General features: G+C 33.3%; 5 protein-coding genes and 1 pseudogene across 6 annotated transcripts; 2 read left to right on the top strand and 4 right to left on the bottom strand.

Moving 5' to 3' along the window:
- Positions 1-14642: 14642 nt before the first annotated feature.
- On the bottom strand, positions 14643-21441 carry LOC146930364 (electron transporter, putative (Protein of unknown function, DUF547)). The gene is made up of 10 exons (XM_085701908.1): positions 21065-21441; positions 20654-20704; positions 19764-19880; positions 18805-19266; positions 17959-18398; positions 17602-17701; positions 17424-17483; positions 16808-16897; positions 16593-16712; positions 14643-15155 (listed from the first exon to the last, which is right to left on the bottom strand). The coding sequence occupies exons 1-10, from the start codon at positions 21389-21391 to the stop codon at positions 14844-14846; spliced, it is 2079 nt and encodes a 692-aa protein (XP_085558034.1). The 5' UTR covers positions 21392-21441; the 3' UTR covers positions 14643-14843.
- A 6412-nt stretch (positions 21442-27853) lies between these two features.
- LOC146930363 (ATPase GET3B-like) lies at positions 27854-33459 on the top strand. The gene is made up of 11 exons (XM_085701907.1): positions 27854-28070; positions 29375-29586; positions 29711-29773; positions 29872-29982; positions 30535-30609; positions 30728-30796; positions 30879-30944; positions 31038-31103; positions 31179-31277; positions 32087-32218; positions 32968-33459. Exons 1-11 carry the CDS (start codon positions 27956-27958, stop codon positions 33103-33105), a joined length of 1146 nt encoding a protein of 381 aa, XP_085558033.1. The 5' UTR covers positions 27854-27955; the 3' UTR covers positions 33106-33459.
- ABCG28 (ABC transporter family protein) lies at positions 33402-41151 on the bottom strand. Its single transcript, XM_085701906.1, has 14 exons — positions 40755-41151; positions 40562-40638; positions 39537-39833; positions 38897-38960; positions 38666-38812; positions 38142-38176; positions 37594-37667; positions 36570-37429; positions 35905-36201; positions 35155-35649; positions 34927-35075; positions 34485-34774; positions 34260-34399; positions 33402-34017 (listed from the first exon to the last, which is right to left on the bottom strand). The coding sequence occupies exons 1-14, from the start codon at positions 40982-40984 to the stop codon at positions 33861-33863; spliced, it is 3312 nt and encodes a 1103-aa protein (XP_085558032.1). The 5' UTR covers positions 40985-41151; the 3' UTR covers positions 33402-33860.
- Positions 41152-52164: 11013 nt separating this feature from the next.
- Positions 52165-52932, bottom strand: LOC146930361 (uncharacterized). Its single transcript, XM_085707540.1, has one exon. The coding sequence runs from the start codon at positions 52930-52932 to the stop codon at positions 52165-52167; it is 768 nt and encodes a 255-aa protein (XP_085563666.1).
- Positions 52933-53469: 537 nt separating this feature from the next.
- LOC146930360 (berberine bridge enzyme-like 17 pseudogene) lies at positions 53470-55141 on the bottom strand (annotated as a pseudogene). The gene has a single exon (XR_015006360.1). The product of XR_015006360.1 is annotated as a berberine bridge enzyme-like 17 pseudogene (transcript).
- A 10385-nt stretch (positions 55142-65526) lies between these two features.
- CPN60A (chaperonin-60alpha) lies at positions 65527-69395 on the top strand. The gene is made up of 8 exons (XM_085701905.1): positions 65527-65645; positions 65749-65932; positions 66557-66678; positions 66823-67030; positions 67121-67266; positions 67379-67685; positions 67989-68440; positions 68931-69395. Exons 1-8 carry the CDS (start codon positions 65589-65591, stop codon positions 69216-69218), a joined length of 1764 nt encoding a protein of 587 aa, XP_085558031.1. The 5' UTR covers positions 65527-65588; the 3' UTR covers positions 69219-69395.
- The last annotated feature ends 2694 nt before the right edge of the window (positions 69396-72089 follow it).

The raw sequence follows: 72089 nt of genomic DNA, 5'->3' as shown, positions 1-72089 counted from the left end.
TTCAATAAAAGAATCAAGCGCTATCGTAGTGACAGAGGCACTGAATATTTATCACACACATCCAATGAGTATTATAAAGAGCACGAAATCATTCATGAAACAACTGCACCTTACTCTCCTGAGATGAACGGTAAAGCGGAAAGAAAAAATAGAACCTTTACCGAATTAGTAGTTGCCATCATGCTCAATTCTGGTGCAGCGCCTCATTGGTGGGGGGAAATTTTATTAACTGTTAGCTACGTGCTAAATAGAGTACCTAAAACTAAGAACAAAATTTCTCCTTATGAAATTTTGAAGAAAAGACAACCTAATTTGTCTTACATTCGAACATGGGGCTGTTTAGCCTATGTAAGGATTCCTAATCCCAAGAGAGTCAAACTTGCAAGTAGAGCCTATGAATGTGTATTCATTGGGTATGCCTTGAACAGTAAAGCATATAGGTTTTATGACCTAAAGGCTAAGGTGATCATAGAATCAAATGACGCCGATTTCTATGAAACGAAATTTCCCTTTCTATCAAGAGATAATGGGGGTAATAGTGGGGGCGCAAACATGAACACTACACCTGATCACAATCCAGTAATCAGAAATAGTGATGAAAACATCATAACTGATGTTACAGAACTTCGAAGAAGTAAGAGAGCAAGAACTGCTAAAGAGTATGGACCTGAATATGTGGTCAATACATTAGAAGAGGATCCATCAAATCTCAAAGAAGCCTTGTCTTCCTTGGATGCAGACTTATGGCAAGAAGCCATAAATGATGAAATGGATTCTCTACAGTCTAACGATACTTGGCACTTGACTGAACTGCCTCCAGGCTGCAAACCAATAGGTTGTAAATGGATTTTGAAAAAGAAACTGAAACCTGATGGAACTGTTGACAAATACAAGGCACGCCTTGTAGCCAAAGGTTTCAGACAAAGAGAAAATATAGATTTTTTCGATACCTACTCACCAGTTACTCGAATCACATCCATAAGGGTACTAATTTCCATGGCTGCTGTTCATAACTTGATAGTACACCAAATGGATGTGAAAACTGCTTTTTTGAATGGTGAGTTGGAAGAAGAAATCTATATGGAACAACCTGAAGGTTTTGTAGTCCATGGACAGGAAAGCAAAGTATGTAAGTTAGACAAATCTCTGTATGGTCTAAAACAAGCCCCTAAGCAATGGCGTGAAAAGTTTGACAACTTAATGATTTCGAATGAGTTCAAAGTGAATGAAAGTGACAAATGTATCTACTACAAGTATGATAAAAACATTTGCACTATCATATGTCTATATGTAGACGATCTACTCATATTTGGGTCAAACATTCCTGCCATAAATTCTGTGAAATCACTGTTGAGTAACAACTTTGATATGAAGGACCTAGGAGAAGCTGATGTAATTCTTGGCATCAAGATTACTAGATCAGATAAAGGAATTTCCTTGGATCAGTCTCATTATATTGAGAAGATATTAAGGAAATACAACTACATTGATTGTAAACCTGCAAGCACACCTTATGATCCAAGCGTAAAACTTTTTAAGAACACTGGAGATGGTGTTAGACAAACTGAATATGCGAGCATCATTGGCAGTCTCAGATATGCCACTGATTGTACTAGACCCGACATTGCCTATGTCGTGGGACTCTTATGCAGATTTACAAGTCGGCCAAGCAAGGAGCATTGGCATGCTATTGAGAGAGTCATGAGATACCTGAAAGGGACTATGACATTAGGACTGCATTATCAAAAATATCCTGCTGTACTTGAAGGGTACAGTGATGCAGATTGGAACACCTTGTCGGATGATTCCAAAGCGACCAGCGGCTATATATTTAGCATAGCTGGAGGAGCTGTTTCTTGGAAGTCTAAGAAGCAGACCATTCTGGCTCAGTCCACAATGGAATCTGAGATGATAGCACTAGCTACTGCTAGTGAAGAAGCAAGTTGGCTAAGATCCTTGCTAGCTGAAATCCCTTTATGGGAGAAACCGTTACCAGCTGTGTTAATTCATTGTGATAGTACCGCGGCTATTGCAAAGATTAAGAATCGTTATTACAATGGTAAGAGACGACAGATAAGGCGAAAACACAGCACGATTAGAGAGTGTATCTCTAATGGAGCGGTTAGAGTTGATTTTGTACGTACGAATGAAAACTTAGCTGATCCTTTGACGAAAGGACTTAATAGAGAGAAAGTCCGAGAAACATCCAGTAGGATGGAACTAATGTCTATAGCCCACTAAATGATGGTAACCCGACCTATATGACTGGAGATCCCAAGATTTAGGTTCAATGGGTAAAAACAAGTCATGAAGTGGTAGAACATGCTATGAGAGAAAGAATATAGAAAGCATGATCCTGCAGCGAAAGAAGGATGAGTTAATGGTAACTCTTAATGAGATCTATACTCTAATTGAGTGGGGTACACAGCTACAGGAGTACCCTTGATAGACTCACCTATACGAATGTGGAACTTAGGCCGGTCCTATGGAATTTTGAGGCAGAATTTCTAGAGCATTCGTTAAAACCGGGATACACGTGCAGGGCCTTAAAACGCACGGGCTTTTAGAATACACCTATGAAAAGGTTTGTGTGTGGATTCTATGTCTGAGATAGAGTTCAATGCTGTAAGCAACTCTTGTTAAATCAGAATACCTTCCACTATGCAAAGGTTCAAGTTGTTAACAACACCTTTGTATATTAGCAAATCTTATGGAAACGTTTTACGTTATTTCTCGAAACCATTTTGAAGTCAAGTGGGGGATTGTTGGAACACTAGTTAAAGTCTAGTGAAAAAAATTGGAAAGAAAGAAAACACTATGAGAAACTAGTGTGTGGGTATGTGACTTAAAAATGTCCCACATTGGAGAGTCACCCCAACTAGTAAGTGTTTATATAAGGGTGGGGTGACCTCCAAGGGTGTGCCCTTGGGGTACCCATTTTTGTGAACTGGTGAACGCTTACAAAATACATATATCACACGCGCGACGACGACGCCGCCGTCCGTCCGACCGGCCGGGCCGGGCTTGGGCTTGGGTCGTGGGTTGGAAAATTGATATATTTTTTTGTCACTTGAAAATGTTAAATTAATTAATTAATTTTTCATTATACAAAAGCGTTCGCGTAACAAATTAATGTGTTACATTTCGACCCGATCCAAACCAGTATCCAGAAACTTCCGGATATTTCCAATTAAAGAAAACGCGTTTGCATTGCTTAAGGATTAAGCAAACTTAATCCCCAAGTCACGCGTAAAACGCGTTTGCTTAAGGATTAAGCAAACTTAATCCCCAAGTAATTCTCGCGAACTCTGCCTATAAAAGGAGAGCTCCCCCCACTCATTCTTCACACCAAAATCTCACAGTTGATGCTTCCTGTGCGATTTTCTCTCTTCTTCCTTCGATTTTAAATCGTTCTTCTTCTTCTACTCCTTTCTGTCCCATCGGTTTCGAATAGAGCGGCTACGTACCGTATCGAGTGGCTTCGATCATACGATTGAACCATACTTTGAGGTGTAATTCTCGAGCGACTATATACTGTGCAGTATATACTCGTAACAGTGATCTGGGCTGTTTTATCCTGGAGACGGCGTGGTTGATAGTCTACCTTGCACAAACTAGGGTAGTGCCGCGAAACGTCTTAAAGAAAGCGACCTGGTCGTGACTCACCCAGTAATTTCGTTCGGTATAATTTTTAAATCGAAAAACAACAAAAAGTGTTATTTGTAGTAAGACCATCGAAGATACTATGCATGCTATTTTTACTTTCCCCCATAAGTTACAACTGACACCTTGGTTTTTAACATCATAAGTTGTTGTCCTTTTACATAGATTTTAAAGAGGTCGTGTATAAGAATGTTATGTCTTATAGGTCTATGGGTCGATATTGTGTTTAAAAGAATTGGTTTTGCAATCTAAAAAGGATTAACGACACAACACATCTTATTGTTAGATTGCCTTCTATTCTTATATAAATTATCCGCTTCTAATAAAAAATCAACTTTTTTTATTTTTATTTTAAAAAAATCTTCCTTGTTCTATTTTTACCTTTAACTTGTTCAAACACATATTGTCCATAATTACATCATAAAAACATTCACTTTTTTAAAAAAGAAAAAAGAAAACTATTCACTGTCAAAACACGTACTACAGGAGTACAAGAATATCAAAATGAGACACACAGGAAAAAGAGTAAAAACCGTAAAATTTAAGAGTAATGATATTTTGACATCCATTTGATGACAACTTTGTTGACAACCTTGTTTTTCTCACTTCTTATTGGTCAAAAACAATGGAGAGAGAAAAAAGAAGAGAGAGGATAACAACATCGTGTGAGTATGAGAGAGAAAGTTGTCCAAAAATTGTCAAAAAGTGGTTGTCAAAATATCATTTCTCAAAATTTAATGGAGCCATAAGAAAGTACTACAAAAGGAACAAATTTTTATAAGAAAAAAGTGTAATTGTTATTAGTAGTGATGACGTAACTACAGAAACCCTACAAGGACAATATAGGGTTCCTATACTTGCGGCATGTAGCATCAGCTGGAGCATTGTAAACCCCAAATATAAAGCTGAAAATCCATAAATATCCATTCCAGTACCAGGCTCTGTCTCTGTGGGTCACCTCAGTGTGTGCGACCATTGAATTGGCCAAGGCTTCTTATCAGTGCTTGTCCCTCTCAACCTTTTCTTTTAGGTTAAATAATAATATCATGCATAGAGACTATAGTAACTCTCAAATTAGCAATTCTTAAATATTACTCTTTCTTTTGCTTGTACTAATAAAACTGTGATGTCTAATGTCCATATATAGATCACATATATTATTTTTTCTTCAAAAAAAAAATATATTATTTATTAAATGAACCTAAAAAGTCAACTTTTGCTTATAATAGTGACTGAAGAAAGTAAATCAATAAGTATTATCATATCTCATTTGTTACAATATTGAGATATACTATCTTACAACTTTGTCTGCGAGTTTACTTTGTCTGCGAGTTTGAAAGGGAAGAAAGAGGAGGGTTTTGAAAGAAAAAAAAATTGAGGAAGAGACAAATGGAAAAAATAAAGAATATTAGAAGGGGACAGTTCTGAGGGTTAATTTTGAGGGTTATAATACAAAACCCTCTTTATTTGAGTAAACTTAAAAATTGTATATTGAAAGAAGAGGGTTTTTGGAGATTTTGGAGGATTGACATAAATTATTTAAATTTAATCTATGTTGTTATAAGAATTAATATATGTCCCTGTGAACTTAACTCAGTTGGTAAGGACAATGCATAATATATGTAAGGTCCGGGGTTCGAACTTTGAACCCTACCAAAAAAATAAAATAAGCATTAATATATCATTCTCTAAAATTTTACTCTTCAATTTTTTTGTTGAAAGAGTTTTCAATTTTCCTAATATTTTCCACCCTACATAGCCTCTCTTCCCCCCTCCCCTCCAAACTCTCAAACAAAGCATAAGTATAATATAAGATTTTTTCTTTACTTACATCACAAAATTGATGGATAAGAATGATAAATAACATTTAAAATATTGAAATTGTCCTCATATTTTTCTCGAATATTTGGTCTAGTTGAAATGTTAGCTTCTCAATCAGAAGAGATATCCATATCTTCTCGTAAGCTTAATTCAGTTGGTAGAAACAATACTTAATATATACTCCCTCCGTCCCGGAATATCTGACCCATTTTCTAAAAAAAAGTGTCCCAAAATAACTGAGTTATTTCAATTTTCAATACAATTTTCATCATTCCCAATACAATATAACTCTAATTAATACTACTTTCATCATTCACAATACAATATATTCAACTTTCCTCTTTATTTATACATTTTTCTTAATCTGTGTGAAAAACCAAACTGACTCAGATAAAACGGCACGGAGGGAGTATAAGGTTTAGAGTTCAAACCTTAGTCATCACCAAAAAATAAAGAAGAAATATTCATATTTAATTTCGGACACATTTTTAATAAGAACCATTAAAACTAAAAAAGTCATTGTTCTCATAATTTCTCTTACCTATCTCGTAATTACAAAAGAAAAAAAAATAAATTAACCCTTGTGTTTTTTTTCTTAAATTTGACATATTTTTAGAATTTGTTATTTAAGATTTTTTTTTATTTCTTTTTGAATAGGTCATTTAAGTATCCAAATATATACGCTATGGATATGGTCATTTTTTTTTCAATTTTCGTTGAACTCCATTAAAAAAGAACATATGGTTGTTACATACCGACATGTATTTAACGTTGTTGAAGTGACAACTCCAAATCAACTTATAATATTAAATGTTTCTTGAAAAAAAAATTAATTTGTTTTCATATTGATCCTTCAATATATTTTCATGTTATGGCCATTTAAGTGCCAAATAGTTTTTTAGGTTTTTCTTCCTCTTTTCATAAAGAAAGAAACCAGAAAATCCCTAAATACAAAAACCAATCTATAATTTTTATTTTATACAAAAATATTTAAAATAAATATTTCAAATTGAATTTATTAAGAGTATTCCAAACCCATTTCAAAGTTTATAGTAAATTGACTTGGTAAAATAATGAGTAATATTTAAAATACTTTGTAAAATAATGAGTAATATTTAAAATATATTGAGTAATATTTAAAATAGATTGAGTGAGAAATGTATTTATATTTAATGTCCAACATACTTCGAATAGAATTACGTCAAGTGAAGAAAATCTATAGAAGACATAAACTTTTCGTCCTAATTATAAAAAGAAAAAGACAAAAATATTCTTATGAAAAATTGTGAGAGGTTAAAATACCTATTAATATTAAAAGATTTTTCTTAAAGAATAAATACGTAAAATTTATAAATTTTACTTACAAATTGAGACCAAAATAATCTCCAATTTTTTATTTTATTTTATAAGTCCATAAACCATGTTAAAAATTAATGGAACAATTTTTTATTTTTGAAAAGAATGGAAAGAATTTAATATACTCTAAAAATTAAGAATATAAATTTATAAATTCTAAATATTTTTTTTTGAAGAACATAAATTCTAAATATTATCATCACGAAAAAATTCTAAATAATATTAATTTTTTATATATTTCAAAAATTAAATAGAACAAACCGCCAATTTAACCCCTAAATTATCACAGCCTCTCCAATTTAGTTCATAAATTATATAATTTTATAAGTAATCCTGAATTATATGTAATTCGTCAATTTAATCATTAAAGTTTACAAGAATCTAACAATTTGGGATAAAAGTTTATATGTTTAAAGACTATCGTATATTTACGTAAGTTAGGGATAAAATTGAAATGTGAGCGATAATTTTGATAATAAACTAATAGTTTATTCAATTGAATAAAATATAAACGTCAAAAAAAAAATTGAATAAAATATAGAGCTAGAGTTTAAAGACCTTTTTTTTTTAATTTTTTTTTTGACAATAGAGTTAAAAAAAAAACTAAATCAAAGATTTTTGATCTCTTTTTTTTTTCTTTTCAACAGACTCTCACTAACCTTGTCATCTCTCCTCTCTTTGGCCACCTTGGCTTTTCTATATTCACGCCACTGCCACTCTATGCCCTCGATGTGATTACCTGTCCCTTCATGAAGATAGAAAGAGTGAAAACACTCAACAACTTAAGCACTTGAACCTTTGCCATCAATATGCTTCACTCCATAAACAGGCCCTGTCGTGACAAGTATTTTGGGTAGCCTAAAAAAGAAAATATATTAGTATAAGTTAAAAACTAAAGAAACAAGGATATGCATCTTTGTCATCATGTTTTATTTGACTAATCATGTGAGTTTTTCCTTTTCATTTTTTTTATTATCGTAATTATATTAATTATGTTATCCTAACCCACTGTTTTGGATGATATTAACTGAATTTGTGAGAATGTTGTGTACCTATCTCTTTAGTTTTTTCAACTAGTGGTTCAAATTCAGTGGGATCAAGCCACAATGATTGGTGCAAATGTAAGTGGAGTAGCATATAAATATAGTAAGTTTTTAAAAAAGTTGATGCTTGCTTAATTAGTGATTAATCAATTGAGTTTTTTAAAAACCCTACTTTAATTTCTTTGACCACATTGAAGTACATATAATAAAACGTGTACATGCAAATGCATGCACACGTGTAATAATAAAATAAAATCAATAATTTGAAAACAAAAAAAATCGTATCAAAGAAAGAGGTGAGATTCTTATGTACAGCTAGCGAATACGGTCTTCATAATTCATATATATGCACTTGTTTATGAAAGTGAGAACATGGAAATGAAATTTCACAAAGAAGGTATATATTGATGATTTATCAGTCACATTTGACCATTCATTTGCTTAATGACGTGAAATCATGAATATATATAAAGAAATGGGGCCTCCCTAAGATGGAACATGTTCTGTTTGTCAAGTTGCTAGATAGGTGCAATCACATTTCTAATCACACCTCAATTACTAAAGTGTGTTTCAAAAGAATTACTCCCTCCGTCCCAGTATAATTGACCTACTTTGGTTTTTCACACAGATTAAGAAAAGTGTATAAATAAAGGGGAAAGTGAAATATATTGTATTGGGAATGATAAAAGTAGTATTATTTAGTGTTATATTGTATTGGGAATGATAAAAGTTGTATTGAAAATTGAAATGAGTCAGTTATTTTGGGACACTTTTTTTTAGAAAATGGGTCAGTTATTCCGGGACGGAGGGAGTACGTGATTATATAGGAATATTGAATTACTCCTATAATAGCATGCGTTGTGTTTGGAAATGTTATGGCCCCTCTTGATGCTTAAATATTATTGCTTTGCTATTTTCAGCATCATGATTCATGGAGAGAGTAAAAAATGACCATATTTTATGTTTCATAAAAAAATATTGGTCAAATACATTATGGAGTTTTTAAGTTTAACGTTTGTATTATATTAGTCGTTGTTGTTTTTTTACTTTGAAGTTGGTCTTTTATGTTAGTAAAAGTGTGCACATAGTCCTTTAAGTCATAAAATATATGCACCATTACCCTCTTTCCATCACACTCAGTTAAAAAATGATTTTGTGGTTGTTTATTGTTAAGTTGGTAGATCTAAATTCACCTCTTTCAAAACTAGGGTTTATAGATGTATTATTTAGTCATAGTTTGGAAAAAAATCACTTAATAACTTGATTTATAATCATGTAGATGAAATATTTATCTCTAAAATTAGGATTGAATTGACAAACAAGAAGAAGAAAATGTATATAAGAAATTATGTTTGGTGTCATAAATACTTTTTGAACCTTCTACCTCAATGGTAAATGATCATGGAAACACTTTTCAACAAAGTGTGTGAAAAAAGTGTTCATATTTATTACAAAAAGTAATTAAAGGACTATCTTGTTCACTTTTATTAACATAAATGGCCATTTAAAACTGAAAAAACTAAAAGGATTAATTAGATATTAAACTTAAAGTACCCTAAGATATATTGCCAAAAATATATCATCAATTAACAAGTTTAAAAAACATCGAGTCAGCCCTAATTTTTTAGAGAAGCTTCACCTTCTAGCTAATTTCAATCTTCTTCATCCATGTAAGAGATGTGATTTCGAGTTATTCTTTAGGATCAGAATCGTTGTTTTTCTTTGTTGTTTCCTTTCTTTTCTTTGTCGTTATTTCATCTTTGAGTATAGTTTTGTTAACCGTCTTAGTGTAGCGCGTTGTTTGGTTTTCTACCTTGTTCCGGTGTTCGTTTGGTTTAGATTGATAGATCAACTTTGTTATATATTCAATTAATTGGGCGTCGATGTTACATACCTAAATGCATGAATATTTCAGTCACATTTTATCATTTTTCTAAACATTTTATTATTTTATGCTATTAAGATGTTGTGACTTTATTGACAAATTCATTTTAGTGATGTTGCATTCATGTTATTTTTTCATGTATTTACGAATTTGAATGAAAGTAGTCAAGAACGAGAACTTGATCCGTGAAATAAAAAATAGACGCTTTCTGTTATGTACCTGTTGCTTTTCCTTTTCTCTTTCTTCTTTTAATGATGAACATGAAAAATGTTCCTTTCACTAGAAAGAAGGTTTTGGTGTCGGTATAAGTTTTTGATCCCCATAATACATATTTCACTCGTATCTAATAATTTACACATCTGTCATTCTTAAGATTATACCATTCAATCACTATTATAAGTAGAAATCAATATTTTAGATTAATTTAATTAATGATATATATAATCTTTATCATAGATTACATACATAATTTAATTAATGAATTTAAAATGTTAATTTTTGTTTATAATAGTGACCGGAGAATGTATCTTTTTTGAGCGACCAGCCTCAAGCTTTATTGTAAAAAGTTGCAATTGTCATCGTAAACTAATATCTCAGTCCATTTTTGTGATGATAAAACGAAAACTAATTGGGTCCCTTGATGGATAAAACAATTCGTACATACATTTATTTATGGGTAAAGTATGTCACGAGCATATGATGAATGCCTTAATGTATATCGATGAGAAAAATAAACGGATATTTTATTTACTCGTTAATTAATACATCATCTGGTCACTATTAAAAATAAAAGTATATTTTTTTAGGTTAATTCAATAAATGATGTATGTGATTATTATATAGACTGCGTACATCAATGGAAAAGAGTGCCCAATCTTGCGGCTAGTGGACAAAATTAAGTTACTTTCTTTCTCGTGGTTGAAGGAAAAATTTGTTCAATTTTCCCTCAATTACCATGGATGGTGGCTTAATCCCCTAGCAGTTTTGGGTTATGGTTAACTGTTACTTTCTTTCAGCTTAGTTTTGTTTTTGCTGTTTTCGTTTCCCTTTTGTAATTATTGTTTTAGACTGTTTGTTTTGTTCCTTGGCACGCCTTGTGCTAGGAATGACTCTTTGATTTGGTAATATATTCCATTTTAACCTTTTCAAAAAAAAACAAAAAAAAAATAGACTGCGTACATCATTTATTGAAGGAATCTAAAAAATTAATTTTTATTTATAATAGCGACCGAATGATGTAGTCGTAGATACAAATATGGATATTTAATGATACTCATGTCAACGGATATTCATACATGTTATTTAACTAAGTAAATTACATAAATATTCTTATTTAAATATAAAAGACCTTTTAACTTTGTTAAAAAAAACACAATTTTTGACAGAAGTTGATGAACTTTTTTTCTTTTTAGAAATAAAATGTATGTATATTATGGTAAAAAGGAAAAGTGAATGTGATGAAGTTTTGTTGTTAAATCTTAGGTAATTATATATAAAAAAAAAATTAACAACAATCATTTAAAAAAATGTTATGTATGGATATCTAAAATCCAAAAATCATATGGGCATTTTGGAAAAAGCAAAGGGCACGCGAGAATGACATAGGGTGAAAAAAAGTAATAGTCTTAAAACAACACACATTAGGCCCAACTAATTCAAATTGAGTGCTCGTTTGCTTAAGCGTCAAAGGGCATAAACAACGAGTTTGGACATTTTGATCGTGAATTTACCAGTAAAATAGATGTTTGGCGTTCAACCTTTTAAACACGAGTTGGTGAATTCAGTAAATGATAAAAGTGATGAAACTCTCGTTGTTTATATTCTTTTTAATTATTTAAGATTATAAGAGTTAATATCCGTTGACACCCGATATCAAACTTCGAATATATGAAGGATATTGGCCCAAGTCCGAGATTGAGAATAATACGAGCCCAACTGATGATCCGAACCCAATATTATGAGTGGTAAAACCACTTTTGTCGCAAGATACATGTTCATGATGCATGTAAGACAATTGTATTTCTCATGTAATTCCAAGTGCAAAGGAAACATTTGCATGCATTGACAAGTTGAGATGCATGAAATATAAGTTGCACACTTGGTGTATTGCATGAAAGACAAATAACTTGTTGCATGTAAGGAACCATGGTTTGCCTCTCCTATAAATACCAAGCTCATTTGCACCATTTTATTCAACCCATCTAGTAGTAACACAACAATAAAAACTAGAGCTTGTTTTGTGCTCCAAAAAAAGAACTAGAGCTTGTTTTTTCAGAGAAGAACTAGAACTTGTTGAGAGTGAGAGAAAAAAAATACAGAGATGAAATATAGTTTCTCATGTGAGGTTTCTCCTATTGTTAATATTCTTCTATTTTAAGATAGACAATAATTTATCTCTCCTTGTATTTCGTGAGAGGTCATGTAATTTTTCTCACTTAGTGAAAATTCTCTACCAGCCTCGAAGTTTTTCCCCTTATTTATTGAGGGGTTTCTATGTAAATATTGTGTTTTCAATTCCTCTTTTTCTTATCTATTATTTTAGTTGTGTGACTATCCTTTGTTACTTCGATACCCAACAATGGTATCACAACCATTGGTTTCTGGTTTTGCTGCAATAAACTGTTAAGGTGTCATATTCATGAGAAAATTTTTAGTATGCTTTGTGGTTGTAGCATAGTTTAATCTTTCATATCATGAAATAGCTCTTATTATTCTGGTCTAGTTGAGAAAAAAAATAATATTTGGTGCAAAACCATGACAACGAAATTTGAGATAGAGAAGTTCAATGGGAGAAATTTTTTCCTTGTGGAAATTCAAGATAAGGGCAGTTTTGAGAAAAGATAATTGCCTAGACGTGATAGAATGCAAACCTATGGATACAACTGATGAAAAGTGGAAAGAAAATTGATGGAAATATTGTTGCCAATTTGCACTTTGCAATAGGGGGTTCATTATTGTCAAGAATTGCTGGAAAAAAAAAAGACAACAAAATGATATATGAGACACTCTAGTAAAATTGAACGAGGTCAAATCAATTTACAACTGAATATTCTTATAAATAAGGATCAACACTCTTCGAATGAGTAAATCCATGACAACAACATATCATGTCAACACCCTAAATACGTTATTTTTCCAACTTACAACTTCAAATTTCAGAATAGTGAAAGTGAGCGAGTTAAACTTATACTTTAGTTTTTATCAGATTCGTATGATCAACGCATCATCAGCATTATAAATGATAATGTGGTTGATCCCTTCATTTTGATGATGCCGCTGGTGCAAATCTTGAAGATGAATCCAAATGCAAGAATAAGTAAGAAATGTCAGAGAGTTCAAAGCAAGTAGACTTCGGTGATGACAAGAGGCGGATCAACAAATTGAGGTTGCGGTGGGAGTCAAAACGATAGTAGGTCAAAATCTCGAAGAAGGAAGAATCTCAAATGATAATATTGTGACATGAAAAGACATTTAAAGGAGTGGTGGAATAATATTAAGGATGGAGAAAAGAATTATGAAGTTTCAACACCTAAAGGATGCATTGGAAACACTTTAGATGATGGTGAAATCTTGTATAGCGAAGCAACAATTAGTTCTAAAGGCAGAAGACGTCTCAACGATATTTGGATAATGGATTCAGGTGTAACATGGCAATTGGCACATGAATCCACATCGAGAGTGATTTTTCTCTTCTTAGCCAATCTCATAAGGAATTGTGTACACATAAAATGACTATGCTATATAAATTATTGGAGTCCTCACTATCGCATTAAAGATGCATGATGATATTGTTTGCAAAATACATGGGGTAAGTCATGTAAATGGGTTCAAGAAGAACTTATTCTCCTTAGGGAAATTGGGCGACCTCGAGTGCAAGATCCATAGTGAAAATGGAATCTTGAAACTAGTGAATAGCGATTTTGTGGTGACGAAAGCAGAAAATATCACAAGTAATTTATACATGCTTTCAAGAGGTAAATTTCATAATCTTCTCCAACAAGAAACTTCTTCACCAGAATCTACTCCAACAAGAGTAAGACCATTGGTGGATATTATATATATATATATATATATATATATATATATATATATATATATATATATATATATATATATATGAAACTTGCAACATGGCCAAACATGAGCCTGCAAACTATGAAGTGACGTCAAAACCTAAATTGTGTGCCAAAGGCAATGGAGGAAAAGAACTAACACTAAAAAAAAATCTTTGATGGGCATAAGAAAGATCTTCGAGCATGGTACATAAGAATTGATCGACATTCCATCAATCGAGGATTCGAGTAGAGCAAGATTTGAGCTACTACGAACTATGCTTGGAGTTACCCAAATTTGCAGCAAGGAGGAGTGTTGAAAAATGCTACAAATTTCTAGACTATTCTAGTTTCTGGATTAATATTCCAGTAAGACTACACTTAGTAGATATTTCTAGAATAATGGAAAATACATAAGTGTAGAAACTTCTTCCTAGAACTCTCTAGAGAACATATAGTCAACATATCAAGCCTATAAATAGGCTATTTGCTATCCATTTTAGAGCAAGCCACAAGCTAGCTATCTTCTAACACTACAAAGTGTACTTCTTTTATTCAATTTAATCTAATTCAAATTCTCTGTAAATTCCATTTTTACTACTTCAACTATTTCTATTAAACTAACCCTTACTAATACTATCCATTTCTAAAATACTAACAGGATGCATAAGCATTGTTTCATTTTACAACATTTAGTATGATTGAGTTAAAAAAAATTGTATGATCAAAATTTCACATGATTAAATAGTGTCTATCTATTTCTTATTAAGTAAAAGGGTCATATTAAACATTGTGAATATCTATATAAAAGTGAGAAACAGATTAAAAAAAATGCATAATTAGAATAAATGACAAGTGACATGAAATTTCAACATTTGAGTGAACTTTGCTTTAAGTTTGACTATCAATTAGACCGGCTATAATATATGGAAGGGGAGAATTCTTGATAGCTCAAAATCCTTCTATATACATATTTTGTATACACACCTTAAGTTTAATAACAAAGAAAAGACATAAACATATTTATATTGTCAACAGATATTGAAATTCATAGTCATAGGGTATCTTTTCAACAATGGTTGATGCCTTGACATTACCACCATGACCCCTAAAGCATTCAACCATTGATTTCCTTAGAGTCCCTGAAGTAGGTAACTGGTTGCACACCCATTCCACTAGTGAATCAATATCCACAGCAAAATCAAGCATGTTTCTTAGGAGAAGTTCTGGAAACCCTATCCTTTTGTTGCTAGTAGCCAGAATTGAAGCTTGAAGATAGTCTAGCTTTGATTTCTCTAGTTCAGCTGTCACACCATCGCCTGTGTATATCCTCACCTGAATACAATGCAAATTGATTATACATTTTCTTACACCTTTGTACAATTTTGTCCTTAACAAAATTGAGGCTAAAAATAAATTGTATAAGCAAAAACTCCAAAATATTAGCTTCAAATTAAAATCAATTCTAAAAACAAAATCAATTACTCCATCCGTTCCTTTTTAAGTGTCCTTTTAGAATTTTAACACAAAAATAGCGAAGTATAGTTTTGCACACTTTTTTCCTATTATACCCTCATTTTAATCCACTAATAATTTCATATTTTTTTGCACATACTTTATCTTTCTAATAAATTTAATATGTAACAAACAATTGTTGGTTACTACTCTCTTCCTCCAACAGATTCCTATTTTTTTTGTGCGCTTTATCTTTCTCTCATAACAAACAATTTTCAATTTTTAAATATTATGCATATCTCTTGAAATTTTTAACAAGTACTACTATGTTATTCATAGGATTTTAACTTTTCATGGAACTATTATCATAGGTAACAAAATTTTGTTTAAAATTGAAGATAACAAGAAACAAATTTTGTTTTAAAACAAAACAAACAAACTTTTCTTTAAAAAAAACAAACTTTAGTTTTCCAAATATATAGCATTAATTAGTTTTATTGAAAAATATTAGAATAATTGACAAAGGGTATAATTGACAAATCATACCCTTAAAATACCAGAACGATAGTTAAATAGGAACGAAAAATTCACCCTAAAAAGACACTTAAAAAGGAACGGAGGGAGTATATTTATGTTTGAAAAAAGTAAAAAATCTCGGTGATAACTCATCGATCAAAAGCTGATGTTAGCTTTGAGAAATTCACGTTGAAATCATATTAAAGACGCCTTGTGAGAATGATAAAACCAATATGTAACCTAACACAATTTATATTCGAAAACATTTAAACATATCAAATTCAATTCTATATAATCAATTTTTCTCTATCAAAGTGAAACCGAACACACAATATCAGATTCAATTCTATATAATCAATTTTTCTCTCTCAAAGTGAAACCAAACACACAATTATAGCTAGCCTTTAAATGTTGTGCAATTAATCAATTCAATCTCTATCAAAGTGAAACCGAACACACAATATCAGATTCAATTCTATATAATCAATTTTTCTCTCTCAAAGTGAAACCAAACACACAATTATAGCTAGCCTTTAAATGTTGTGCAATTAATCAATTCAAAACATTTAACATTTTTCATTGCATAACTTATGCAAGGGCCGGGGTTCGAACCCCGGACACTCCACTTCTTCACATTTAAATTAAATGTGTGATTAAATTAAATGTGTGAGCTCCAACCACTATGCTACTAGATCAATATATATATGGAAATGCTACTATAGTCTATAAGGAGCAATGTGAATAGAATAAGCAAACTGTGGTATAATGTGTATGTTTGGGTGTGTGAGGAGGTGAACTTACAGCTGGAGAAGAACGAGTTCCACTACAAAGAGCAAATGTGACATTTGGATCCACAAATTCAAGCCCATAAAGTTCACGTACAACTGATTCTTTCTCTTCCCACTCCCCCTTCCTTTGTGCCTAAAGCATGCCATATTGTTTTACATATTTAATTACAAAAAATAACAAGATTATGGATAGCATCTAAATGAAAAATAAGTAGAAACTTGCTTTACCTCTTTCATATTAGAAGCATCTCTTTTCCTTAAAATAAAATGCTCTATTGCTTGAGCATTTATTATGTTGCCTCCTATGTTGAGGGTTGCCTACACAATAGCAATTCAATTCAACATTAAAGGGCCATTGCCATTCTGTTTTATGATTTTTCTAAAGAAGAAAAACTTTATTAATTGAAATAATTTTTAAATTTTTTTAATTAAAAGATTTTTATATTTTTATAATATTATTTGTTTCTTCTGTAAGTTAGAAAATTAAATTATAAATGTACCGAATAAAGAAAATTAAATGTACCGAATAAAGAAAATTTAATTTTTGTTTTATAAACAACCACCCTCTTAAAATAATTTATAGTAATAATGTAAAATTTAACCAAACATCTTTTTTTCGAAAGTACTTGAAAATAAAGCTTAATCCTTATATTAAAAAAAAGTTATTTCAAAGAATAAATCTAGAAAACTTGAAACAAACGCTACTAAAACTTATTAAATTTCTATGCTATGATAACTGTATTCTTCTTTTGAGTTACGACACTTGTCATTATATCATGGAAGAGCCTGAGACGCTAGAATGAGTACAGGTAACATCTATATCAAGACAATATTTTTAAGGTACCTTGTTAATCAATCCAATTAACTTTTCTGAGGTGGATGGCACACCATATTGAATGAATCCCTATAACAAAAATATACATTAATCATTGATCCATGTCCTATAATTCTTTCTTATTCATCCATTTGGTTATAATATTGAAATTTTAAATAAAGATTTGTACAAGAAATATCTACCATACATGCATGATACAAGCATTGTACAAGTTGATCCAAAATGCTAATTTCTGTTGATTTGTAAGGCCTTTCAAATCAACTGTCTGAAGATTGCTCATCAAAATCCTGTAAGCCACAAGAAACATATTAAAATCCAGTGAAACTTGCAAATTTCGCAACATTTGGTCTTGTCAATAGAAATTTAGAATTATACTATGTATGAAGGTTTTAAATAAAGGCCTGCGACCACAATCTAGGCCGCTACATAATAGTTTTTCAATTGAGGTTGCGTCGGTCATATTTGACCGCAATTTTCTGCAATATCAAATATCGCACTGCGACCACAATTTAAATTCCTGATATGTACATTATTCATGTCATACCTTAACTTTCTTAGTAATGGAATAGACGAAGGGCTTGATATAAACTTTGGATCCATAGAACTTGAAGTGAACATAACCAGATTCTTGTAAGGACCAATATCCCTAGGAATGGACTCTTCTGAATCAAAGATACCATATGGATCTTGCTGCCTTGATTCCTTGTGCAACATAAGACTTGGTTTCTGGGTCGATCCCAGATCGACCCGGAAGCTTCTTGAGCTTAAAGAAGAATGCAATGATCTTGAAACAGGTCCTGATTTTTCCAATTCCATTGCTCTTGATGTTCTGAGTAGTCTAACATATATGAAATTCAAACACTTCATGATGCTTTCAGATAACTTGTTTGGTTGCCACTTTAGGTCATTCTCTTCTGATAGAAGTGGATCAAGCAGTGACCTAGTTGGAAGATCCAAGTGCATGTCTAGATTACGTTCCCTCAGCTGAAAATAGTACAGTGATTGGTTGCAAATATTAGGTCCCAAATATTCGTTTTGTTACAATCACTTAAAATCAAGTTACTAAGTCATCGAGTCGTCCAATTTTTAAAATCAAGTCTATGTGGTACAGAGGTCTAAGTTGCGACTAACTTCGGTCGGTCTAGCTAGAAACACGATCCACATAGGCTATAGACATTAGAAATTGGAAGACTCAATGATAAAGAAACATATATAATAAGATGGATGCTAAAGGGACATAGTTCGCGCAACTAAAATACCAAAGGTCAAAATTGCACAATTATGATTTATGATATCTAGGGACTAAAATTTCAAAGCGAACTAATTTTCATTTTGATTAAGTAAAAGAAACATACATACACGAATAAATTGGGAAATTCGTCCTGCATACCTTAGGTGATGGATGGCGCGGGTCACGCATAGGCGAGGGAGGCTTCACTGCTCCATTTTTCCTAGTAACTCTTTCATGAAATTTAACATCCTCCTGAAAACTATTTTCTTTCTGCTCAACAGAATTTTTAGAAAATCCTGTTTTTTCATTGAGACTAAAGTCATTGAGATTATAATCACCCTTGATAGCTTTACTTATGAAATGCAATGCCTTTGTTTCAAATGCCATCCTTTCATGAACATTACTACTGCTTCTTTGAACAGAACTAGGATTTGTAATTGTTGAAGTTGATAAGTGATTGTTAGCATTGCTCATCAAATTCCCTTGGTTCCAAATTTTTGACTTAGATTCCTTGGTGATTTCTTGTTCATGTTTCAAACCAGTTTGAAGAGTGCTAATTTGGGATTCAAGTTTTGCTATCTCATTCTCAACCATGACTAGCTCTGCTAACAATTCTCTCATCTGCACAAATTGCATAACAAATAATCAAATTTTACATCAAGCAATTTTTTTTTATTGGTAAATAGACGAAATGACATACCATTACAAACTCGCACACACAAGTGGAGGTGCCAGGGTTTGAACCCCGGTCATGACTTCCAACCTAACAGTATCGGCTTTTTTGCCAGTTGAACTAGGACTTGTGGACAAGCAAATACTAGTTTATTGCAACAGTGTTACCACTTTGTATAATTGTATTTTTACCAGTAATGATTTGAAGGACCTAACTCCTAAGTGATGAGGAAACGTTGAAACTCCATGTTGGGGTGTTTCTAAAAGTCTTCTTACATGCATGTATGGTACATATGCAATATAAATTGAACCCATATCCCTATAACATTATATTACCTTGCCAATATGAAGTTTTGAATAAAAAGTGACTAACACTAAAATATTTAGCTAGGGAAAGAAAATAATAAAGTAAAGGAAAAATATATATGAGGTGAACATTGTATTACCTTAGAAGGAAGAAAATTGGGAATAGATACAGCTGAACCGTTTGGCCTATTATTTACCATATCCAATATTTCATGAACCTTTTCTTCTTGGTCCAACAACCTTTGAAGCATAGTGACCTGTTTATTACATTAACAAGTCATATAGTTTTCGGAAGTTCTTTAAAGTTGAGTCTTAATGCTAAATGCCATTGAATTTTTTGGCATATAGCATAACTCCCCTATATATTTATAGGAATAATATATAAGTTTTCCTATTTAATGATATATGCCATTGAGGGGCATGGTTCTCATTCACTATTATTGTCCTCTCCCTTAGCAAAAATAGCAAACTTATAGTTCCAAAGTTTGGACTAATTAGTATAGCTATACATTGATATGATCATGAACTCAGTCATAGCTTTTTGGAAAGGAGAGTGACACTTTTTTATTACCATCTTAATACATTACTATAAAAGTAAAAGATACTTCATCATATTTATTTACTCTTGAAGTAACATGATCCCTCTCCTCTATATATGTCACTCTAACTCAAGTGAGTTATTCTGCTTAATATAGCTCATTATAAATATTATAAATATAAATATTGAATTTCAATAATTTAACTGTTGATGGTTGTCAATTGTCATATTATATTAATGATCAAACACATAAAATTGTAGATAAATCAAAATTTTACTAATATTTTTAAAAACTTATCATACGTTCATTTGGAATTATTTAGTGAAGTATCAAAATAGTTTTAAAATTTTATGTAAATTTGTTGAACTGATCTACTTAATAAACCTTTTGATTTGATGGTTAGATTGATGAAATTAAACTCGTATGGTAATTAATTATTAGAAATTTTCCAATAAAAAATATATATAAATACGTAGCTTGGATCCAAATACCTCTTTTTCAAGTTCCTCTTTCTTTTGCAGCCCGTTAATTTTCTTTTTCCTCTGCAGACAAAAAGAAAAAGACAAGGGAAAAAGTATTTTATAAAAGAGCACTTATTAGTAGACAGAAATTGTAAAGGTTTCTACAACAACAATATTGCAATCCTCGATGGAACAATTCTTAATCAGACTAACGTAAGAAAAAAAAAACATTGCAATCACAATTCCAGTCATGCCAACCACATTTTACTGCAATATTAAGTGTCACATTGTAACCAAAAACTACAACCGCAATTTAAAACCATGATGCATAATAGTATACTAGTAGCTTCTCACAAACATGGTAAAATGTAACAATAAAATGACAAATTGATACATAATCATAGATGTCAACTAAATTAAGAATGACAATATAGTACTTACAATATCAATGTGAGAGGGAGAGATAAGTGATGAGAAATGATCTAGTTGAGTATGATCCATGGAAGACCCAAACATGAAACGCTTAGAATTAGAAACAATGTTAAAACAACATGGAGGGCTAAGAGGTTCTTCTTCATCTTCATAATGTTGGTTAGAAGATGATGACACAAGCTTGGTGCCAAAGAAAGAGAAGTTATGTGTTGAAGTTGAGAGGGACTTTTCAGGAATATTAATATTGAAAATTTGTTGATGAAGTTGGTTTTGATTGTATTGAGATAAAAACCGTCTTTGTTGTGGTTGTGAGTGCTGGTAGGAGTGGGACATCATGTATCTCACAGAAGTGAAGGTGGTCTTTTTCAGTTTTTGGTCTTTTGGAGTAGCTTGCAATCTTGGTTTTGTTTTGTGTGGTTATATATATATGTTCTAAGTTCTAAGTTTCTTTTTCATTAATTACATAACTTTAAGTAAAGTGCATGCATAGCATTTTTTTAATTAATTTTAATTTTTGTTTGGTTGGATCATAATGTAAAAGGTTGGCTACAATTTTCAAACAGATTAACAAGTAACGTACGAGTTATTATCAAATGAAAGTGAAAGTATATGATAGATAGAGACGCAAGTGAAACTACTAAAAAAAGAGACGCAAGTGAAAATAATGCATACATGAATGATAAAATTCTCAAAATATGAGTTCCCTATTTGATGGGAATTTAACATCTATATGTACTTTTAACATGGATAGTGTGATATCTTATCAAGAGAGAGAAATAACACATGAGTATTTTAGATCAAGTGAAGTTTGAATTAGGGCTGACAAAATGAATGAATTTGATGGATTTCGATTGAATTCAGTTGATGAATCAAAACAATCTATTAATCCTTTTACAATCCACTAATATGTTTTCTAAGAAAAAATAAAATTAATCTGTTAAACATAAAAACCATCAATTGCAATCAAATTGGCCTAGAAATGATGAACCTATTTGGGTTGTTCTAATGGTATTAGCTTGGGACCTGGGAGGGAGTGTTCTCCTCCTCGAGGTCTCAGGTTCGATTCTCTCCAGTATCAATTTAAGTGGGCTAATTTAAATTTTTTTAAAAAAAATTGATAACAAAAAATTTCATCTGATCTCATATATAAAAAAAAAAAATATATCACATACCCTTTAAGAAAAACAAGTAATTTCATCTATATTTCTCAGGGTAATATAAAAGGTAACCGCATTATCTAAAATACCCTCATGAGAACTTGTTCCATAAATATTAAAAGGGTTACATGAAAATAAAATTTAATTTAATAAAGGGTACTTTAAGAATGTTGGCTTAAATGTGATAGCCTTTTGTTGAATTTTGTTTGTATTTGAAACCACAAAACATGATTTATTTTGTTGCTTATATTCAAGACTGAAGAGAATATATGAGAACAATCTATCCTAAAATATTTGTTCAAGAGTGCATATAATATATCAATTAAAGCAAACTCAAGAAGAAAGAAAACACCACCTGGTGTTTACGATCTGATTAATCGATGTAAGACACAACACATGTAAGTTACGGGTGGAGATTCTCTCCTGTTAAATTGTTGTCCAGTGGAATATGGGCCATTTTTTTTCTTTTTTCTTTTCATTGCAGGCATTTATGATTATTAAAAGGTTAATCAAATGTTCAAATCTACACTGCACAGTCTCCAGTGAAATTCTCAGAAGAAAGGATCCAAGTCCGTAAGTTACCTCAGAGCGAAGACCACTTGGTGCTTACGATTGGTTCATTAACGTAATGCATAAAGTATGTCTAGTACCACTATCTCACATCAAGCACAAATAGAGTTGGTACTTGAAGTTCTCGCCATATGTCATGAGAGCAACTCTTGCATGGACACAACATTAAATAAAATCTTTTTGGGCACACAAACACAAATGATAAAAGTTAAAAGAGAAATGATATTAAGTGATGTGACTAAATTATTTCTCTTTTGATTTATTTCAATTGTAAGTATGTCCCCAAATATTTTTGCTTTGGGGTTGTGTCCAACTTTGTATTTCTCATGTAATGAAGCACAAAATGGATTAGGTACCTAAAGTTGTCACTTAGTGGTACCATCCTACCGTGTAGCAATTGCGAGTAAAGAAGTCTCACATCATTTAGAAAAGGAGAGGTTGAACACTTTATAAGTGAGAGGATCTATAAACTCATTATCATAAGGTTTTGAGTAAAAGTGTGGTGTCTCTATCACTTGTGTGGTTGCTCTGAGCTCAATATGGTGGACGATCCCTAAGGTTTCCCTTGTAACTTAATAGTGGCACCAGAGCTGAGGTTCGACAAAGAGTTTGGTCAGACTCCTTGTGTCAAAAGTCTTCCTGACAACGGTGAGACAGTGTGTTTCGTTGGCGCCTGTGACAACAGCAGTGCAAGAAAGTGTGTGGGGTTGAAAAAACTTCTGCTTCAGGGATGATCATGATGAATTAATGGACTCACACTCGAGGGGAAGATCATTGTGTAGCAAGTGCAAGTAAAGAAGCTCCATGTCGCTTATAAAAGTGGAGGTTGAGAACTTTATGAGTGAGAGGACCCATAAACCAATTGCCTCAAGGTTTTAGGTAAACTGTGGCGTTTCTCTCACTTGTAGTTGCTCTGAGTCCAATGTGGTGAACGATCCGCTGGACTCCCTTATGACAACACATCCAAGAGAGAGAGAGAGAGACATATGAATTTTTTATTTATTTTTTGGTCAGACAGCTTAGTGACTAGAATTCTCTTTTTTCAAGGAGAATAAGTGGGGTGTTCGGGGTTCGAACCCCGGCCCCTGCATATAACAATGCATGTCCCTGTCAGCTGAGCTATGCTCACAGGAACAAGACATATGAAAAATTTAAATAGTGATTTTGAGATCACATTTTTTATTAATTTTTTATTTATAGAAATTACAATTGAGAGGATCTATTTTCTCCTTACGTACATCCTTGGTATGTACGGTTATAAATCTCATTTTTATGACACAGCTAGAGAAATAACTTTATTTTTAGGAAAATAACAAAAGAACTCCATTTATATATGAGGTAAGTAAGTGCCCATGCTCCCTAATTATGTGGTTTACTCTCCCATCCCATTTGGACCATGCTATGCTAACTCTACATGCATTGGCTTCAACATGTTGAAGGCAATGAAGCAAACCTTGCCAAAACGATCATAGTCACACTGATCTATCCTTTTGTATACAACATTGATAAATTATTAATTAGCTAACCAAACTTTTTTTGAAGAAGCTAAATTAGCCCACCCAAATTGACACCGAAGAGAATCGAACCTGAGACCTCGAGGAGGAGCACACTCCCAGATTCCAAGTCAATACCACCAGACCAACCCAAGTGGGTTTTAGCTGACCAAACATGCATATAAAATTATGTTTCTAGCTTTTTATAAAGTAAATTAAAAAAAAGAAAATCTATCCAAGTACAATTATCATGTGATGAGAAATAAATACATCCATCGATCTGTATATCATTCATGTTAACTGTAAAAATTAATATCATCTTCTCTCTCAGCTGATTATTGTGAAGATTGGCCAATTAATGGTCTATCCCAGGCCCGGGGTCTAGTAATGAATATTTTTCAAGTACATTTATATACATAAAATAGAGCCCATAGGTTGTTACCATTTATAAAGGTTGTGTTAATGTTAACATGTTTCTGGAGAACCTACTTCCAGTTTTGATGCAACAACTCAATTAAGTAGTGTTATTAGATGAATACTAATGCTCTTTTTAGCTGGAATTTTATCCATCTGTTTAGGTAAAATTATATTTTCAATCTTTAAAATTTGATTGTTTTTACTGTTGGTCGTTTACAATTATTTCCTTTCCGAATTAGTCATTTATGTTACGTTTTGTTTCTACTATCGGTCCTACTCATAGATCTATCTCACCTTAAACGACGGCCAGTAAAATTGGAAGCATCTTTTCATTAGGTTTTATGTTCACCGCTGCAAGAATATGTTCTTGTTGTGTAGTAAGTGTGATTGTTTTTACGGTTGGTCGTTTACAATTTTTTCCTTTCCGAATTAGTCATTTATGATACGTTTTGTTTTTACTATCAGTCCTACTCCTAGATCTATTTCACCTTAAACGACGGCCAGTAAAATTGGAAGCATCTTTTCATTAGGTTCTATGTGCACTGCTGCAAGAATATGTTCTTGTTGTGTAGTAAGTGTGAGTTAAAAGTTACATTGCTTAGAAAAGTGGAGATTGAACGTTTTATAATTGAAGAACTCATTAACCTAATATTTTAAAGTTTTGAGCTAAAGTCCGGCTTCTAACTCACTGGTGTGGTTGCTCTGAGAGAATTTTTTCAAGTTGGATCCACTAAAGCTTTGTTTGGTAAAAAAAAAAAGAGCATGATTAATAAATTAGCTTATGACTGATTAATGTAGTTTATAGTTGATAGTTCATGGTTGATAATTGATAACTGATGAATGTGTGAAGATGATGATGACGATGAAAACGGGAAGTAAGGAAGAAGATGAAGAAAGAGTAAAAAGATTAAGTGTTAGTGCTGCACTATTAGATATAGCAAACATGCATCATCTAATAGCTGTATTTTCGAAGGAAAAAAATCAAACGGTTAAAATAAAAAAGAATTAATGAAGTCTTTGGCGGACCAACATTGTAGATGGTTCATCTTAGACTTTGAGGTTAAATATTAACGAAAATGGACCAATCTGATTGACGAAAGTAATGTTAAGGGACCGCCGAAATGTAACAACAATTAATTAAGAAACCAAAATGAAAACGCTAAATATGTTAAGAGACCAAATATCCAATTTAGCCTTGAAAAAATTGGCGGTTCAACTATCTGATAAATATAAAATGTCATTTAGGGCATTCTTAATTCATAATCAATTTTTTGTGTGTGGATAAAAAAATGACAAAGCCATTAAAAATTCACACAAGTGAAGGAGTCGGGGTTTGAAAAATTCACACAAGTGAAGGAGTCGGGGTTTGAACCTCGATCATGGCGTTCAGTCTAGCAATTTTGACATTTTTCCACTTGAGCTATAACTTATGGACATTCATAATAAAATTTAAATAAATTAATATCTAAGATATTTATAATTTAGTCATTTAAATTTATTGTATATTTTATATATTATTATTAAATTAAATTTTACTCTTCAAAATTTTATTTTAAAGTTATTTTCATTTCATTTTATACTGTATACAAAATTAAACATAACAATAAAATATATTCAACGCATATATGAAAATTAAACGTAAAAACACTTTTTCTTTTGCTTAAAAAGTAACAAGTCCCCGTGACCTTAACTCAGTTGGTAAGGACAATGCATAATATATGAAAAAAAAAAAAAAGTAACAACCTTAGAAGTTCATCGTTTTTTCCTTATCTTTAGATACAAATTCTGATCTTTCATTTCCCTACATTTAAAAGATAATTATTTTATTTAAATTATAATTATAATTTTTTTGAAGCCTATCCATAATAAATTATAAAAAGGTAAAAATAAAACAAAAAATGATAAAATATAAGCTTAAATACTAATTAAAATAACGTCTAAAAAATAAGATATAAACTAGTAAAATATAACTATAAACTCATACTTAATTGTTAGTACCAAATATGTCTCGTTTAATCACATGAACTTGTAAGCTATAACCTAGTGGGCAAAGTTATTATGCATAAGCCATTTCCTTATGCACCGTGCATAAACACTTCACAACCATCAGATTTCATCCAAAGAACATTTCCTTTTCCCCACTCTCTCTTTCTCTGCATTTTCATTTTTTTCATTTGCACGCAAAGCAACACCACCATGAAGACGATGACGTTGTGGTTCTCTGTTGCGGTTGTGCTTCTCCTGTGGTCCCCACCGTCATCCTCCGCCGCTACCATCAACGATGAGATTGCGAAGAATCTAATTAGAAACCTCAATCTCTTCCCTTCTCACGATATCAACATCCTCGACGCGAATCTGATTCTGTTTTCCGATTCTGTTTTTCCCATTCTGTTTTCCGGCGATTCTGTTTTCCGGCGATTCTGTTTTCCGATTCGTCCTCCGATCCTGTTTTCCGGCGGTTCTGTTTCCAATTTCACCGGCGAAGCTCATCGTACCTTTATAGAGTACTGATTTCCGGCGGTTCTGTTTTCAATTGCACCCTGTTGGATCAAAGAAAACCATTAAGTACATCTAATGGTTTTGGAGTACAACTGCTGGAAACCATTAAGTACATCTAATGGTTTTCCACAGCAAAATGGTTTTGTCATTCCGGTATGGTGATGACGGTGATGATGATGAACGACGGTGTTGATGATGAGATTGAAGATTCTGGAAACCATTTCCACAGAAAAATGGGTTTGGAGTACAACTCACAGAAACCATTTCCACAACAAAATGGTTTTGGCATTCCGGTACGGTGATGATGATGAACGACAGTGTTGATGATGAGATTGAAGATTCCAGTGGTGATGATGATGAACGACGGTGATGATTCAGTTTGTTTTCGCGTTTGGGGGTGTAGGAAGCAATTATGTTGGGATTTATGCATGGTGCATAAAGATTTCCTTATGCACCATAACCACTCCCTAAGCTAGTTTATTGATTTTACCAATCAAACCTTTAGAAAAGATCAATATCACTCAAAAAAAAAAAAAATGAAGTAATAAAAAACCATTGGGGTAAAAATAAACATAATTTGATGGTAATCAAATGCCTTCAACACGATGATATGATTCATTTTCCTCTTAAAAAAAATGAAATAAACGATCATCTTTTACAAGTGAAGTGGGGTACCCTAAACTTAAACCCAACTTAAACCCCAAAAGAAAAAAGTTGCGTTGTTCTCTCTCATAGCTTCTCTGTTTCTGTAAACTCTTAGAACAATGGCGGCGCTGCTTGGTCACATTCTCAAGACCCAAAAGAATTCCTCTCTTCTACGCAACATCACTTCCTCTTCGTTGCATCAAACACCTTTCATTCTCCCAGCTTTATCTCAAGGTATTTCAAATTTCATATCATAACGATGATCATAATAATAATTGAAAAGCTTTCACGAAAATTACAGAATTTTCTAGGGTTATGTAGCTTAAAGGGGTATCAATGCATGCATATGGTTATGAATAATTCAGTGACTTTTGTTTTCAGAAAGAGTGAATTATGAACTCGGTTCCTTTAAAGTGAAGTTTAAGTCTATTTTGCATAAACCAATGAAATGAGTGAATTTTGTTACTTTTTATTGAATTTTTTTTGTACCTAATTTTCTATGGCTCTGTTTGGTAAAAAATAGCTAATATTGATATGGTAGCTTACAGCGGATGAGCTTATAGTTCATATCGGATGAGCTAGTTGATTAAATTTGTAGCATTTGGTAGAATTATTTGTTAAACTAGCTTATAAGTATGAAATGATATAAACAATATATTTACTTAATATTTATTTATTTTTTCAATTGAGGCTACTAGGGTAAAATTGGGATATAAATTATAGGCTTCATAACAGTTTTTGCCCCCTAAGAAAAAAAAAACTACAAAATCACCCCCTAAGTTTTGCAACTGTAGCAGTTTTGGCCCCCAAGACCAATTTTTGGTAAAAAAAATAAAAAAACACGTGGCACCTCACTTAGGGTGTTACGTCAGCGTAGACCGAGTCAAAATTGGCCTTGGGGGCCAAAACTGGCACAGGTGCAAAACTTAGGGGGCGGTTTTGTAGTTTTTTTCTTAGGGGGCCAAAATCGCAACTTTGGAAAAGTTAGGGGGCTAAAACTGCTATTAAGCCTAAATTATAAACTATAAGCTACTTGAATTAGCTTATCAAAAAACGCTATAAGCTAGTAAAAATAAGCTATAAGCTCGTGAGAAAGTGACAGTTACCATGTATGTCTTTTTTAGTCAAACAGATGTGTAAGAGATAGTTAAGCTTATTATTGATATAACAATAGTGGTTTAAATATGATTCTAGTTTCTGCAAATATAATGTTTTTTTTTATTATATTTGTGACGGTAAGTTTTTTGGTTAATTCAGTCCTTGCAAATTAAAAAGTTGTTGTTGTTAATCTCTGACGTCATATGTGACGCAATAAAATCACGCCTTGTGCCCCAATAAGCTGACTCAAGGACTAAAAGCAATAATTTTTGAATTTGTGGGGATTGAATCCAAGCAAAAAAAACTATAATTGCAGGGACTAGAATCATATTTAAACCAATAATAAATAATGTTTTGAACTCTGAAAATGACAAATAATTAGAAACAGTTATTTAGTTCGAAAGGAATAGAGGGAGTGATTGAGTATGTGTGAAATGCAGCGAGATGGATAGGAAATGTAGCAGAAAGTGTTTGTGGATTCGATGAGATGGTGAGAGAGAAGGAAAGGAGGTATTACATGCTTGGTGGGAAAGGTGGTGTTGGGAAAACAAGCTGTGCTGCTTCTCTTGCTGTCAAATTTGCAAATCATGGACACCCCACTATGGTGGTTTCAACTGATCCTGCTCATTCATTAAGTGATTCTTTTGCTCAGGTACTTACTAATGCGCCACAAAAAAAATATGAACTCGAACCGTTTTTGATAGGTTTTAGAGATTTTTTTTCTTCAGTAGTTTTGTTATGCTGGAATGTTGTATAAAAATTTATGTTTCGATTAGGATTTGACAGGAGGAAAGCTTGTTCCGGTTGAAGGAGTGAATTCTCCGTTATATGCTCTTGAGGTAATATTTTTTATTTAACAATTTGATATTGCTTTGTTGGTGTTTTGCTGCACTTAATGTTGTTGTTTTGTATTGAACCTTGGATTGTTTGTTGACAGATAAACCCTGATAAATCGATGGAAGAATTCCGGACAGCGGGTCAAAAACTTGGAGGTGGGGGTGCTAAGAGTTTGATGCAAAGCATGGGACTTGGAGCGGTTGCTGACCAGGTAGTTTGTACATTTAGTTTTGAGTGCTTTTGAGTGTATTTGTTCATCTTTGTATGCATATGATTAAGGTTTTTTTAACTACAGTTGCATAGAAGTTGTGATCCCTTATATTGTGGTAGCAATATAGTCGCAGAAACATGAAAAACGGTCCTTGACTGTTTTTCAAACCTTGCATATGATATGATTATTCTTTTTTTTTTATCTAGTTTGTTCTGTTATTGTCGGAACATATACTATATAATAGTATTCAGTTCTGATATTTGCTTGTGCCTTTTTATAGTTATGTATTTATACGATCAACCAACAAATGATCACTTGATGAAAGTAGCAAACGATTTGTTGATTTATATTTAACCCCTATTAAGATAAAAGTAACATTTTACCACAGGTCCTCGGCTACTATTGACTATTACTAAAGACAAATTAGAAATTGTTAGATCTTTGAAGCAAGTTTCTTGAAATTTTAGACATTGTTTTAAAAGTTTGGTGCTGCAATGACTTTAGATTAAATGTTGTTAATATTCACTTATCTTGCTAATGACGTTGCTGTAGTTAGGGGACCTTAATCTTGAAGAGCTGTTGCACACTCCTCCACCTGGAACAGATGAAATCATTGCAATTGCTAAGGCATGTAGAATTGTTTATTTACTTATTTATGTATTTTAAATACAAGCATTGAGGATATTAAGCACAGCATGAAAAATGTGCTTTGTTTATGTTTCCTGATTATGCTGTTTTGATTCAGGTGATGCAATTTCTTGAGTCTGAAGAATATAGTATGTTCAGTCGGATCGTTTTTGATACAGCACCAACGGTCCGTAACAATTATTATTTCTTTTACAACGTGTATATGAAAACTTAGGAAAAAATATGATTGTTTATGAATATCTCAATAGGGTCATACACTTCGGCTACTATCATTGCCTGACTTCTTGGATGGATCGATAGGCAAACTTATGAAGGTATAATTCATATCCACAATCAACTTTATATTTAACTAGGCTTGATCATCTTCCTCTCTACTAGAATTTTACTAAATCAATTGCTCTGTCCAGATGAAGATGAAATTAGGTTCAGTCTTCAAATCCTTGTTGGGAAAAGAACAGCCTCAAAACAATCCTGTAAGCTATTCTGTTTTTATAATAATATTATTCTCCCTTTTCAAAATTCTAATTATTTTGTATTTGAACTTGTAGTTAGACAAACTTGAAAGGCTCAAGGAGAGAGTGGCAAAAATACGGGATCTTTTCCATGATCCAGACACTACCGAATTCATAATAGTGACGATTCCTACGGTAATGTGAAACTTCTGTTCTCAAGACTGCTTATAGTCGACTGGAATTGAAATATTAAAGTTGAAACAAAAATTCTTGGTGATCGGCATTAATTTGTGTCATGTTCTTAGTGTTACTTCTTCATTTTCGGGTCAAAGACTCTGAAGTGTCATTTACTGATACGTTTTTGGATAACCAAATTTGATCTTTCAGATTTTAATAAGTAGCTTTGAATTTTTATCATGTGCATGCAATTTTTGAAATAGAAGCCTTTTAAGTTAGTAAATTTTAAATTTATATTTTCAGAACTTAAACAACTAAAAGACTTAAAAATTAATTTATTTTTAGAGGAAAAAGGCAGTCCCTGTGAATATTTTTGAGCAAGCCATGTCATGTTGTAGACAACTAAACTATGCTTTGAAAAGTCTTGTGTTGACGACCTACAATGTCAGTTATCATAATTTATTTTGGTAGTTTCTGGTTATGCATTCCAGAAAACATTTGATCTGGCCTACCAAAATTCATGCATTGTTGTTTGGCATAAGGCTTTGTATCATGCGGTTCTAGCTGAACATCATGAGCTAAGACTTGGTTAATTCTGCTAATCAAGCATGAGTTAGAATGTGGCAGTGTTTTATGAAATGCATCGCGTTCAACCGTAATTAATATCTCTAGCAAAATTTATCAAATGGGCTTGCTTTATTGTCCTCAAATCTGATTGTAAAATACTTTTTGTCTGTCTTTTACCTCTTTTATTACCGTTATTTTAGTTTATCTATATACAATTTTTACATTTCCCATTGTGATTGTTTGATTATGATCTCTTCAAGGTTATGGCAATTAGTGAATCATCAAGGTTACATGCATCCTTAAAGAACGATAGTGTACCTGTTAAAAGACTAATCGTTAATCAGGTCTTACCTCCTACAACGAGCTGCAAGTTTTGTTCGATGAAAGTAAAGGTAATCAGAAATTATTCGTCCATCTATTATTGATCGATCATTTTTTGTTAGAATTTTGTTTTGATTGTTGTATTAAAATATAAAAAAATTCTTAGGTTTCATTAGTTATTACCTAAGCAATAAATTATAGGATTGCAGATTTTGGGAAGACAGAGTATATGATACATGAAAAATCCAATTTTGCCCTTGAAATTGTAGGATTGTATCAACCTAGTCACTCATATTATCAATATTTCAAAATGATCCTTAGAATTGCAAAATGTTAATCCTGTTCGTCCTTTTATTCAGATCTGTTGTCGAACACACTCCTAAAATCATTCACTTATTTTCAAATGCATCTTTCACTCTGCCAACTTAATGCCATTATAAGTCCTGCAAATACCAATGGGGGTACAAACCTGATTAACATTTTGCAATTTCAGCGATCATTTTGAAATATTGATACAATAGAGGACTAAGTTGATACAATACTACAATTTTAGGGAACATGTCTTATCAATTTGAATCCTAGTGCTTGCTATAAGAACCTTACAAAAAGCTGGTTCCAGTGATAATGATACGTTGATTTTCACAGTTCAGTTTGCAAGTCGTAGTAGCCTCAATATGTTGTACCTTGTATTTAACACTTCAAAAGATGTTTAAATTTATTACTCTAATCATGTAAATATAGTAGTATTCTGATAATTGCTTACACAAGGAACTGAATAGGGTATTATATAAACAAACTTTGCTGGTTGATTCAAATACAGGATCAAATGCGCGCAATTGAAACTATCCACAATGATCCAGAACTTGGTGGATTGAGATTATGCCAGGCACCCTTGGTGGATATGGAAATAAGGGGTGTTCCAGCTCTTACATTCATGGGAGATAAGCTTTGGAGATAAAACTTACATCGTAGATAATTCACGAATTTCAGGAACGTGGATCACATTATAGAGATGCTGTTCAAAAAATTTAGGAAGTTTAGCGACTACTCTAGCATTCTTTCAAGTCAGGAACGTGGATCACATTATAGAGATGCTGTTCAAAAAATTTAGGAAGTTTAGCGACTACTCTAGCATTCTTTCAAGCAGTGAAATGGGGTACTAACAGTTTGTTAAATTATCTACTTTATGTTTTAGATGTTAGTCTCTCTTTTCTTGTTTAATGAATGGTACTATCTGATAAGGCAACAAATGCATGTTACAACTAGCAATTCATGCATATCTTTATTGAAAAAATAGAATAATTTATAGATACATTGATAGTGTGATATCATACATTTGGCTGCTGTCACCACCAAACCAATTGGTGTAGGATTGAATGATTTTGTTAAACTAAAAAACTGTTGAACTATACTGTGTTATGCTGAGCTTGCCGTTGAAGCATATAAGAAACTAAGAATTGCATTGAAAACAACAATTAGTGAGAAAGGTATCTTCTAAGGAAGTCTAATGCTACTTTATCCACATCTAACAATTTTTGTCGAACTCGCTCTGATAATCTTCTATTTCTATACCTGGATACAACACACGTCACATTGCTTTACTAGGTGGTGAGCACAGTTCATGACTCATGAGTTGTAGCACCAGCCAGAGTCTTGGACATGTATAGTCTTTAGTCTGTCCAAATAAAAAACCAGAGGGATTGAATGCCGAAACTATTTCTTCTGGAAGGTTATCATACAAAAAAATGCAAGCATTCGACTGATTATTCCCGTGACAACAAGGAGTACTAAACATTGGTACCAATGTTTGAGATCATAGCCGTATGAGTGGAGTGCACCACATCGGCTTATTAACCAAACTCCGGAATATCTACATGGCAACAAAAAAGTCATAAATTAGTCAGCATAAATAAGTCTAGACATAGATCAAATATGAATCACAAATACAGACACTGACTCATGGACATTGATAAATTAGAAGTGATTGTATATAATCACGACTGTCCGTGGTAGACATCGAAACGTGTTTGACACTCATACATGTCTTAAGTCTGAAGTATCAGTGCTACATATTAAATCAGCATATGAGCGAGCATAGATCAGAATCCAAACCTCTTAGCATTTGATATAACAAATGCTTCAAGAGACCACTTGGTGTAGCACAAGTCAGATAGAAATTTCACATATTTGCTATCCTCTTCATTATCATAAGTTGCTAGGAGAGTCAAAACTACTGGTAGTAACACTGACCACTGCATATCATAACACAAGAAATAGCTGGTAACTAAGAGTGAGTAAGGCATGACCACATCAACTAACTATGGTTGAAATGCTTACCAGCTGGGCTGGACCTGGTTGAAGAAAGATTGCCAACACATAAGCTATGCCAGTGACACAGTATACCAAACATAGTAGAACAATGTAGTTATCTGTGAAAGATGATCTTGGATTGTTGAAGAAATAGAACATGGAGAGGTAAACCAGAGGTTTGATAATTGTACTAAAATGGTCAACCGTATCCTTTGAGAGAAAGTAAGCGAGGCTACTCATCCCCGAAGCGCTTTCTCTCCAATAATGCAACTTATCTAATGAGAATGATCTCAGAGCTGCAATCTTGGAAAGGAGTGCTGTAAATAAAGACATTATTAGGTCACAATGAAGTGTTGAGGGTATGTTTAGTTTGAGAAAACAGGTTGAATATAAGGTGCCAATTTTGTAACCAAAAGTTAAAACATATTTTGATAGTAACTAGGCCCTAACAAATTCGGGTGAAACTTACATACTGCTATTACGGTGTATGTATAACCAGTTGCTCCAAACGATTCATCGCTCACTTTGGCAAGTGTTCCTAAGCAAACACCGGCTAGCAGCAAAATCAGAAAATCTACAGCTTGTGTTCTAGCTTCTCGCAACCGCTGCTTACCAACTCTGCATGGAACCAATTAAGATCAAATAAAAAATCAACTTTTGATGACAATTAGCTGAAATATCCTGACTCGTGACTTGCCTTCCAAGAAAGTATCTATATTGTGTGAAAGATCCAGGTGTATTTCTATTGGACAAATCGTTTGAATTTAAGAAGTTGAGTTGAAGGTTGTCTCTCTTCATCTCAACGTTGCATTTCACATCCTGCCAAAGTTCACCAGCAAAAGAGGGTGCAGCCGTAAGCTTTGCATTAGGGTTAGGTGCTCCTTGTGTTGGAATACTACCAGCTTGAGCAGACATTCCTTCAATTAGGTGCAGCATATCCATAGGCACGGAATATCCATTATGAAGCATCCATCTAACTGGTAGTTGTTTATGGGTCACTCCTGAGCTTGCACTTGGTTTTATTATTCCCTCTAAAATGTCAATGTAGTAATCTGGTGGGTTGACACGGTCAGGTACAACAATTCCCATGCCAGAGAAGTATTCTTCTACTTTGTTCACAGGTCCATGATACACTGTAAGACCTCCTTTAGCTAGCAGTATAAAATCATCAAACATTCTGAACAATGTGTAACTGCACATCACATGAAAAAAGTAAACAAAATGCTTATATTAATTTTGTTTGCATGGCACTAGTGTATAACTCAAGATTCATTTAGATTTCTATGAAATAACTGTTTTCATATTTACTCCTTCATAGTGAGATTATAATGAATTTTAATTAATGATAGAGATTATTGTTGAAAGAGGGTTAGTGAGTGTGTTGATATAGCAATTATCATTCTTGATGTCCACATAGTACTTGTTAGCATTTTCTATTGAAAGTTACCTCGGTTGGTGAAGGACCATGCATATGTTCACTCCTTCAAGAGCCTCGCGTCTAAGTGCTCTAAGAAGTAACTGAGAAGATGAGCTGTCCAAACCGGATGTAGGTTCATCTAAAATTAGAAGGGAAGGTTCCATAACCATTTCTAATCCGACGTTTACTCTCTTCCTTTGACCTCCAGAGATTCCTCGTTTCTCCACTGTCCCAACCAAAGAATCCCTTATTGCCTGCAGACCCAAGGATTCAATGACTCTTTCAACCACCAACACTTTCTCTTCTTTCGGTAGATCGGCTGAGAGTCTACAATGGCATAAATGTAGTAAAAGGTGAGAGGAGAATAAACAATGGTGGTTACAAAGAACATATATTCTCTTATGAAAGGCACATGAATGAGTAGGCTAGGCTAAACAAATACCACTTTAAGTATGTCTTAAGTGTTGTCAAATAGAGACTACTGCATAGCGAAATTTGAACAAATCACTATTGTTTCGCGATATGCTATTTAATAAAAATTGTTGTCAAATAGCGGATATAGTGATGCTATAGCAATGTTGTGTAGCGCAATTTGAAAAAGTTGCTAATTTCCGCGATTTGGGATTGACATCGCTGTACTAGTTAACATGCAGAATGCGACAAGAGAATAAGTGATGGATTTCGATGTGGCATACCTGCATCTGGCACTAAACCATAGATTCTCCTCCACTGTCAAATTGCCATGGACAATATCATCTTGTGGAACAAAGCCAATGATCCTCTTGAAGGATCGAATAGACGATTCCTGACCATTTACAAGAACTTGACCAGTTGTGTGGCACCCAGCTGCTTTTCCAGTTAACGCAGAAAGAAATGTTGTCTTACCAGCCCCAGACGGTCCCATGACTGCAGAAACTCGACCGGGATGTAACTTACCGGTCACACATCTTAATAGATGTTTGTTTTTCCCTTTCAAAGTGAGTGTCAAGTCTTTAAAAGCAACCTCAATTGTAGGCCTTTTCCTTATATCAATGTCACTAGCCATTGAAATCACTCCAGAGAATGTTAAGTTCTTATTTTGTTCCTGCATCGCCTTTTCTTTTTCAATCTGACCATATGCATACTTAAAAATTTGACTCTGAGTATGCAACGCCTTACCCCTTGGTGCTTGCTTTTTGACATTTTTGTCTCCTATTTGCACATTGAACCCTTCTTGACTATCAGGATCTTGCTCAATATCATTTATTATTTTTGAGAGGTTGTTTTTATCCTTTTTCTTCGCTTTTGATGCACCAGGTCCCATAGGTGGTAACACACCTTTGAAATCTGTCATCTTCGTTGTTTTTTTGCGAGAAAATGTACGCGATAATTGTGATTGTAGTCCTGATGCGTGCTTTTTAGCCATATCTTTTGCAGTTTTCCATTTTTCGCGCGCTTGTGTTTCTCTTACACTTGCAGCAGCCCTTTCTCTTGATTTTGCTTGTCTTCTTTCTCGAGTCGCAAGAACTTGATCAGAACAGTTGTATATGATAATCAGCATAAAACACAAGCCGGCCTACATCAAAAATTGAATAGTCAGTTCTTTATGTGAATGATATCAAGTATCATTGAAAAAGATCTAAAACAAAAGATTGGTTGTTTCATGTATATATGTAATAGATATGGAACTTATGTGAGCATAAATTACTATATAAAATAAAAAGTTCAAAGATTACTCACAAAAACCAGGAGACCATATGCAGTAATGTTTTGATTTGCTGACTTAGGCTCACAACTTGCTAGCTTAAAACATCCTGAGGAAGACAAAAATCAAGAAAATAGAAAGGGTCAATGGAATTATTATCTTACAATACATAAATTAAATCAGCCTTCACATCCATTGTAAAAGGATATCTATACTAGATACTTCAAGTATTAGAAAAGGGTTTCTTTTAAGAGTAAACATTAACATGTTTGCCAATTTTAAAGTCTTCACATGAGATTACTTTTTGTTTACACATTTTAACTACAGACACGACACTGACACATGTCGGTCACCAAATAGTCTTCAATCTAAAGTGTTGACGCTACATATTACAACAACCAGTGTTGTTGTTTTGGACCAAATACACAATAAAAACACACCATTAATACTTGATCAATCACCTAAAAACTCACTCTGAAGTTACAAGATATATAATTGCTAGAGAAAAAAGAAGAATAAGATTGCTATTAAATTCAGTTCACAAAAATAAAGTAAATCATGTAACAGATTTGGACACACTTACTCTCTTGAGCTGTAGAACCTGTTCTGCAGTAAGACCTGCAATTCATATAGAAATAAAAGTATCTCAAAAGAACAATATATGAAAGGTGACTATTACATATATTAGATCAAACAATAAGAAAAGGGGAAAGTATTGAAAAAAAGTGTAGTGAAATAATATATAGGCCATAGTTTTAAATTGCCGTCTACAATGCAACCATTATTGTGGCTGCGATATAACAGATTTTGAGGTTCCACAACAGTAGTATTTTTTTCACAATTTAAAGGTTTGCAGTGCAATCACGACTGCAACCGCAATATAAAACCATGATATAGACAGTGAGAAACCAAGTTGGGTGGTTACTACTGGTTTGATCTAAGGGATTAAAGGAGTTGACGAGTTAAAGGTTCAGGGTTCGTATCCTGGCAAGGTGAAAAATGCTAACATAACAATCACTAACATACTAACATTTGCCATTAAAAAAAATGATAGATTTATGAACAAATTAATGTTGGAAGTAGAAGTTGAGGGAAAAATATGAATACCCTCTACTGCATGGATTTTTTATGGTTGTAGATGGACAGTATGATCCTGCTGAACAGAATACCTCACTACTACTTGTAATGTCCGCCCAAATATCTGCTCCTCCACAACTATGGTTATCTTTTCCAGGAGGTAACTGATAACGATATCTGCAGATTGACTCTGCTGATAAATATTAAAGTTTGCCAAAAATAAGAATGCACAACGAATGGAACTAAAAGGGAAGTACTTACGGTTGACATATTCCACTGGTTTTATTTAGTTCCCCACGCGGACAATAAGCGCCCAAAGGACAAGCTTCAATAAAGACAACAAAAAAAATATAGTTAGAACATATTGAGAACATAATAAGTTTCATAACTATAAATGAGATGTAGTTTTTGTTTGCTTGGAGTTGGCGAATCCGGTTCTAAAGTAATAAAGTAAATGCACAAAAATGCAACGATTGTTCAGAGTTCAGCCGGCTAGGTCTACGTTTTGACAGTAGAGTGGCTGTTGTACTTTTTCTATTATGCTATAAATTAGGGTTTCAAAGTACTAAGCTTTGTTTAAATAATACAATCACATTAAATACTGCATTACACCGGCGCGTATGCTCGCTCATCAACGAATATGAGTCATACTTAACAAGTAGTATAGTGGAGTGAAAGAGCACAATTAAGAATGAACACAAATACATAAGCAAAATGAAATCAATATACATATAGTTTTGTAAGGACTTGGATTCTTTGCGGATGACTTTATGGTGCAGTCGCTGCAGACCACTAGATTAAGAGAGAAAGCGACTGCACCATAAAACCGACTGGAGAGGATTCATTTTGAGCGTTGTGATCGATGGTTGTAATATTGTATTGAATAAGCTTATATGCTTACGTATCATGCAGGTGATGCCGCGAGGACAAAAGAACCCTTCACAACAAGGTTTGCAATCAGCAGATCTAACAGGTATTTCCTTCTTCTTACTATCAAGATCAACCTTCTGATTAGCTTTGCATCCCCAACCAGGTTCACATCCATTAACCCAAGAACTCAAATTACAGTTTATGTTAGGCTTCAAGAAGTTTGCTTTGGCTTTTCCAGACCCTGCAGACTTGTCTTTGTCCCCTGAAACAAAACTTCTGGCATAGGCTTCTATTTCTCCTGCTGTGCACATCCTTTGTGTAATATCTCCTGAAAATAGTTTCACCTATTAGAACATAGTGTGAAGATAACTTGGAGAGCAAGTTATCTAGATAGCTTGGAGAGCAAACAAGTTTGTTAGGGAGTTAGTTACTCCAACTCACTCCTATAAATACTTCACTCTATCGTACTCATTCATCATCTTTGGATATTGACTTTGAGATGGTTCTGAGGCTCACCTTTCAAATTCATTGTTTGAGGGCATTAGAGATTCATAAAACAATTACATAATGATACTGTCAAAAAATTGATAACATATATAGTGTACGAAAAATTTCAATGCAAAAACTACAATTAATCCCTACACACTTTGCAAGATTAAATGTATTCTTCTTTTTCTATCCAATATCAAGTGTATCTTAAAGCTTTAAACCTATGACTAATCAGTGTCGCATTGCGTGGCTGTGGCTGGCCAAACTTGAGAGTACCAGGTCGACCCTATTCTTCGTCTTGTGTATGTGTGATCATTCTCAATAGTGATATGGGCATATTAATATCAAGGTTTTAAATTATGTACATGCAGAAAATTGCATTGTCTAGACAAATGATATTGGTGAGAATTACGGTCAAATATATGTAGACACAATCATGGTTGCGATGCAAGTGGTGGAGACGAAAAAATGAACATGACATCGCGGTCACAATCGCAGTTGCATACCGTATTTTAAAAACTTGAAATGCAAGAAAAAGGGTTCTCCAAATGGATTGAATTTAAGTACCTTTCATTTCTTGAGCACACATGGTCAAAAATGTAAGATCTTTGGTGAAATTGAAGGCACCATCCCAATCAGCATCCCTAAAAGGAAAACAAAAAACACATATTTGAATCATCAATATATAAGAATTAAGAGAGACAAAGGTACCTATTTGAAAATTTGTGAGAAAAGAAACATATTTAACCATGTGACTCACACATCAAGTATGCAATAACCCAATTCTTTCTTGATTGCACCCTTGAAAACAGATGTATAACCTGACATGCTATTATACATTTCTTGGGCAAATATCTCAAGACCAGCACCTGAACCACCAACATCACCACCATCATTGCTTTTTTGACAAGAAACTAGTTGTGGCCCCACAAATACAACAAATATTATAACAACAAAACCATGTTTCCTTATTCTATCTCTTTCGTTCATTTTGGCATCAGAAATATTTTTATTTTTTTTGGTTTATTTATTTACAATTTGGAAGATTTATTATTAACATGATAAAAGGTGAAATTCAAAGACAGAAACATAGAGATTCATGAAGAACATGGATTGAGAAACATGGACAGAGACGACAGGGAAAGAGAGAGAAAGAACAAGAGCTGGAATTTCGGTTTTTCCTATGAAGAAATGGCGGCAAGGAGGAAGAGATGGCGATGTATGAGGGAGCAACATTTGCTTGTATCAAATCAAACAAATATACATCAATGAATTATACAAAAAAAAAACATATGAATTACATTCATGGTATAATTAAAGATAAGACAAATGTCACCATTTTCTCAAAATGACACACTACCAAAACCTCGTACCATACTAGTCAATTTTTTCTAATTATGATTGATTATTAAATTTTGTCATATATTCAACCCCATGTGATTAAAAAAAATTGGTTGTTTATTCTTAAATTTTCCTTCTCTTAGACCAAACTAAGTGAGTTCTAAATTGTCAAAATGGGTCTTCATACATTGTAATCCTAAGAATCAAATGTAGATTTGATCTTTTTGTCTCTTTTTATTTTTTATTGGATTAGATTTATGTATCCCTTTTTTTTCCCACAAAAATAAATGGTTTTTTAGTTTATTTCTTTTTTTTTTTATATAAAAAATAAGGAAATTTTGTGGGTAACTTGAAATTTTGTTGGGTAATAGTATCTTGTTGGTAAACTTAAATTTACTTCAAAATGATTAAATATAAAAAATAACTAGCTTATTTACCCGGCGTTGCCCGGGTTGCATATATAATATTTCTCATTGGGTTGTATTATAATAAAATTAGGGTAGCCGAGTTTGCATGGAAATTAGGATATTCTGTTTGTAAACGTATTAAATAAGTGTAGAAAATATTGTCAAAAAAAAGGCAACATGATAGGAATGAAATTGGTGCGATGCATTAATAAAATTAGGGTAGCCGAGTTTGCATGGAAATTAGGGTAGCCTAATTTTTTCCCGCTCATTTGCTTTATTAGGTTTGCAATTTTTTAACCTAACAAATTCCATCTAAAAAAATGCATTGCACACCAATTTCATTCATATCCGCTTGCCTTTTTTTTTGAAGAAAATATTTTCTACCATATCAATGATCTTACGGGTTAAAGATTATTTATTAGTCTCTATTATAGACGAGAAAACCCGTGCGACGCACGGGTCTTTATTTATTAATTTTGTTACGTCTGCAGCAACTTAACCTAATTTTTTTCCCGCTCATTTGCTTTATTAGGTTTGCAATTATTTAACCTAACAAATTCCATATAAAAAAATGCATTGCACACCAATTTCATTCCTATCCGCTTGCCTTTTTTTTTGAAGAAAATATTTTCTACCATATCAATGATCTTACGGGTTAAAGATTATTTATTAGTCTCTATTATAGTCGAGAAAACCCGTGCGACGCACGGGTCAAAAGTCTAGGTTGTTAGGTTAAATTACTGCTAACCTAATACAACAAAAGAGCGAGAAAATATTAGGTTAAATTGCTGCAGACTTAACAAAATTAATAAATAAGGATGTTACATTAAACGATCAAATGATGAATACTTATCCAACAAAACTTCGGATACCGAATTATTTACAAAAAATTAAATCTAACAATTGGTCCTTATATCAAATTTTCTCCAATTTCTTTTTATGACGATGTTATGACTCATCCAAATATATATGAAAGGGAAGACCAGGGGCAAATACCCCCGGAACTCTGCTTATAGCGAAGGGGGGGAGCTGCTTTTTATGCGGCACTACTCTGGCAAAGAGTGAACGGAGACCCTTTTTATTGAGATTTCCCTTGGGTTTCTGCTTAATTACTGGCGTCCACCTTTTTAATCCCGATCTCTCTTTCTGGATTGCCTATCGATGACCAACAAACGGGATCCGGAGGAGAAACCAAGGCCTTCCCACAAAAGGAGTGGAGGGCAGGCAAAGAAAACTACCTTGACGAGCTACTAGTAAAAGGAATGAATCACGGGTACTTTCCACAAATGGAGGATGAGCAGAAGGAGCTGCAAGCCATTTTTTGTTATTCTTTCGATGACCTCAAATGATCAATATCGTAAAAGAAAAGGACCAAAGTCCCCTATTTAGTGGCAGTCGGGCGGAGCTCGTCGGGACTAAGGGCACAGACTTCGAGCAATCCTTTGTTAGAAGGGGAGAACGGAGGTTTCACTATCGAGTAGCTAATCTGGCTTGTAGTTTGAGGGGGATACCCGGCTGGTGGGGGTCTCTTACCCACAGACTTGACTCTCATAAAGGCAGAAATGAGGAATTCTCAAGGTGGAAGTGTGAACCCTTGCTGTTTTTTTGGTAGCGCAATATATATAATATTTAATATTCACTTAATTTCAATTTTTATATTATATACCTCTATCTTTTCCTCCTAAAAATCTATATTACTTATTTTCTTTCAAAAAATAATTATTGTAGTTTAAGTTCGTGTAATATTAACCCATTTGGGTTTGGCCTACTGGTTGACTTGGGATCTTAGAGTGAGCTCCTATCAAAGTTTCAGGTTTGATTCCCCTTGGTGCCAATTTCGGTTGACAAGTCTATATAGAGATTTGCCTTGTATTTAAATGGGCCCCCCGCAACTAGGCGGTAGGAGTAGTCCCTTCAGATTAGTCGATTCTTGGATTAGATATCATGTTTAAAAAAAATAGTTTATATAATATTTATTGTGACTAAAGACTCAATTTGATTCCTTACAATTTTCTCACTGTCCAATTCAGTCCTTGACGACAAATCATACCCAACATTAGAGGGTTGGGAGGCAAGTGAAGTAAAGAAGGTTAAAGACTTGATTATGTCTAACCATCTTGACATTTACGCAAAATTTTATGTCTTTTCTAAACTGCGAGGCATTTTTCTCTTACTTATTTTCCTTTTTTCAAGACTACAGGCATCATTGCATGATCAATTTCTAATATATAAAAAGCACTTTTTGGTTCGACGCCTGACATGTCAGTTGGACTCTAAGCAAATAAATATGAGTTGCAAAGTGGTGTCAGTACAAGTATCCGTGAAAGATAAGAGACCTATAGCTCTATGTAAAGAGGTGTACAAAATTGGTACAAAAGCCGGATTGGTGCCCGGTAGATCTATCCTGGATAATGCTATGGTAACTATTGAAATAATTCACAATATGAAATCCAAGGTAACAAGGACACTAGGAGATGTGGCTTTTAAACTTGATATAAGTAAGGCCTATGACATAATTGACTATAATTACCTCGGAGGGGTGTTGATGGAAATGGGGTTTTCTATGCAATGGATTAGATGGATCATGATGTGTGTTTAAACTGTTGACTATATTGCTCTTGTCAATGAAAATGTAGCATGACATATCATACAGGAATATGGCTGAGATAAGAAGATCCCTTGTCTCCTTATTTATTCATCACGTGTGTTGAGGGTCTATCTATACTTATAAGGAAAGATTAAGGTAATGGAGTCAAAAATGGGGTGAAAATCTGCAACAACACACCTATCATAATGTTGGGTCACGAGGGAAGCCAGGGGGATCGTCCACATCCAGGGAAGAGCAATCACACAAGTGAGAGAAACACAACACTCTTACCTAAAACCTTAAGGCAATGGGTTTATGGATCCTCTCACTTATAAAGTGTTCAACCTCCACTTTTCTATCGAACGCGGGACATATAACTCACACTTGCACACAACAATCTCCCCCTCAAGTGTGAGTCCATTAATTCATCATACTCACCCCTCAAGCAGAAGTTCTTTCATCCACATACACTTATACTTGTACCGCCATTGTCTCCGCACAACGGAACCCGCCGCCTGAACACCCTTGGTCAAGAAGACTTTCGACACAAGGAGTCGGTCGAACCCTTCGTCAAACCACGACTCTGATACCACTGTTGGGTCACGAGGGGAGCCAGGGGGACCGCCCACATCCAGGCCAGAGCAACCGCACAAGTGAGAGAGACGCCACACTCTTACCCAAAACCTTAAGGCAATGGGTTTATGGATCCTCTCACTTATAAAGTGTTCAACCTTTTTTCTATCCGATGTGGGACATATAACTCACACTTGCACACAACAATATACCAGTTGTTGGGATCAGAGTGCGCAAAGCAGAATATGCGGAAGCTTAAACTATCTCTTTTTGTGGAACCTGAACAATCCAATTTACCAGTGCAGTCAACAACAACAATAAAAAAGGAGTAAAAACTGTACATGAGAACACCATAACGTTAACGTGGAAAACTCATCTCTCAATGTGAGAGAATAAGAACCACGAGACCTAGTCCAGCCAAAAACTTCCACCATCACAATAATGGTTACAATCAATGTCTTTCTAAATCCCTAGGAAGTGACAATCATCAAATAATCATCAACTATGGTGATTCTAACAACCAGAGAGCAAACCCTAAATAGGTATCCCAAACAAACACAAAGAGAAGACAAAACTACTTAGAAAAATTATCTAAGTATCAAACTAGGTAACAAAAATAACATACTCAAATTTCAATCGAAACAGAGATTGTTTGCCGAACACACTTTTGTCACCAGAACCGATAAGATCTTCCTCTTATGTCGTACTGCTCTCTCTCAATTTTCTCAAACACTGTGCGGCACCTCTCTTGTTTTCTCGCCACTCACAGTTTTTGACAACAAGGGAATTTAACCCTTTTTATACTACCACACACATGTCACGTGGGCCTAGACCAAACACACACACACATATTTTTTTTTCTTTTTTTTTTCCTTTCTTAAATAAGTGTGTGGTCCCACTTGAGGAGGGACTCACCCAACACATAACTCATCTTTATTTGCTGACAACTGCTTCGTTTTTTTCATAGCTAATAACAACCAACCTTGAAGATGAAGAGACCATTCTAGAAACCTACTCCCTCCGGTCTAATTTATAAGCAAATTTTCACTTTCTAGGTTCATTGAATAAATGATGAATGTGGTCTATAATATAGACCGCATACATCATTTATTGAATGAATCTAAAAGATCAAAATTTGCTTATAAATGAGACCGGAGGGAGTATTAAAGAGCTTTGGGTCAGGTTGTGAATCTCCAAAAGTCAAAAAAAAATTGCAGCAGGAATGTTGCTCAGGCAGAACACGATAATATTGCAAACATTCTTGGTGTCAAGACAGTTTTGCGAACCGAAAAATATTTGGGGCTCCCTTCTGCGATCAAAAGAAATAAAAAATCAATGTTTACTTTTATCAAAGACAGAATCTGGAGGAAAATTATTCCTTGGAGAAAAAAATGTCTTTCGAAGGTAGGGTGTGATGCGTTGATCAAATCAGTCCTCCAAGATATCCCAACCTATTTTATGAGTCTTTTCACACTTCCAGCTTCTCTTTGTGATGAAATTGAGAAGACAATGAATGTTTTCTGGTGGGGTCATTCAGGTGTGAATGATAATGGTATTTGATGGTTGTCTTGGAATAAACTTTCTATGCATAAGAAGGATGAAGGTATGAGTTTTAAGAGTCTGTCTACTTTTAATCTTGCTATGTTAGGAAAATAGGGTTTGGCAGATTATGAATAAGCCAAATTCTCTTATCGGAAACTTTATAAAGCAAGGTATTATCGTAGATGCAATTTCCTTGAAGTAACCTTAGATCATAAGCTTAGTTATGTTTGGAGAAGTATGTGCAAGTCTAAATTAATTCTAAAGGTAGGAAGTCATTGGTGTATTGGAGATGGTGATTTTGTTCTAGTTTGGTATAATAATTGGATCTTGGATGGTAGCTCTATTTTTTTTTTTTTGGGTACAGAGATGGTAGCTCTATTATTCCACAATATGATGCAGATTTGCCTCTTACTCATTTGCTTGTTTCAAACTATATGCTACCAAATTACAAAGGTTGGAACGTTCCTTTTTTAAATTATATTTTTTTATCGATATATTGTTTCTCTTATTCAAAATACGCCTTTCTACCCATTTGTCAAGGAAGATAAATTGATTTGGAGGAGAGAAGAAAATGGTGAGTACTCAGAATGTAGTGCTTATCGATTTTGTATATAGAAACTACTTGGTACAAGCCATTTTAAAGTGAGTGGTCGGTGGTACTTATCTGGAGACTCAAAATTCCACCTAAAGTTAAGAATCGCATATGGCACATCTATAGAAATTGCCTCCTAACTCAGATGAGACTTTGGGGTATGGTTGGGAATAGGCCAGGCCGGCCTACAGGGGCCTACGACCTAGCCTGTTTAAGCTTGGCCTTGGCCTGGCCTAGCCTGTTTATGAAAAAGGCTAGGCTCAGGCTTTTGAAAAAGCCTATTTAAGTAAATAGATCAGGCTTAGGCTATCAAAAAAAGCCTACGAAGCCTGATAGGCCGGCCTATTTATGCATATTATTAAAATTTATTTTTTATTTATATTAAAATATAATTTATATTAGAATAAAAATCAAGAAAAAACTCAAATTATGGACTTTTTAAATAGGCTTTGAGGCCTTATAGTGAAATAGGCTTTTAAGGCCTTATAGCAATAGATAGACCTTACGATGAAATATGCCTTAAGGCCAATTTGACCTATTTAAAAATAGACAAAATTGAATATTTAATGATTTTAATATGAAGTAGGCCTTTAAATAGGCTTTAGGGCCATGCCAAACTGTTAAATAGGCTAGGCCAGGCCAAAAAAATAGGTATAAGAAAGGCCATAGGCCTAGGCTCAGGCTTGCAAAAAATTTCGTAGGCCAGGCTCATGCCTATCAAAGTTTGGTCTGGCCTGGTCTGGCCTATTTCCATCACTACTTCGGGGTAAAGGGGTAAATTGTCCAACAAATTGTGTTTTATGTGAGAATAATTAAGAAGATAGTTTGCATTTGTTTTTCAATTGCCCAAGTAGTCACAATGTGTGGAGTATGTGCCCAACATATAATACAATCTGCACGATTATTAATAAGGGGCTTGCTGGTACGACTTTAAATTTTAAGCTCCTGCAGGTTTTATCACATGAAGATGTAGCACTTGCATTTTGTGTTTTGTGGAGAATCCAGAAACAAAGGAATAATAAAATCAAGAATGATGTTATTGATGCACAACCCTTTGTGGTAGAAAGGGTCAAATCTTTACTTTTTGATTGGAAAGCAACGTGGGAGGTAAGTCACGTTACAATTAGGGGCATGTAGACGTTCATATTGGAGAAGCATTGAGTCTATTATCGACTCTAGAGTGGGTTCATGAACTCAATTTATGACGTGTTGACTTCGAGCTTGATTCTAAATAAGTGGTTGAAAGTTTTTTTGTCTTGCAAGCACGATGTAACTGAATATGGGGCTATTATTGTTCTTTGTAGAGCTCTTTTTAGTCATATTTATAAAAAAATCCAGTGTAGAGTTTATAAGGACATAAGCAAATGATGTTGTTCATGAATTAGTTAAGGCGACTACATTATCAGCTAATTTCCAAATTTTGGTTGACATACCAAATTGCATTGAACATATTTTAAGTAATGATATACGTTAAGTCCTTTTCCTTAAAAAAGATCATTAATAATGTGTGTCTTTCTGCTTTTTCCATGAAAATAATGGAAGTTATAGGTTTAACCGATTATTTTAAAAAATTAAAGCCAAGGATAAAATTGGAATAAAAAAATGAAGAGATATGAATTTTGGCATATAATATGATCAATCACTTTTGGCAAATAAGATTAAAATAAGCTCTTGTTATAGTGTCAAATGATATTATAAAAATGATAAAGTAGTAATTGAAAAAGTTTAAATGAAGGGGGTTGGCCGGTTGGGGAATGGTAAGGCGTGGAAGTGGTGTAGTAGATTGTTCGTTTGAGAGGATGTGAGTAAATTAAAGAGCTGAGGCAAGAGAGCTGAAAAACAATTAATTTGAGAAATTAAAGAGCATGATTATGAGTAAGGAGGGAAACACAAATTGTCAAAATGTAACTTTCAACCAGTGTTTTAACACCCAGACCGACCCGGCCGGTCCGACCGGTTAGACTGGGAACCGGAGGGCATATATAAAGCGATCAAGATGATGAATATGGATATCAAGACTATGACAATTTGTCTCCATGTGCATAAATAGTTTATTGATTATGACAATTTGTCTCCATGTGCATAAATAGTTTATTGATTAGTGAATTGTTATAACTTATTTGTGTTTCTGTATTTTGTTGACTATGTTTAGAACTTAATTGGTTTTGTAAGTCTATTATTTTTGTTGACTATGATCAGAACTTACTTGGGTTTGTAAGTCTGTTATATTTTGATTTCCAACAATGTTTAGAACATACTATGTTTTAACTTTTAAAGATGGAATTTGAATTAGAATTTATTTGTGAGGTTTTTTATGCAGTACTAGTTTAATGTATGAGTTCATTTGAATTTGGATTGGAATTAACTTGAAATTGAATTGTGCTGCAGTTAAGAAATTAACTTGCAAACTTGCAGTTGTAAATATAACCTTTTTAATGTACGAACTTTAAATAGCAAAAAAAAAAAATGACAGGATTTTTTTTATCAAAATTTCATTCATAATGTAATTTTTGGTCATAAATATTTTTATATAGACCGGGTCAATAGTCATGAGGTCCGACCAGTGACCCACTGGTTCGACCAGTGATCTCGTGACCCAGTACCTTGACCGGGTCGATCACCAGTCCGGGTTTTAAAACATTGCTTTCAACAATTATGCAACCTCCCTAAAAAAATATATGCAGCCAACACAAGAATTGTTTCAGCCACCCTAAATCAAAACGAACTAAATTGAAATATTTTCTTTGCATTAATCAGCCATCAAATATTATTGCGATTCGTGACTGCATTTCCTTTCATTTTCTAAGAGTTTTAGAATCAAAATCATCATGTAATAAGCTCATATAAATACAACACGAAAATGATATGTAAGACAGATGAATTTTGATAGAAAAAATCACTTTATGCAGATTTGGGAGTTTTGTTTCTTTTTGGTTCTTGATTGAACCATGCTTTGATCTTATCAAGAAACCACGCTTCTTGTGGATATCCTCCACCAAGCTAAACATATTCCTTGGATTGGGAAATTGTAATGGTTTCCATTTCTTCCTGTTTCCATCGTTCTTTACTTTTTAGTTCCAAATTTTGTCCAACATAATCACAAAAATTTAAAATTACAACCCTCTCTCTCTCTCTCTCTCTCATAAAAAAATGACATTTTCGAATTCCTGGTCACCAAAATATATCAACATTAGGAGCAAGTTCTTTATTTTCTTCCTCCTCTCTTTCGATAAAAAGAGCCTTTGAATTGTATAATACGTGGGTGACATAATTTTTGGTGACATTGATGACATTAGGTATTTTAGAGGAGAGAGAACAGTGGATGAATGAATAAAATAAACAATTTAGATGAGAGATGATGATTGATTAAGAGAGAGATAGAAATAATGAATAAAATAAACCATTTTTTTTTAAGATTTTCTGATCGGATTTCATGTTTTAAACTTGCATATTTATAAATTTCATTTGTGTTCTCATCTCCATAAAAATATATATGTGTTCTCATCTTTGAATAGTTTTTTGGGTTTTGAATTTGTGTTGAGATTTTTGGATATTATTCTCATCTCTATAAAAAAAAAAAAACTATATGTGTTCTCATCTTTGAATAGTTGTATAGGTTTTGGATTGTGTTGAAATTTTTGGATTTTGGATATTTGTCGATTTTGTTGAGATTTATTGATTTTGAGTATTTTTTATATTTGTGAAGTTTTTTTTTTGAGAAACCTAAATGAATTGAAATTCTCAAATGCAAAAAATAAATGTAATGAATAAGAAGTGGAAAGATATAAAGTTTTTCTTTTTCTAGTAGTATGTTTGAATGAAGAAGATGATGAATGAGGAAGTGATTAGATGAATATGGTGAAAGGAATAAGAATAAAGAGAGGAGAATGTTGAGTGAAGGGGAAAGTAAGGTAAGGAAGTGAGAGAAAGAAAAACTCGACGATGGAAATTCAATGTGATCAGTTGCTAGACATGTGATGTAGCAGAAAAAGATGACATAAATTAAACAAATTAAGACATAAAACGATAACAAATGGTATATATGTCACATGATTAAGTTGAGGTAAAATAATGTTTTTCCTAGACAATTGGTTTCATAGTTAGAGTAGTATATTTTAAAAGTCATTATAATCCGAAAGAATCTTTTAAAATATTTGAGACTTTTCCTTTTGTGCTAAAATAGTCACTTTAACTTCAAACTAGGGATGTAAATGGATATCCATGGATGCTGATAGTGTGCTATTTGTGTCTGCTCCGTTGAATAAATATAAAATCCGTACCCTATCCATATCTGCGCGGATATCTGTTTAGCGGATAATCCACGGATTTTTTAGGTATCCGCGGGTTTATACAGATATCCATGGATAACATCTATAAAATAAAAAAAATTTGTTAATTTTTATAGCTGAAATTTAAAAACAAAAGTTCATCACATGCATTTTCTTTTGTTTTTAGCAAAACATAATATCCATAAATTACAATAACAACAAAGATCATTGACTCAACAAAAGCATAAATAAAGTTCCTTAATTTAAATAAAAATAAAGGTCTTTGATTTAACAAAAGCATAAATAAAGTTCATCATATTCAACAAAAACAAAGCTTCTTGCTTCAACAATCCCGTCCACCATCACTTTCTTTTAAAGGAGCGTAATACAGATTTGAACAGTCGTGTAATAACTAATAACACTCACAGTACTGAGGTTTTTTGCTTTGAAAGTTGAAAGGTATTAAGGTTATTTATGTAATTTACTCGGTTTAATAGCAGGTATGGATATCCGCGGGTGCGGATACCATTAAATCTGCATATGTATCCACTAATTAGCAGTTAGTTAAAATATCCATTTATTTTATCAATGGATATCCATTAATGTATCTGCCCATGTCCTTGGCGGATTTTATCTGTGAATATCCACGGGTGGAGATTTTTTTTCCTTCCCTACTCCCAACCCAATACACCTCTAATACCCAAACTGAGGTTTTTTTTTTTTGAACAAGCCAAAATGAGATATATATTAATAACCAAAAGTCTTGCTCCCTAGCACAAGGAGTGCATAAAGAGGCAAAACAAAGTTACAATGGAAAAACAACCTGTCCGAAAACAAAAGTTAGAGATGGAAATAAAACATCAGCCTATCCCTAAACAGACAAGGGGCTGCTGCCACCATAAATGAAAACCAAAAGGAAAGCACACATTTTTAGCTTTCAACCAACAAAGAGAATACATCTTAACCTTTTCCAGAAGCTGCACCATCGTATTGGCTTTGTTAGCAAAGAGTCTTTGGTTTCTTTCATTCCAAATAACCCAAATGCAACAGAGCCAAATCAAATGTAAGAAAGACCGACGAGGGGCATAGCCACCTGAAGAGTAAATAAATTGGTTGAAATGATCCGTAACCTGATGAGGATCCAATGAATACACACCAATCCAGGACTTTATAAGCTTCCAAAGATCGCCAAAAATATTACAATGAATTATTAAGTGATCTATTGTTTCTTGTTGACCACATCCTAAAATGCATAGTTGATTGTCATTAGTAATAACACCTCGACGCACCAAGTTGTCTTTTGTCGGCCATCTATTGCGGATGAGACGCCAAGCGCAAATAGATACTTTCAAAGGGACATTTTTGTGCCATGGTGCATCAGTAGCAACATCACCAGCCTGTATCTCCTGCCTCATAAGCATTTGATACGCTCCACGAACCGTGTAGCCAACTATAGAGTCCGGACGCCAAAGCCAAGCACCTGTCTCAGATTCCTGCAAAGTAATGTTAGACAACAAATTCCTAATCTCCACCACTAATTCCTCCTCCGAGGCAAACAAGCGACGTCTCCACCTCCAAGCCTCCCCATCCTCACCCCAACCTAAGGCATGCATGGCGCCTACCGTCATATCGTGGTGAACTGATAAATCAAATAATCTCCTAAACCTCTCCATCAACGTCACTCCTCCCACCCAACAATCCGACCAAAAATAAGTGTTAAGGCCGTTACCAAACTGAGGTTATGTTTTACTTAGTGAGATATAAATTGGTGAATGTCTCTTAATTTGCCCTCAAATTCTAATTGTTCCCTTGAATATATAACATAGCATATTAAAAAAGATAGATGATTGAAATAAAGAATCTAAAACAATATATGGAATTTAATAATAGTTTTTAAGGTTAAATAAGTAAATGATTCTTATTAATATTTAGAATTTCGTTTTTGTCTCTACAAAATAAAATCACATTTTTCAGTCCCTTTAAAATTTTCCGTCAGCATTTTTCATCTCTGTAAAATTTTCCATCAACATTTTTAGTCCTTGTAAAAAAAAATTATGTCAACATTTTTGGTCCCTAAAAAACTAAAAGAAAATGCCACGCGGAGTAAAAAGTGCGATTATTTTTGTAGGAACTAAAAATAAAATTCTGAATATTTATAGGGATCATTTAGTTGATTAACCCTAGTTTTTATTATGCCATTTATTTATTGGGAATTCACACTACATGTGACTTTTTCATGACCTAGTAGGTATGCTTTGCTCAAATCTAAAAAAATTCTCAGGATCAACCTTAGTTTTCACACTAACTAATCTTTCAAAATTTCCTTTAAAAAACTTGCTTCCATATGTTCTAGCAATGTCCATTTTTGTTACATTACTTGGATGATTAGCACCAATATCAGAATCCCTGTAGTTGAGGAATGCCTCCCTCGGTGAATTTGAAACATAGGGTGTCATGAATTTATAAAATGACCTTGAAAAATTCACATGACGTTCAATAGCTTGAGAAGATTCTTCAATCCAAGTATTATAATACAAAATCAAGAACAAGTTTCCTGCTCTATGAGGAAATGGTGTTTCTGATGGCAATATTTCTTCCATCCTTCCACCATAAGGATTCCATTGCATCATCAAAGTTTCACCTTCAATCATCAATTGCCATATATATTTTATAACTTCTTTTGGAATAGGTTTCTTCACATAATCTGATTGACCTTTGATATAAATTGGTTCAGGATCTTTTGGTTCATCCAACAGTACTTCAAGAGGAGTACCAATTGGCTTATCATACCAAAAAATAGTGGAATTAACCCAAGGCATTGAAAAGCAATCACTTTTCTTCAAACCTAATTCAGGGAAACTTTCATTCACCAAAGGTAAAAGTCTTTCAATTGTCCCCAAAAATTGACCAATGAAACTAACTTGTACTACCTTTTGACCGATTTGAACAACATTAAACTGCATTCTAATAAAAAGATCTTTATGCAATTTTGGTGCAATTAATTGCCATTTGTAAACAACATCAATTGCATTTTCATTCACATTCCTCTTCACATTAAAAACAGTAACTTGTGGGGTTACTTGAACCAATTTGAGTTTCCAAGACAGAATAACACCAAAACTAGCACCACCACCACCTCTTATAGCCCAAAAAAGATCTTCTCCCATTGATTTTCTATCAAGGATATTACCATTCACATCAACAATTTTTGCGTCAATAATATTATCAACAGAAAGACCAAATTTTCTCATCATATTTCCATATCCACCACCAGAAAAATGACCACCAGCCCCGACAGAAAAACAAACGCCGGATGGGAAAGCAAGAGAGTTATTTTTCTTTCCAATGGTATAATAAATCTTTCCAAGTGTTGCACCTGATTCAACCCATGCAGTTTCTTCTTGTAAATTGACATCAATTGAATTGAGTTGAAGAAAGTCAATTATAACAAAAGGCACGTCTGATACATATGAGAAACCTTCAAAATCATGGCCGCCACTTCGGATTCTGATCTGAATTTTGTTACTTTTGAGACATTGAATTGTTGCTTGGACATGAGAACTATCTTTTGCAATTATAATTGCCAAAGGTTTTGGTGTTGTTGTTGTTTTAAATCTCTTGTTTTGTATTTTCATGTTGAGGATGGTTGAGAATGAGATATTGTTTGGAGTGTAAATGATGTCAGAGACAGAAGAGGAATTCAAAGATTGAGAAAAACAATTGAGAAAATTTTGAAAAGGTGATTGTGATGTTGTTGTTGAAATAGACATGACAATTGTTAAAGTTGTCAAGAGAAAAGACAAATTCCCCATTGTTTCCCTGCTATATGATAGCAATGTGGTTTGTAATTTTTTGTGAATCTCTTTGTGCAACATTGCACTCTATATATATTGATGCATCCTTTACTTTTCAACGTTAGTGTCTTAATAATATATTTTTTTAGATAGACGAAATGACAATAGTTATTGGGAACTTATACAAACAAGTGGGGAAGTCGGGGTTCGAACCCCGATTGCAGCATCTAACTTAGTAATTGTCATTTTTTCCAGTTGAACTAGGACTTGGAGAAATTCTTGTGTAGGAACGAACCTAACATATCATTCTTACACAAACAACAAATTAAAACATGACACGTCACTTTTTTTTCTTTTAACCGTGATTGGTTGGACTTGTACACAAAATGACAATAATCACACATAAGTGGGGCTGTCGGGGTTCGAACCCCGATTGCAGCATTGGTCTAATATTTTTGATATTTTTACCGGTTGAACTAAGACTTGTAGATATCTTAATAATATTTTTTGTCTTTTAATGAAGAAAGCAAAATATTAATTTTTAGTCTTGTCTTTTTGTTACTTTTTCCTATCTACTAAAATTTTACAAATAAAGCCCGAAATATTTATTATATAAATCCGACAAATTTAATATAAATAGACCAATTACATTTCATTTCAAAATCAATTACCAGAAATTTAAATTTTTTTTTTCTTTTTCTCTTTTCCCTTTCCTCATCATCTTCTGCCCATGACATTCATTTAACCCATTAAAAAAAAAACTAAGAACCTTAAAATATAGTTTTTTTTTTTTGGAATCCTTCAAATTCAAATTTGACCTTAATACCTTTTTGTTTATCTCAATTGAAAGAGGGAAAAGAAATAGTAAACCTATTTTCCTCTCTTCCCCTTTTTCTTTTTCCCATTATTTATATATCCTTACCGAAAAAAGTATATTCTTTTTCTAACATCGTTGTGTTTTTTGTTTCGTCTTGGTGGGTCACTGGTGGTGTTCATTTATTACCAGATCTTCTTCGTCGGCGTGTTGTTAGTTTACGTGGGTCTCCAACTGCTTGGTTATGTGTTTTTTTATGCTTTTGTTTGTTTTCTGATGTATGGTTCTGAGATTGACTGGTTAGTTGAAGATTGTTGCTTCCTTTGGATGTGGTTCAGTTTCAAAAACTCGAAAGGTCTATTTGGTTACTTACGAATTGGACTCATCCCTCGATCTGAGTTCTTATGCATATGATTGAAACATGTTGTGTTTGGTGGGCTGACCTCTTCGATTCTCCTATATTCCAGATCTGTTGAGATCTGCAGGATTCAAGGCGTCGTGTCTGCCTCTATTCTAGTACTTCCTTTTTATCAGTGTTAGTCCCTGTGACTGGTCTCAAGATGTTAAGCTCGAAAAAGCTTTTATGCTTGATGTTGTGTTCAGAGAGTTGTTGACACTTGGATTTTGATAACGTGTTGGCGGTTGATCCATTCCCCATATTTAAACCCTAACTTTTCTTTGTAGATGTTCACTCTTCATATTTTTTGTAACTTGATTTCATGTTAGTATGAGGTTCGCTATGTTGCACACATGATGAGTGAATTTTTGTCAAGATAAATTAGGGTTAGCCTACTTGATCTGTTTAGATTGTAACTGGTGTCAGTTTAATGCCCTTAGTCTCTGTGATCTATTTCTTTTTATCAATATACTTTTCCTTTTACTTTAAATGTGTGAGGATATGCCACAATATGGTAAATTTATTTAAACTATAATTTTTTTTGTTGGTTATTTTGATTTTAAAATGTTCTTTAGTCAGTTAGTTTAGTCTTTAAATGTATTTTTGTTGTTCAATTTAATCTATAAAATTACTAATAAGAAATATATTTAGAGATTATTCCTTAAAAAAATATATTTAGAGATTAATTTTCAATTTTGTTACATTCCAGAGTGACAATACATCACATGAAAAAAATTTCTCTCATAGGAACTATCATTAATCATATATGAAAACGTGTGACATATGAATAGTTAAATATTTGTTTTTGTTATTAAAATAGAGATATATATTTTTGTTGACCTTGAAAATAAGAAAATCATTCAATATTTTTAAAATATAAAAAATTACAGAAATAATTATAATGTATATTTATTCTTTTAACAATAAAATGTTATATGCATATTTAATATGCTATATATTTATATATATTCAAAAGTCATGGGTCATTCTCTATACTCCTCCGATCACCAATGGTCGTGCTAAGTAGGGGTGTTCGCGGTCCGGTTTGGATCAATTTTGAGTCAAAAATTCATGCGATTCAAAGATAAAATTATATTTAAAAAATTGATCCGATCCGATTTAATGCGGTTTAATATGGACCGGTTTTTGGATATCCAAATTACAAATTGTAACTTTTTTATTAATAAAAAATCTTATAAAAATTTGATAAAATAATATGTTTGATACGAAATATAAGATATGATTCATAAAAAAATTAATAGTACAAAATAAAAATGATTGATTATCTTTGAAACATATGAAATAAAAACAAAATTGATTAAATTAAACTGATATATAGTATTAAACATATATAGTATTAAAAGAATTAAAAAGAAAAAAAATAATAGCTTAATATAACATATTATACTTATAAATAAAAATTTAAATATATATTAAAATATATGTATGAGCTTCAGTTCGGTTTGATTCGGTTTTGAAAAATCAATCCAAAATCTGATTCAATCTGAGTGGTTTTCATAGAATGTCATCCAAACACGTCCAATATTATTCGGTTTTGTGCGGTTTTCGATTTTTTTGGATCGATTTGCGGTTTTACTTTGGAACGGTTTGGATTTGAACACCCCTAGACTGCTAAGTGCCAACAATCCACCACACTACCATTCTTCTCTCTGAGCTATATATATTTCCATCCAATGGACTGACAAACTGCCACAAACTCCATTGAACTACCGTTACCTTCACGGCGTTCCACCGTTGTCATGTTGTATCCTTTGTCTCCTCTAAAGTCTCAATACATTGTGTGAAACCCTACGTATAAGTTGCAAAGCTCATGTGTTAAAAAAATGATTAAAAAGAATTTACAAAATATACATATTTTATATTTATTGTAGTGTGGCTGAGAATGGAAGAAAAGAATGCCTAATTCTTAAATAGCCCAATAATGGAAAGCTGAAATTGTTACGTGAGAAAAAGGTCAAGCACACAAGAATAGGCAGACTTGAACGGAGGGCATACCGCACAGATAAGAACAAGAAGCCACAGTACAGTTATGCTATGTTGATCGTAATTAAAGGCTATCACTATTGCCTTTTTAATTTTTTCCTTTTGATCGTAATTAAAGGCTATAGTGGATCTGTTGCCTTTTTAATTTTTTCCTTTCGTGTGCTCGAATTCTAATAAGGAGTAGTTAACTACGTCCTCCGTCCGTCTGCAAGTCCTATCTTAACTGGCAAAATGCCGAAATTGTTAGGTCGGACGTTATGACCGGGGTTTGAATCCCGATACCTCCACTTATGTGTGTGAGTTTATAATGGCTTTGTCATTTAGTCTATCTACCAAAAAAAACTACGTCCTCCGTCCCAAATAATGTCGCTTTATAACAAAAAATTATCCTACATTATATGTTAATTTAGAGTACCAATAAAGAATTAAAGCTATTATCCGATTTATATCATTGACTATTTATTACCGTGTCTTCTTTCAGTTCTTTTATTTATTTTTTCCATATCACTTCCTCGGATTATAATATAGTTCAAAATACATCAATTATTTAATGAATTTGGAGAAAAAAAACAACAATTGTTTATAAATATGATCGGAGGGAATATTTATTAAGGATAATTTAGTAAAACAACTCATAATATATATTTTCTACACAAAATTAATTACATTTTTTAATACGTGTGAAATGTCCAAAACGTCATATAATTTGGGACGAAGGAAATATTACTTGTAGCTAAGGTTAATTAATGGAACTCTAAAATTAGTTGGTAGGAGAGGTTATATTAATCATTTTCTTAAAAAAAAAAATAGTTATATTGATCATAATTCAATTCCTTATTTAAGTCGGTATTTAGTTACAGATCTGTTGATAGTACTCTACCTTTTTCTATCTACTAATTATCTTGCGTGACCATAATGGTATCGGAATAGGGGAAATACTGTTATTTTAGGTGAAAGATCTTTATTTCTCGTTGACCAAAATGATTTTTAATACTCCATCCACCCTTTATTATAAATTTTAATTTTGCACGTGTTAAAAAAAATTGGTAGTGTAGTTGATGTGTTTAGTTTATGTGTGAATTTTACTAAATTATCTTTTATGTGTATTTAATTGACTTTTTAAATTTTAAAGCAAGTTATTAATATTAATTAGAGATATTTTTAGGAAAAATAAATAAATGCACATAGTAATTTGTATATGAGGCTTTATATTTAGTGACAAAACTGTTTTTCAATGTTGGCTTATAATAGAGATGGAGTAGCAATTTGTACCAAAAAAAAGAGATGGAGTAGCAATAAAATACACGATTGAGTCTTGTAAGCACAACTCAGCTGATAGCTGCAAGGACAGTATTATGCAGGGGGCAGAGGCTATGGTCCTCCCAAACCTTTTAAAAAATAATTTATGCTAGAATGCTTTTAAATAATTTGGTCTCAATTTTTTTTTAAACTTTATATGAAATAGTATAATGGATATTTTTTTGTTACTAAAATATATTGAAGCTTAAACACTTAATTTGTTTGACGATTTGAGTACCTGACGAAGGGGTTAAAGGATTTTAAACTAGGAATCAAAAAAGAAAGTGAGGTTTTTTCTACAAATTACATAACAAGCCCCGATATTGGTAGGAATTTTTTAATTTTTTTTAAACAAGATAGGAATTTTTGATGTTTGTATTTTTACTGCTTGGATTTCATTGCGAAATCATCCTAAATTCCTAATATAGTTTGCATTTCCACTGTTTCATATTTACTTTCTTTGCTAAAAATCTCTTTAGTCTCGTAATTTGAAAGACTGAGGATATTCATTTTTTTTTTATTTTATGAAATAGTATATTTATTTGCTCATTTGTAGACTTGTCTCATATTCCTAATTTCAACAATAGAATTTTTTTTTTCCTCAAAAAAAAAACAATAGAATTTTTTTTTCGGTTGACAATAGAAAGCCCCCATTGTTTCTTAAATTTCTTGTATATGTTTTTTTTTTTTTTTTGAAAAGGCCAAAGAATGATACTCCCTCTGTTCCTTTTTAATTGTCACATTTTGACTTTTTACACATATCAAGACACTAAATGTATTTCACTACTTTTGATACAATAACTTATGTTTTGCCTATAATATCCTTAATTATTTAATATCATATTTCATATATTTCCCTCTCTTCAATAAATTACTAAGGGCATTATAGGAAAAACAACATTTAATGTTACATTGAAATTTGAAAGTGACAGTTAATTAGAAACAAAAAAAATCTGTAAAAGTGACAATTATAAAGGAACGGAGGGAGTATTATTAATAAGGAATGATGTTTCCGCACAAGATGTGTCAGAAACAACGCACCAAGATGTCAGAAACAACAATAAGTCAAACTACTGTACAAACTGCAAAAAAGAACACAGACACAAGTAACATTACATGATAGCTGAAACACATAAAATAGGATTAAGCCTCCAAAATTGGTAATCATAATCGAAAGTAATATATTTCGACTTTAACCACTAAAAGGAGAGAATCTTAACCCTTTTACACAATGCCTAAATGTTCTCATGTTTGTTCTGAAAAATGCGACGGTTCTGCTCTTTCCAAATGACCCAAACCACCACGATCCAAATAATATGCAGGGAATATCTAACATTAGTCGAAAATCCCCCTAGGCCACCAAATTGAGTGAGATGAGACATTAAATTTTCGTGGAAAGTTGTAAAGAAACCGAGCCAACTACCTGTGAGTTGCCAAATTTTACCGTAAAAATCACATTGAAAAAAAATGATCCCTATCTTCAGTTAAACCACAGTTTGCAGAACAGCTCTACTCGACATCCGTAAGAACCCTCCTTTTAAATAAATTTGTCTTTTGTAGGAATACGATTCAAACCCAAACGCCAAGCAAAAGTTGATACTTTGAGAGGAACCACTTTAAGCCAAAGAACCTGAGAATTATGGATTGTAATATTATGCAAACCCTCTGTCAGCTTATCATAAACACTACTGTCTGTGTAACCATGAGATGAGTGTAAATGTCAAATCCATCTATCCTTCGAAGCCACCTGCAAAACAACAGAATTAAGTCGTTCCACACATTCCCCCACCATCTCCTCCTCCCACGCAAATAACCGCCCCCGCCACTTCCAAGCCTCACCATTCACCCCCCACCCCAAAGAAAACATCTCTGCCGCCGTCGCCATCTTAATGACAGTTAGCTCAAACAACCTATGATACCGAACCTCCAACAAGATACCTTTCAAACAAGGGTCTTTCCAAAACAACGTAGAAGACCCATCCCCCACCTTACGGCTAATGTTATCGGTCAACCAACCCCCATCTAGCACACCAACACCCTCTCTAATAGTATTCACGGTCTTCCACCAAACCGACCCCACTCCCCCTCCAACACACAACCGCCCCCTAACCTCCCCGTAACGGGCACATAACACCTTATACCATAAACTCCCCTTCTCCTCCAACATCCTCCAACACCATTTTCCTAGCAACACTAAATTAAACTCCCTTAACCTCCTAACCCCCAAACCTCCTTGTTCTTTTTTCAGACAAATAGTATCCCATTTAATCCAAGATATTTTTTCTAAAATCCTCACTCCCTCCCCCAAAAAATGCATTTAAAATAGATTCAAGAGAAGAAATGATACCTGGGGGAGCCTTGAAGAAGGAAAGAAAGTAGACTGGTAACGTGGACAGAACAGACTTAAGGAGTATTAGACGACCCCCCCTCCCCCCCATACAAGTTATTACTCTTAAACCCAGACAACCAATTTCTAACCTGATCAATTAGCAGATACCAAAAATTTAACTTCTTAGGATCGCCCCCAATAGGCAGCCCCTAATACAAAAAAAAGGAAATTACCATGTTTACAATTCATAACCAGCGCAACCTCATCATAACCAGCGCAACCTCATGTAGCCAAGAATCAGAGGTATTCACCCCAACACAACCTACTCTTATGGAAGTTAACTTTGAGACGAGAAATAACCTCAAACAGTAACAACACGGCTTTCAAAGCACGGATGTTCGCCCAACTTTTAGTACCAACCAACAAAGTATCATTGGTGAATTCAATATGAGTTATAGTAATGTAACCTTGCGGCCCCATGTCATAACCTTGAAACAGCCCCTTCTCGACCACTACCTTCATCATAACATTTAACCCCTCTGCTGCTAGCAAAAAGAGAAAAGGCGACAAAGGGTCCCCTTGATGGAGGCCTCTTTTCATCTTGAATTCATCTGTAGGGCTTTCATTCACAAGAACTGACATAGATACCGACGAAATACATTCCAGCATCCATGTCCTCCATTTGCATCACATCAATTAAATAACGCCAATTCACCGAATCATATGCTTTTTCAAAGTCCACTTTAAACAATAATAATTCTTTTTTCCTATTAGTCGCATCATCAACCAGCTCATTTGAAATTAGAATTCCATCAAGTATCTGACGTCCCTTCATAAAAGCTGACTGTGTGTCTGAAATTACGGTACCAATAATTTGACGCAGACGATTAGCCAGAACCTTTGAAAGAATTTTGTACACACTGTTCACCAAAGAAATAGGCCGAAAGTTAGCCAAACACTGAGGACTCTCGCCTTTCGGAATCAACACAATGAAGGTACTATTTAATCCACAAGTCAATTTACCGTACCGGTGGAACTCATCAAAGAACCGCTTCAAATCATTTTTTTACCTCCTCCCAAAAATCCTTATAAAAACCAAGATTAATTCCATCTGGCCCTGGACTTTTGAAGCTGTCACACTACCAAAGATCGATATAATAATTCTTCTATATGTTGTTCATTCAAAAATTTATTTTTATTTACTAATATATAATGTAGTACCTCCGTCCCTAATATAAGACCATTTTGATAAAATTATGGGAATTTGTAACAGCCTGTTTTTCGTTAGAATTATTTTAATTATTTATTGTGTGTATTTATATGTGCTCGTATGTGATTAATTGCCTCTGTATGTATTTTGCCCGTCCCTAATGATTTGCCTTTTAATTTTATTTGCCTTTTAATTATTGTCTTGTTAGTTGATTAGCCATATATAACATGTAATCTTGTCAACCCTCAACCTCAAACTAACTACACTCTAAACCTTGTGTACATTAAATTAACAAACTAGTTTTTTCTGCTAGTGCAAAAAATTCACCGAAATGCTCCAAACTTTTTATTCTTGTTGACAAAATGATAATTATACAAAATCTAAATCCTTATGTTAGCAACTCTACATCTTGTCATATAAGGTTAATTTAAATCCAAACTTATAGGAGGACCATCCTTTGAAGGGTATCCGGAGGAATCACTTAATTATAACTCACTTGACTGAATATACATATTGTTGGAGTAGGAGAGGAGATGCTATTGTATGATCTTCAAGAAAAGCAGGGACAATGAGACACAGACACTGCCACTAATTTTAAAAAAATATAAATGAATGAAACAATGTGTCAATGTCACGTGGGATATACTTCGGTTTGAAGTGTATGTGCTACATAGAAAGAGAAAGATAGAAACAGACAAAAGAACAAACGATTGAGCCAACAACTAATATAAATAGTCGTTTAAGGTTTATGCACGATTATTAAGAAAATGATTAATTGTGTTGATTTTGATGATAAAATTAGTATCATTTACTAAAACACCTTTATTAATTGTATTAGTGGTGTAGAGTAGTTAAGTTGGATGAAATTTAATAAATAAGTGTATAATAATAGAAAAAATAATAATAAATGTTGCATTGGTATTCTAAAGTGACAATTATTTTGAGAAAAAAAATGGGTAAAGAGACAATTATTGTGAGACGGGAGAGTATGTGATTAGCAACTTCATAACTATATGAGTGGAAGATAATAGGTAGCAGTGTCTATCGTCATTCATCAAACTTGAATTTTGGGAATGGTTCACAAGGACATTCTTCCCTTGGATTTGAGCATACGCCAATGAATCAACTTTTTGGAGCGTTAAAGAGTAATTTTTGAAGTTAAAAGAGCAATTTCTATAAGTATTAATAGGAATTTAAGCCCAAGGATTAGTGTTGGTCCACTAAGAAGCCCTTTAGGCTCCAAGGCTATTCACTTAAATAAATATAATAAAATTTTGAATAAATATAGATAATATTGAATAAAACATTTCTATTCAATTGAGTAAAATTTCAAAATTATAATAAATGAGCTTATATGTATTATTCTTACATCCTCTAAAAAAAATTAACTTATCGCAGAAAACGTGGTTTAAAAAATGTGATCGTAGGCGTGACGGTGGTGTCCTGCTTATATAGACGATCTTGTTGTAACTGCTTCCATAAAACCCAACATGGATTGAACAAGTCAGTTAAACGACCATGATCATCTCAGGGCGGTGCTTCTGTGCGGTTAAGCGCACATGTGACTTTCGCTAAATGTTCTTAAGGTAGTATAACGAGTTAATGAGCTAATTATATTGTGCCATTGTATGGACAAAAACTAAACATATATTTTTTAACTAAGATATTCATGGTACAATCAAGAGAAAAATGGTGCAGAAAATTATGAACTACTTAACTAAACTTACCATAAAACGCTATAAACAAGTAAAAAATAAACTATAAATTTATGAGAAACTAACTATGTCGATTACCAAACAACTTTTTTTTTTTTCAATTATGAGAGTTTATTTAACAAAATATGAGTTTATTAGTTTTTTTTTTCCTTCTAAGAAATAAGTTTATTTTTTTTAAGAAAAAATTAACTAAGAAATGAGTTTATAAATTATAAACTAACTTATTCTGATTGCCCAAAAGATTCATGGCATAATGGTTGGTACTCCCTCCATCTCATATTAAGTGACACAGTTGACTCTGTCATACATATTTTCTATCTTTAATATCTTCAATCCTCTATTAGAAAAAATTATGAAAATTTAATATTTTAAAAATATTCAGCGAGACGAATCCAACAATTATTTATCTTTGTATATTAGTAGAAAAATATGGTCAAAATTATAAGTTAGATCAACAATCCATATAGTCTAATGTGTCATCTATTGTGGGACGGAATAATAAAAAAAAAATCAAGGGTTAATATGAGATGGGACTACTAAATGACAAATGACAAATTGAAGGAGAGGTCATCAACAATTGGTGAAGAGTAGGAGGAGTTTTCTAGAAACTCACTAACTACTCACTCAATATAATAAAATCCCAAACCCTAAACCCACTTCACTTCGTTGAGTTTCGTTCATTCTATCTCAAACACCATCATCTTATCCACACTCTTCCAAACATGGCTTCAACCAACGCTCTATCCTCAACCTCAATTCTCCGTTCTCCTACCAACCAGGTAACTAACCATTTCCCCTTCATTCATTTTCATTTAATTTCTCCCAAAAGCACTTATCTACAAAATCGATTATAATTAATTAATTTTCGATTATTTGTTTCAGGCACAAACGAGTCTTAGCAGGAAGGCGAACCAACATGGGAGGGTTAATTACAGACAGAAAGTTAACCGTTTTACTGTTAAAGCAAGTGCTAAAGATATTGCCTTTGACCAAGATTCACGCCGTGCTATGCAGGCTGGAATTGATAAACTTGCCGATGCTGTTGGCCTTACTCTCGGACCCCGAGGTATATGATAATTTGAGTAATTGAATGTAATTATATGTGTTGGTGTCGTGTTCGAGTAATTGAGTGTAATTATATGTGTTGTCTCATACTGGACATGTCTTCAATCTGATGCGTTAGTGAAAACATGGAATGTGACTTTGGATTTGCATAAATGGAAAAACTCAAATTTGTGTGTATGAATCTGAATGTATTTTTTCGGATAAAATGTTGCCCTGTTTGGTAAAAGAGCTTATTTTGCAGCTTATAGCACGCTTATGAATAAGCTATTTCTGTGACTAATGATAAAATTGAGTCAAATTTTGTTTTTATAAACTATATTGGAGAGTTTATGTAAATAATATCGAAATAGCTTATGAACTTGTTTTTGTAAGTTCTTTCAAATAGTGTTACAAAGTGTTTATGTCTGTAGATAAGCTCAAATAAGCTAAATGGAACATACCCATGTATCTTTTTGAAATGTATTTATAGAAACATGTGTGGATTTTTTTAGAAATGTGAGGTGGAAAATGTTTCCCTCTTTATATAAATAAATAAATAAATTGTCTTTTTATTCTGAAATTTTAGTATTATTGCTATTATATGGGTAAGCAATGTGAAACATTGTTTTTTTTTTTTTTTTTGAAGGGAGGAATGTTGTTTTGGATGAGTTTGGCAGTCCTAAGGTTGTAAACGATGGTGTGACAATTGCAAGAGCTATTGAGTTACCTGATGCTATGGAAAATGCTGGTGCAGCTCTAATTAGGGAGGTATGTGATAATTGATAAATAAAGAGTTTAAATTATTTTGTTGCTTTTGAAGATTTTTGTGTATATGGTTTTTGATTATTCTTTTTTTGTTTGAATCGGTGGTTTTTGGTTACTTATGACGATGATGTTGATTTAAAACTGAAGGTTGCTAGTAAAACTAATGACTCAGCTGGAGATGGGACTACAACGGCTTCGATTTTGGCTCGGGAAATCATTAAGCTTGGACTTCTCAGTGTGACATCAGGTGCTAATCCTGTGTCAATCAAGAAAGGAATTGATAAAACAGTAGCGGCTTTGGTGGAAGAGCTTGAGAAGTTGGCTAGGCCTGTTAAAGGTGGAGATGATATAAAAGGTATTGGCATTAGTATAAGAACATTTGATTTGGTTTCATTTTTGATTGGTTGTTAGTATGTTATGCTAATGAGTTTTGATGTTGTAACAGCTGTTGCTTCTATTTCTGCCGGAAATGATGAGTTGATTGGAACAATGATTGCTGAAGCAATTGGCAAGGTTGGACCTGATGGTGTTTTATCCATTGAGTCTTCCTCCTCTTTTGAGACAACCGTCGAAGTCGAAGAAGGAATGGAGGTATGAACTCTTTTTTGACATCTTTTCTTTCCCGGTGAATGTTTGTAATTGGAAGAAAAGAGTTTTAAAGCTTCCACTTCTAATTCTATTGCTTTTATTTTATGACTTGTAGATTGACAGAGGGTATATCTCCCCCCAATTTGTTACAAATCTTGAGAAGTCAATTGTTGAATTTGAGAATGCTAGAGTCTTGATTACCGACCAAAAGATTTCCGCAATAAAAGATATAATTCCTCTGTTGGAGAAAATCACTCAATTGAGAGCCCCTTTGCTTATCATTGCCGAAGATATCACTGGTGAGGCTTTGGCTACCCTTGTTGTGAACAAGCTGCGTGGTATCCTTAATGTGGCTGCCATCAAAGCTCCAGGATTTGGTGAGAGAAGAAAGGCCCTCCTTCAAGACATTGCAATATTGACAGGTATGTTAAATTTATATGTATTCATTGTTTTTTGGATACTGCAAGCATCATAATATATGTGATGATGTCCAATCATGTACAATGTAGGTTTTTACTGTTTAATCATGTTAAATAATGGTTAATCCTGTTCAAAAATTTAGTTTATGTAAAAGAAGATATAGTCATTGTTTAGTTACTTTTGATATTTGTTTCAACTGTTTAAGTTATTCTGCCATGATACAACAAAGAACCGATGACAAGGAAACACAAGTTGTGGAATTATCATATACATTTCTTTGACAATTTTGTGCATTTAACTGCTAGGTGCTGAGTTCCAGGCCAGTGATTTGGGCCTTCTTGTTGAAAGCACTTCAATTGAACAACTTGGTTTGGCTCGAAAAGTGACCATCTCCAAGGATTCTACCACCATTATTGCTGATGCTGCATCAAAGGATGAGTTGCAATCCAGGGTTGCACAACTGAAGAAAGAGTTGTTTGAGACAGACTCAGTTTACGACTCGGAGAAACTGGCCGAGAGGATTGCTAAATTATCTGGTGGAGTGGCAGTCATCAAGGTCGGTGCTGCTACAGAGACCGAACTTGAGGATCGTAAACTTAGAATTGAGGATGCCAAGAATGCAACTTTTGCTGCCATTGAGGAAGGTATTGTTCCTGGCGGAGGTACAGCATTGGTTCATCTCTCTGCTTATGTTCCAGCAATCAAGGAAAAACTAGAAGACGCAGATGAGAGGCTAGGAGCTGACATCGTTCAAAAGGTGAGAATGCTTATCAAATTTGCACATATTTTGACCAGTATGCTATGATTATTGTTTTCACGTCATGTTCCATGATTACAATTTACAATCTGAAAAAACACAAATTTACCCCGTAAGCACAAATAATATCAACATTTTCAGGGTATTCTGGTTTACCTTATAAATTAATGTTTCAAGCGTCATATAACTCATGGAAAAGATAAAATAGTATCAAGTATCAACATTTTCAGGTTATTCTGTTATATTATTTATCCCATATTCTGTTTCCTTGTTTGGGTAAGGGGAAAGGAATAATTTTAAGATTTTAACCTTGTTGTGCTATTATGAGTGTCACATTAGCAAAATGACTGTTATTTCCAGTTTTCAAGAAAATCCATTTATTTTTCATCCCTTTTTATTTTTCCCCAATCAAAACTTCATCAATATCTGATATTTGATACGACTAAACAATATTGCTGATGAGTTGTTTTTTCCTTTTGTCTATGTATAGGCATTGGTAGCACCTGCATCATTGATTGCTCAAAATGCTGGAATAGAAGGTGAAGTAGTTGTGGAGAAAATTAGAAGTGGTGAATGGGAGGTTGGTTACAATGCCATGACAGACACTTATGAGAATTTAATTGAGTCTGGAGTCATCGACCCTGCGAAGGTAACAAGGTGTGCTCTGCAGAATGCTGCTTCAGTGGCTGGGATGGTCTTGACCACACAGGCCATTGTTGTTGAAAAGCCTAAGCCCAGGGCAGCTGCGGCTGCTGCCCCACAAGGCCTTACCGTTTAAGTTTTAGATTAATTATTGTTGTAGGTTAATTACGGCAAACAGTTTTGAGCAGAAAAGTGAAAGAGCTTGTGTTTTCGGATGACTGTTCAATTGAAAAAAAACTGTATTGTAAACACAGTTTGAGATTTGTTTTAATTGATGAGGGAGAAGGGAAGTGATAAATTTGGATTCTAGTCATTTTATGTTTCATAATAATTTAAAATAGTCTTTGATGTCTTTCCCGTAACTTACATATTGCAATCATTTAAAACAGAACTAGATATTGAATTGGCATAAGTTTTAGCTTATGGTTTAACTGTTCTTTCTATACTAGTTAAATTAGAATGTCACCACCCAAAAAAAATTAAGAATGAAATTTTGATTGAACCCTGAAATAATGCAGTTGTTGTGGCTTTGAGTTAAGCAACAAATGTTTATCTAAATTATGTGTAGCTATAACAAAATTGTCTTTTATGTATAAATGCATTCGATATTGATTTTTTATGTTCCAAAATTGAAAATATTAATAAGGGAATAGTTGAAAAAAGAGTAATAAATAAATTTAGTAACGATTTTATATTTTGGGACAAACATTGTTGTAAATAGTCTTAAAATTAAGGACGAAGGGGTACACCAAACATGAAATTTGGTTTATTTTTAAGGATAAAAGAAATAAAGAATCTTGACGGCACCTAAAATGATGAAATCAGTGTTGGCTCCCCTACTAGAGCAGGTCATAGTCGAGTTGAGTCTTCGGAGACAGAGAACACCATACAAAGAATGAATTCTATATCTGAGGCTCAGGACTGCTTAGTTGAGTTCAAAGTAGGGTCTCTTGAAAAACCTCGACAAGCAAAAATCAAAGTGCTACTAGATGAGAAAAACTGAACCAAGTTAGCCAAACTTATAAGGCAATACTAAGAGTGTTTTGATTGAGACTATCACGAGATGCCTAGCTTGGAAAGGGAGTTGTTGGAGCATCGACTTCCTATCAATGAATGGTTTAAATCTAAAAAGAAGTTGCCTCAAATAAAGGATCAGATTGTGAGGTTACTAAAGATTGGGTTCACTATCTAGAAGACTTAAGTACATGGAGTCAGGGCCGGACCTTGGGGTGTGCAAACCGTTCAATGGAACTGAGCTATTATAATTGAGTCTTCTTGCTTTTGGTGTTAGGTGTGTGTTTTTTTGGGATGGTGGTTTGAGGTTCCTCGTGTATACGGTAGTGATTTTCACCTTTGGGTGTATATCATATATACGACACTTTGTATTTATCTTTTAAATAACTTAAATTTAACATTGTTCTTTTTAAAAAAAAATACATTTTTATTTTATTACGGGCCTCTTTTCACTTACATAACCGAGCATCCGGATTTGTAGGAACGGTCATGCATGGAGTGGTTGTCCAATATTGTTCCAATAATTAACAATGGCGAAGTTATGACTTATATCATATGTAGTGATAAAATTAAACGGACTTTAATTTGCATTTGGGGAATCAGAGCAATCATTTAAAAAGGATGAGAATCCATAACCTGAATATGAACCCTACCAAATTTTTTTAGTATCAACAAAATATGAACCCTACCAAATTTTTTTAGTATCAACAAATATAGCCAATGATTAAACAACTTTTCGATGAACAACTCGAGTCATCGGTTGATGATTTTTTTTTTTTGGTCAAATAAGATATTTCAATCAATCAAAAAGCTAAAAAGCCAAACATTACACCATGTGTAGAACACTACCTACTATCGAAGGTATACCCACATTGAGGTAAAGTACATAATTAATGCATAATCAAACAGATAAAAAATTTAAACATCAGATTTGCTTCTGACTTATACTCCCTCCGGTACTTATTATAAGAAAAAGTTGACTTTTTAGGTTCATAGAATAATTAATGTATCTTATTGTAAATATAGACTAGATACATCATTTATACAATGAACCAAAAAAATCAATTGTTTCTTATAATAAGGACCGGAGGGAGTACATCTACAAGATCACGGCTAACTTCACAAGCTAAGAAAATCAGAAAAAGCAAGTTAGATAACTTGGTTGAAATGTTAGGCCCGAAGGGAGGCAATTAAACTCGGTAGGCCTAGATGGTGGAAAATTTATTATTCATCGAATTATTGCAGCCAATTTTAATATGCTATTATTTTTTCTATCATATATACTCTTCTCACGCGTCCCCTTTTTTTTTTTTTTTTTTTTTTATAAAAATACCTTTTGTTTGAACTATATAATCAAAATGTATATTTTAGATTATATAATCTGAACAGACTTAAAATTCAAGGAAATGACATAACTTTGCTATAGTCTGTCCAAAACTTGTAAACATATGATGCAGAAAATACAATCCAAAAGTTTTCATAATGGTATAGAAAGTATAATCTAAAATGTGTCAAATCTCACATAAGACCATTTCAAAGACGAATTACAATGTATAAGTTGACCGATTTCATATTATAAAATCCAAATTTGCTATATACAGTTCAGATTATATAATCCAAATTTTGTTAGCATTGAAACAAAATCTTTGTTGATTAGCTGACTTATTTTTTGCTAAATTAAGGGTTTGGGATTAAATTGAACATGCATCAAAACAATTTTTATGCAAAAATTTAGTGGAAACACATGAAGCAACATAAATTAAACATTAATTAAAGGGAAATGGTATCACATATATTTAAGAGTTACATAAACAAACACAAATTAAAACACACAAATTATCCAAAAGTTACAAGATATAAACTACACTACTGGGTAGGATGGGGTAGGATGCCCACCCCTCCTCCTACATTGATAGATCATCCCTCTCTAAACCTCTTAAAGAATTGCATCCAAACTCAGCCAAGCCTCACTCCCCCTGCTCCACCTGATCAC

This window comes from Medicago sativa, chromosome 4 (genome assembly GCF_051527215.1).
Source record: "Medicago sativa cultivar Bolivia chromosome 4, Bolivia_mono, whole genome shotgun sequence".
Lineage (NCBI taxonomy): Eukaryota > Viridiplantae > Streptophyta > Magnoliopsida > Fabales > Fabaceae > Medicago > Medicago sativa.
This window is presented reverse-complemented; position numbering and strand designations above follow the sequence as displayed.

Coding starts and splice junctions, on each gene's coding strand:
- LOC146930364 (XM_085701908.1), bottom strand. CDS start 21,391: ATGATGTCCCACTCCTACCAGCACTCACAACCACAACAAAGACGGTTT. Junction 20,705..21,064: donor CTCCCTCTCACATTGATATT/GTAAGTACTATA, acceptor TTTTGTCTGCAG/AGGAAAAAGAAAATTAACGG. Junction 18,399..18,804: donor CGCGCCATCCATCACCTAAG/GTATGCAGGACG, acceptor TACTATTTTCAG/CTGAGGGAACGTAATCTAGA.
- LOC146930363 (XM_085701907.1), top strand. CDS start 27,956: ATGGCGGCGCTGCTTGGTCACATTCTCAAGACCCAAAAGAATTCCTCT. Junction 29,774..29,871: donor CTCCGTTATATGCTCTTGAG/GTAATATTTTTT, acceptor GTTTGTTGACAG/ATAAACCCTGATAAATCGAT. Junction 32,219..32,967: donor TTTGTTCGATGAAAGTAAAG/GTAATCAGAAAT, acceptor ATTCAAATACAG/GATCAAATGCGCGCAATTGA.
- ABCG28 (XM_085701906.1), bottom strand. CDS start 40,984: ATGAACGAAAGAGATAGAATAAGGAAACATGGTTTTGTTGTTATAATA. Junction 38,961..39,536: donor CGGCATCACCTGCATGATAC/GTAAGCATATAA, acceptor TCTTTATTGAAG/CTTGTCCTTTGGGCGCTTAT. Junction 34,400..34,484: donor AACCAGGTCCAGCCCAGCTG/GTAAGCATTTCA, acceptor TATGATATGCAG/TGGTCAGTGTTACTACCAGT.
- LOC146930361 (XM_085707540.1), bottom strand. CDS start 52,932: ATGACGGTAGGCGCCATGCATGCCTTAGGTTGGGGTGAGGATGGGGAG.
- CPN60A (XM_085701905.1), top strand. CDS start 65,589: ATGGCTTCAACCAACGCTCTATCCTCAACCTCAATTCTCCGTTCTCCT. Junction 66,679..66,822: donor GTGCAGCTCTAATTAGGGAG/GTATGTGATAAT, acceptor TTAAAACTGAAG/GTTGCTAGTAAAACTAATGA. Junction 67,686..67,988: donor AGACATTGCAATATTGACAG/GTATGTTAAATT, acceptor TTTAACTGCTAG/GTGCTGAGTTCCAGGCCAGT.